This window comes from Vigna unguiculata, chromosome 7, assembly GCF_037176805.1.
Source record: "Vigna unguiculata cultivar grain cowpea cultivar isolate G323 ecotype 2 chromosome 7, ASM3717680v1, whole genome shotgun sequence".
In the NCBI taxonomy this organism is placed as follows: domain Eukaryota; kingdom Viridiplantae; phylum Streptophyta; class Magnoliopsida; order Fabales; family Fabaceae; genus Vigna; species Vigna unguiculata.
Genome location: NC_140798.1, coordinates 29,817,631 through 29,889,719, shown reverse-complemented (window position 1 = coordinate 29,889,719; position 72,089 = coordinate 29,817,631). Strand labels below are relative to the sequence as shown.

General features: G+C 31.6%; 3 protein-coding genes across 4 annotated transcripts; 2 read left to right on the top strand and 1 right to left on the bottom strand.

Annotated features, from left to right (window-relative positions):
• Nucleotides 1-23,244: 23,244 nt before the first annotated feature.
• On the bottom strand, nucleotides 23,245-24,097 carry SAG21 (senescence-associated gene 21). Its single transcript, XM_028079265.2, has 2 exons — nucleotides 23,836-24,097; nucleotides 23,245-23,619 (listed from the first exon to the last, which is right to left on the bottom strand). The coding sequence occupies exons 1-2, from the start codon at nucleotides 23,907-23,909 to the stop codon at nucleotides 23,400-23,402; spliced, it is 294 nt and encodes a 97-aa protein (XP_027935066.2). The 5' UTR covers nucleotides 23,910-24,097; the 3' UTR covers nucleotides 23,245-23,399.
• A 15,765-nt stretch (nucleotides 24,098-39,862) lies between these two features.
• PARP2 (poly(ADP-ribose) polymerase) lies at nucleotides 39,863-47,175 on the top strand. Its single transcript, XM_028079642.2, has 17 exons — nucleotides 39,863-40,024; nucleotides 40,099-40,356; nucleotides 40,708-40,789; nucleotides 41,391-41,626; nucleotides 41,910-42,036; nucleotides 42,275-42,330; nucleotides 42,700-42,773; nucleotides 42,978-43,024; nucleotides 43,172-43,221; nucleotides 43,491-43,553; nucleotides 44,286-44,366; nucleotides 44,623-44,733; nucleotides 44,888-44,963; nucleotides 45,080-45,222; nucleotides 46,292-46,365; nucleotides 46,751-46,856; nucleotides 46,965-47,175. The coding sequence occupies exons 1-17, from the start codon at nucleotides 39,938-39,940 to the stop codon at nucleotides 47,061-47,063; spliced, it is 1,770 nt and encodes a 589-aa protein (XP_027935443.2). The 5' UTR covers nucleotides 39,863-39,937; the 3' UTR covers nucleotides 47,064-47,175.
• Nucleotides 47,176-61,183: 14,008 nt separating this feature from the next.
• GCP4 (GAMMA-TUBULIN COMPLEX PROTEIN 4) lies at nucleotides 61,184-71,085 on the top strand. 2 transcript variants are annotated; one of them, XR_003606043.2, is made up of 17 exons: nucleotides 61,184-61,548; nucleotides 61,681-61,948; nucleotides 62,009-62,145; nucleotides 62,498-62,596; nucleotides 63,464-63,584; nucleotides 64,215-64,481; nucleotides 64,675-64,755; nucleotides 64,850-64,933; nucleotides 66,270-66,356; nucleotides 66,479-66,534; nucleotides 66,633-66,830; nucleotides 67,557-67,782; nucleotides 68,907-68,995; nucleotides 69,439-69,592; nucleotides 70,363-70,485; nucleotides 70,564-70,800; nucleotides 70,890-71,085. XR_003606043.2 is itself a non-coding variant. In XM_028081464.2 (16 exons), exons 1-16 carry the CDS (start codon nucleotides 61,400-61,402, stop codon nucleotides 70,630-70,632), a joined length of 2,208 nt encoding a protein of 735 aa, XP_027937265.2. In that variant the 5' UTR covers nucleotides 61,184-61,399; the 3' UTR covers nucleotides 70,633-71,085. The 2 variants fall into 2 exon arrangements, 1 of the variants encoding a protein (XP_027937265.2); XM_028081464.2 differs by having other exon boundaries at nucleotides 70,564-71,085.
• The last annotated feature ends 1,004 nt before the right edge of the window (nucleotides 71,086-72,089 follow it).

Sequence of the window (72,089 nt, the reverse complement as noted above, 5' to 3'; positions counted from 1 at the left end):
ATTGTTACTGTTCACATTTAAAATGTTTTCGCATGCATTTACATTTTCTCTGTGTTTTTTATTATTATCAATATTTATGTATTATCATATTTGGAAAATGTTCTACTAAGTCTCAATAATGGTAATTTGAAAATTAATTTTGTTTGCTTTTATAAGATCTATAATTAATACGAATTATACTTGTTTTATTGGAAATTTCAATAAAAATCATTGTTTTACCACATAAAATTTATTGATAAAAAACATAATATGACTAAAAGATTGTTTCCAATCATCTTCTAATATTGACCAATTTTTCTAGTGCATATTTTTCAAAGATAAACTAACATAATAAAGTAAAATTCTCAATTTTGAAAATAAACTTTGAAAGTGTTTAAAAACTCAAACATATGAAAAAATAACTTTTTCCATAAATATTTTCTTTTATTAAAAGTAAAACATGAAAGTTAACCACGTTGGTTTCTCAGAAAAGAGAAATGAGTTACATATGGAAAATTTCTCAGAAAAGAGAAATGAGTTACATATGGAAAAATTTAAAAATTGTCCTTCCTTGTCAGACTCTTTCCAAAATCACTTTCACACATCTCAATAAGTATTCAAAGTTTTAGATAATTGAACATAATCTACTAGTAATTTTTAAAATGCAACAAAACCTTAATTCGGAGTTATCAATCCAGGCGATTCATTCTTTGACCTTGACACTCATGAGCCAAGTATCAAACACTAGTCGATAGAGTTATCTGCCCAAGAGACATATGTCCTCTGACTTCAACACTCTAAAGACCCTTACAAATAGTCTCAGTTCATAGAATTCTCAGTCCAAAGACATTATTCCTCTAACATTGACAGTCGAGAATCAAGTATCAAATACTAGTTAATAAAGTTATCTGTCCAGAAACATTCATCTATTGGCTTCGACACTCCAAAGACCCTCATAAGCAAGTGTCAATTCATAGAATTCTCTGTCCAGAGGCATTCGTCCTTTGACCTCACCACTTAAGAACCAAGTATCAAACATCAGTCAATAGAGTTAGAGAGATTTGTCCTCTAGTTTCAAGACTCCAAATACCCTACACAAATAAAGCACACCCAACATAATTCATATGTGGATAAAGAACCAATTCAAGGCAGTGGTTTGTACATAGTGACTTCTACATACATTTCTCTGAATGTTTCTCTTGGTTTTGACACAAGTTCAGTACGTATTTAATTAAAGTTGTGCAAATCAAATTGAAAGTTGTTTTGAGCATGACTTCTTCACGTATATCTCTAAAGTCCTATGTGGGTATGATTTCTAATTTTATATACTAGATTCGAAGTTGTTATGTAACAATGCGACTTTCATATAAAGTCGTCTTTCTTTTATACAACTTTCAAACAGCCACCCCGAAAATAAATCCATGATCATTTTGCCCTGAGAAAAGGTGACTTTGGATTACATATTTCGAAAGGTTTCCAGGATAAGTTTTTAGAATTTTTGGAACAACATTTTTAGAAAAACAATTTGAGGACAAAAATTTCAGAATGTTATTTTTGAAACAAAATTTTTGGAATGTATGAAATGTGTTCTGAAATCTTTTTTTTTGGAATGAAATTTTTGATAAAAACATTTCAAAATTCATAAAATGTATTTTGGAATAATAAAAAAAAAAACCTTTAAAACTCATTAGTGCTATTTAAAAATTCTTGATTAAGATTTAATATCATTTTTTTCCCTACTCTGTCAAGTTTCCTTGTTGTTTGCACACCTCTAGACTAGCAAGATAAACATTTTCATCAATTTGTATTGATACCAAATCTCTCTTTATGCAAGGAAAAGATAATTGTGATAAAGGATTATCATAAACATCATTAAGAACCTGACCAGATGTATGTTTTTTGTCCACACATTTGAAGAAGATTTAGATGAACAGGGCTCTCCTTTTGATCTTGTAAGCAACCTAAGGGATATAAAGTCCCAAAGATCTAAATCTTCTTCAAATGTGTGGGCACAAAAACATACATTTGCCCAGGTTCTTCATAATGTTTATAATAATCCTTTATCACAATTACCTTCTCCTTCAATAAAGGAAGATGTTGTCTTGGTACATATGGTTGAAGAAGTTTATCTTGTTGGTATGCAAGAGTGCAAAAATCATTTGCACGGGTGTATTTTGTTAACAAAAGAGGATAAACCTATCATGCATTTCGATCTTTATAAGAAGCTTGATGTGGGCCAGAAACATTTGGGTCAAGAGAAGACAATTCCTTTTGGCAAAGGGCTTTATGAATTTGCTTTTTCCTCGCTTGAGGATATGAGAAAGGTTTTGATGGTTAGAGTTTGGAATTTGTCTCCTTGAATCCTTCGTATTTTTTCTTTGACTAAAGATTTTTACATGGCCTTTCTTTGGAATATTGGCAGTTAAAGATGATTTTTTAAATTGTGCGTGGCATTGACACAACCTTACCTTTAGATAATTACATTAATAATAAGTCTCAAGGTTTCTTTGCATGTGTCTAGATTGATGTTGATTTGTTATATGATTTGCCTAATCAAATTTTGGTGGAAAAGTCAAGATTTACATTTATTACTGATGTGGAATATGAGAAGATGTTTTTTTTTTGTTCAAATTGTAAAATGATTGGTCATGATCTATCCAATTGTAGACGATTACAACAAGATGCCAATGTAATTTATGGTGGGGCGAAAATAATTGACACAAATAAAACAACTTTATTGTCCTAATGTGGTAGGTTCCAAAGATGGGAATAAAGGCTCTTTAGGTTTGGTTATAGCATGTGGAAGCTATTGTGGATCCTGTTATCGAGTTTATGGTGGACTCTGTAGTGGAGCATGTGGTGCTTGTGGTGGATCATGTGAGTCTTGTGGTGGACCCTATTGTGGATGTTGTAGGGGAGCTTGTAGTAGAGCCTATAGTTCAACATATTATGGTGTAATCTTGATGGTATCGTTTGCTGCTCAATCACAACCTCAGCCAAATCATGTTAATGTTATGTGATGTGCATGACTTTCTATTTGTTTAGAATACAAATGTTTCTATTGGTGATCTTCTGCTAGTGAATTCTGATTCTTTGACTGATATGCCTTCTTTGGAGGATGTCACTCCCATTATTGATAGTTTGCAAGGTTTACAATGTAAGACCCGTAGGATTTAATTAATTAAATAAATAATTAATTAATAAATGCAGGTGGGAAAATAATTATGACATTAAATTATGAAGAGTATGACATGAAAAAGTACTAGCTCAAGTGGTTGAGAGTACTTTTTGATTGTGTGGGAGGACTTGAGTTCGAGTCCTATGTATGTTAACTTGTGTTATTGTTTTATTATTTAAATCTGTGAAGTCATGTTATGGAATGATATGATAATTGAATTATGAGTGTTAGCATGAAATATGAATTGGCATGATGGTTTGATATTGGTTTAGCAATTGCATGGGTATGGGTTCAAGTCTTGGGAAACTCAAATTAAACTTTATTTTCTTTTGCTAATGTTAACTTTGGGAGGAATTGGAAGGGGTAAAAGAAACCTACTGGAATCAGCAGCCAAGGGTGGTTGTAATCACCATTCATAATGAGAAATGAATGGCCATTAAAAGATAATAAGGTGCATTTTCGTTTTTGATTCTTGGGTTAGCCTAAAGCACTAGTTTAAAAGGCAAGAGTGAGGGTTTAGGCAAGGTTTTGCAAGGCTGAACATAGACCTAGAAAACAGAGATGAAAAGTGAGTGTGAGGGGACTGGCGTAAGTGAATTTTGAGGCTGAGTTGAGGAAATTCAAGAGTGGCCATTGGTGACCAAAGGAAAGAGCTTGAGGATTTCAAGTGTAGCAAAGGAGATCAGGTTAGGGGAGCTGGACTCCACTGTTTTGCTTTGAATAATAATATCATGTGATGTATGATAATCTGGATGCCTATATGTTGTTAAAATCATGAAATTCTGCATTTCTGGAAAATTTTCAGAAACCGCCTGGAGGGTGATGAACCACCGCTAGGCGATTCATCTATTTTTGTGCTGTTTTGATGTTCTGGGAAGGGAACCGCCTGGTGGCACACTCCCAGCCGCCAGGCGACGCTTGGGGGTTGACACCAGTTTCTGGATTTAGGATGAAGGGCCTGGCGGGGCTAATCCAGCCGCCAGGCGACGCGAGCGTAAGGGCTTGATTTTTTTTGTTTTTGAGGTTCTGGACGATTTCCAATCGAAAAAGAATCTGTAATAATCATTGAATTATGATCACATGTTAGAAATACTGTTGATTGTCGTGTAATTGAGGTTTAAGTGAATGAAACAGTGCAACTAGGTTTTTAGATGAAAAAAAATTGGAGAATCTGGTACTGTAAACTTCATTTGTGGGGAAATTATGAAAGGAAAAATTTATGGGTAGGTACAGTCATATAAGGGATTTTTCTTTATATGCGAGATTGTGAGAACTGGGTGAAATTTGAAGTCTAGTTGGTGTAGTGTAAGGATCTGGAAATGTCCAGAACTAATGCACCGCCCGGCAGCGCGGAGCTTGCCGCCAGGCGACGGCGACGACAGTGCAGAGGTGACATTTTTTTTGTGACTGAGTGGGAGTCGAGGGTCCGAGGGAGTTTTGGGTGATAATGATTGCATTTAGATGAAGTTTGGAGTCTTAGGAATTGAGAGTTTATGAAATGAAATTATCTAGATGTTGGATAGGATATGCGAAGGTTGAGTATGTTAGAATAACAAGGAATAAACGAAATGGAGGTTCTGGTATGAGTCCTAAAACAGTGAGAGTGCAATATTTGATTTCGAGATGTCTAATTGGAAGGTGAGATGCAAATCTGTGTTTGGTGGAAACAAGTATAAAAGATAGCAAGACAAACTTGTATAATTAAGTATGCTATAAAGAGGAAGGAAATAGGAACAAGTATCGTAAGATCATGGGTATTGTTTAGAGAAAGGAGTGTATTATACTGAATCATAATAAGGATACGTGAACCTAGATTGGGTAAATAGTTTTAAGTATTCCAAGTAATACAGGTACATTGGGACTAGCCAAGTCCATAAGAATGGTTGTGATCCATTCAGTGAGGAGTGCATTGGGAGCCAGAATCTGTGAACCTTGGAAATTTGTGATAGGAAATTCAAATGGAATGTTGATGTACTGATACAGCGCCTGGCGGCGCGAGTGGGTCCGCCAGGCGATAGTTGGTCAACAAAGGGTAACTGGGTGGCGGGCGCCTGGTGGTGAGGTCAGTACCGCCAGGCGGTACCTGCGGTGAGATGGATTTTGAGGCGCTGTGCGCCTGGCGGTACGCGACACCCGCCAGGCGGTCTGGGAGCTGGCAGCGCCTAGCGGCACGTGTTCCCTGCCAGGCGACTTGTACTGCTGTAGCTTGGGTTTCTGATTGAGAAATTGTGATCTACAAGGCGTCTAGCGGTGCTTTAAAGGTGGGTTTGCTGGAGTTCCTTGAGTTGTGGCTCGAAACGTATCCCTTTAGTTGTGGCTCGGGATAGGGGTTAAACACGTGGTATTCCTTGAGTTGTGGCTCGGAATAGCATCTCTTGAGTTGTGGCTCGGGATGGCGGATGAACACGAGGAACCCTTGAGTTGTGGCTCGGGTTGGCGAGTATTGCCGGTATGAGTGTGCTGGTTGTGGCCAGTACGGATGGGTCCAGATAGATTGCCCTCCTCAGTTGTTGGCTGACGAGTTTGGCAGTCTTGGGACGATATGGACTATGTTCGTATATGGGAACTCTACCTGGCGTCACCTTGAAGTAATCATTAGACGATGTAGAACACGAATGTTCTGATTGAGGGGTCAGATGGTAGGAATTAAAGTATAGAACCATGTGGGATGTTAACTTATGTACAGTGATATGTGTGAATGTAGATATATATGTCTGTAACATTATGTATGTTTTATCTATTAAGCTCACCCTATCTGCGTGTGTTTGACGATGATCGTGTACGCGGTACACGGGAGCAGATGTTGTTGATGCAGGTGGCTCAGGTGAAGCTTAGTCACGGAGAGGGGTTCGACTCGGGGATTTCTTATGTTTTCTTTATTGCTTTTGGAAACAGTTGTAAACCCTTATGGGTGATTTTATAACATTGTTCTTTTAGTTTTCACAACGGACGATTATGAACTTTATTTGCTCATTTAATAAATTTTTAATTTTCCCGCGTTTTGGGAAAATGAGGTATTATTAAATGCTCGGTTATCTATTTCTTTTCTTTATTTTATTATAAATTCGTAATACCCTGACGGGATGCTACATTTGGTATCAGAGCAATGATGTTCAAAAATGATTTTTTGGGGTCTATGGGGAGTGAGCTTACCGTGTTATGCTTGTGTGACTAATTGCTTGTGTTGTTATTTTATTTTGGATATGAAATCCTAATTTAAGCTGTGTATGTGAACAGCTGTAATACGTGGCGCGCGCAAGCTATGGCTAACAGAAGGAGAAGGAACACCGCTGGAGCTGATGACATAGCTAAGGTGATCCATCGCATTGTGGATGCGATGCAGCCCATAACAGCGCCACCCAGAGCTGTAGTGGCACCTACCAGGCTGGTAACTATGGAGGATTTCATGAAGCATAGGCCGGCCAAGTTCTCTAGCAAGGCTACTCCTGATGAGGCAGATGCCTGGATAAGGGAGTGCGAGAAGATCTACGGGGTGTTGGAGTGCACAGATGCTCTGAGGTTACTGTTTGTCACTTTTCTTCTAGTGGCAGATGCAAAGTATTGGTGGCAGGGGATGCAGCGGCTGATGCAGACCCGTGGGGAAGAGGTGACCTGGGGTACCTTCAGGACGAGATTCCTGGAGAAATATTTCCCGGACAGTGCGAGGCACGAGCGGGAAGCAAAGTTCCTCACGTTGCAGCAGGGAACTATGACTGTGGAGGCTTACATCGAGAGGTTCGAGTACCTTGCACGTTTCTACACTCCAGTGGTCACTGAGGAGTGAAAGTGCAGGAAGTTCGAGGGTGGACTAAAACATGAGCTACGCAGATTCTTGGTACCTCTCAGGATTAGAGTGTTCCCAGTTTTGGTCGAGCAGGCCAAAACAGTTGAGCAACTAGAGATGGGGCCCAGTCGAGCAGCACGATCACAGAAGGCTGTGACAGACACACGTCAGCAGAAAAAACCATATAGCATGCCACCGACTACTTCCAGGAGGCTACAGTGCTATAACTGTGGCGGGGAGCATCTGAGGAGAGACTGTACTAGACCTGCCAGCAGTACAAGAGGAGGCAGTAGCACTGGTGAGTGCTACGTATGTGAGCAGACAGGACACTTTGCACGTCAGTGTCCTAACAAAAAACCAGTTGGGGGTGCACCAGCCAAGAGGCCTGTGGGAGATCGACCCAGAGCACCGGGGCGTGTGTTCGCCTTGACGACCACAGAGGCAAAACAGTTAGGTAACCTCTTACAGTTTGTGTTTGTTGTGTGACCACGAGGTGGTGGTGTTGTTTGACTCGGGAGCCACTCATTCATTCGTGTCTAATGAATGCGTGAAGAGGCTCGAACTTGCGATGCGAGAGCTGGAGTGCGAATTGATAGTCGCGACGCCTGCATCTGGAAAGGTATCCAACACTTCTGTATGTGTGGGGTGCCCCATGGAGGTGGCAGGCCGCAGGTTCAAGTTGAATCTTATTTGCCTGTCGATTGAGGGTTTGGACGTGATTCTGGGCATGGACTGGCTGACGAGTAACCATGTTGTCATCGATTGTGGACGGTGCAGGGTAGTGTTCCCAGATACAGCAGGGTTGGAACTTATCTCGTCTAACCAGGCAGTGAGGAAGATTGAGGTTGGAGCTACATGCTATATGATAGTGGCTCATGCGGAGAAGATGAGTATGGCCGAGAAAATCAGCAGGATTCCGATAGTGGAGGAATACGCAGATGTATTTCCGGATGAGATTCCAGAGTTGCCGCCTAGCAGGGATGTGGATTTCTCCATTGATCTAATCCCTGGCGCTGGGCCAATTTCTATGGCACCATACAGGATGGCGCCTACTGAGTTAGCCGAATTAAAGAAACAAATTGAGGATCTACTTGAGAAGAAGTTCATCCGACCGAGTGCATCACCGTGGGGAGCACCGGTTCTGTTAGTGAAAAAGAAAGATGGTAGCTCCAAGTTATGTGTTGATTACCGGCAGCTGAACAAGTTAACAATAAAGAATAAGTACCCACTACCGAGGATTGATGATCTGTTGGATCAGCTGAGGGGAGCTGCGGTGTTCTCAAAGATAAACTTGAGATCTGGATATCATCAGATCCTAGTCAGGCCGGAGGACGTCCAGAAGACTGCTTTTAGGTCATGTTATGGCCACTACGAGTATGTAGTGATGTCATTCGGGGTGACCAATGCGCCGGCCATATTCATGGACTATATGAATAGGATTTTCCGGCCATATCTGGATCAGTTTGTGGTAGTGTTCATCGACGATATCTTGATCTACTCTGAGAGTAGAGAAGAGCATGTAGAGCATCTGAGAGTGGTGTTGGGGATTCTCAGTGAACACCAGTTGTATGGGAAGTTATCGAAATGTGAATTCTGGTTGGAGGAGGTACAATTCCTGGGCCATGTGATCTCAGCCCAAGGTATAGCAGTTGATCCGGCTAAGATCGAGACCGTGGTGAAGTGGGAGAGGCCCCAAACAGTTTCAGAGGTGCGGAGTTTCCTGGGTTTGGCAGGGTATTATCGACGATTTGTGGAGAGTTTCTCCAAGATGGTGAGTCCCCTGACACAGCTTACCCGAAAGGACCAGCCTTTCTCATGGACAGATGAGTGTGAAGCCTGCTTTGAAGATATGAAGAGGAGATTGACTACCGCACCGATACTGGCAATCCCTGACATGACTAAAACATTTGAGGTGTACTGTGATGCCTCGTATCAGGGGTTAGGTTGTATACTGATGCAGGATAAACGACTTGTAGCCTATGCATCGAAAGTCGTGTTTGCTCTCAAGATATGGAGGCATTATTTGTATGGGGCACAGTTTCAGGTATTCAGCGATCATAAAAGTTTAAAATACTTGTTTGATCAAAAGGAGCTGAATATAAGACAGAGGCGTTGGATGGAGTATCTAAAGGACTACGACTTTGGGCTATTGTACCACCCTGATAAAGCTAACGTCGTAGCGGATGCCCTGAGTAGGAAGAGAATTCATGTGTCAGCTATGATGATTAGAGAGTTGGAGCTGATAGAGCAGTTGCGGGACATGAATTTGGGGCTGCATATGGGGCCTGGACAGATATGATGCAGCATGTTGAGGATCATGAATGAGTTCCTAGATGAGGTTCGAGAGGAACAAGGTAAGGATCAGGAGCTGCAACAGATTATTGGTGAGTTGGGCACTGAGAAGAGGAAGGATTTTCGGATGGGCAGGGATGGTATTCTACGGTTCAGGGAGAGAGTGTGTGTGTTCCCAACAACAAAGTTCTGAGGAAGATGCTCCTAGATGAGGGGCATAAGAGTCGTCTTAGCATACACCCTGGTATGACTAAGATGTATAAAGATTTGAAAGCTACTTTCTGGTGGACGGGTATGAAGAGATGTGGCTGATTACGTCGCTTCTTTCTTGGTATGTTAGAAAGCGAAGATCGAACATCAGAGATCGGGTGGTATGTTAGAGCCTCTGGACATTACACAGTCGAAATGGGACAACATTTCCATGGATTTTGTCACACACCTGCCGAGATCGGTGAGAGGGCACGACTCAATCTGGGTGATAGTAGACAGATTGACGAAGTGTGTTCATTTTCTGCCGATTAATTAGAAGATGAATATGGATAAGCTGACAGATTTGTATGTCAAGGAGATTGTCAGGTTACATGGGGTGCCGGCGAGTATTGTGTCGGACAGAGACCCGAGGTTCACATCGAGGTTCTGGCAGTCATTGCAGAACGCTTTGGGTACTCAGCTCAAAATGAGCTCCGCCTACCATCCCCAGACAGATGGACAGTCGGAGCGGACTATACAGTCGTAGGAGGATCTGCTTAGGACATGTGTTTTGGACCATATGGGTACATGGAGTGATGTGCTGCCGTTGGTAGAATTTACTTATAATAACAGTTATCATTCTAGTATTGGAATGGCACCCTATGAGGTCTGGGAGCTGGCAGCGCCTAGCGACACGTGTCCCCCGCCAAGCGACTTGTACTGCTGCAGCTTGGGCTTTTGATTGAGAAATTATGATCTACAAGGCGTCTAGCGATGCTTTAAAGGTGGGTTTGCTGGAGTTCCTTGAGTTGTGGCTCGGAACGTATCCCTTGAGTTGTGGCTCGGGATAGGGGTTAAGCACGTGGTATTCCTTGAGTTGTGGCTCGGAATAGCATCTCTTGAGTTGTGGCTCGGGATGGCGGATGAACACGAGGAACTCTTGAGTTGTGGCTCGGGTTGGCGAGTGTTGTCGGTGTGAGTTTGCTGGTTATGGCCAGTACGGATGGGTCCAGATAGATTGTCCTCCTCAGTTGTTAGCTGACAAGTTTGGTAGTCTTGGGATGATACGGACTATGTTCGTATATGGGAACTCTACCTGGCGTTACGGTGTATGATCCGTAGCATGTTTTCTCGCACGTGCTCTATCGGTTGTGGCCGATAGGTATGGCAGCAAGTCACCTTGAAGTAATCATTAGACGATGTAGAACACGAATGTTCTGATTGGGGGGTCAGATGGTAGGAATTAAAGTATAGAACCATGTGGGATGTTAAGTTATGTACAGTGATATGTGTGAATGTAGATATATATGTCTGTAACATTATGTATGTTTTATCTGTTAAGCTCACCCTATCTGCGTGTGTTTGGCGATGATCGTGTACGCGGTACACAGGAGCAGATGTTGTTGATGCAAGTGGCTCAGGTGACGCTTAGTCACAGAGAGGGGTTCGACTCGGGGATTTCTTATGTTTTCTTTGTTGCTTTTGGAAACAGTTGTAAAACCTTATGGGTGATTTTATAACATTGTTCTTTTAGTTTTCACAACGGACGGTTATGAACTTTATTTGCTCATTTAATAAATTTTTAATTTTCCCGCGTTTTGGGAAAATGAGATATTATTAAATGCTCGGTTATCTATTTATTTTCTTTATTTTATTATAAATTTGTAATATCCTGACAGGATGTTACATACAACACTTAGATTCCTCTTATTGTAGTTATGAGGAGGCAATTCCTACTACTTTTACGTCTAAGGAAACTCTTTTTGCGAAGGAATTGAAAATAGTCTCTGAATGGACTAATATGCTTGATGGGGGAAAATATTCTAATTCTGAAGAGTTGCTGAGAAATTGAAAATTAAAAAAAAAGTTAGAAAAAAATAAAATATAAAAATACAAACGAACACATGACACATTTTTAACGCGGTTAGTGCATTATTAACAAAAAAGACCTGATTACAACAAATTTATTAAAATAAAAACTAAATTGAGACAAATAAAAAAAAATACCAATTTGAAATTTCTCTAAAAGATGAAGACCAATAAAATGATTTAACCTCCTCTTTTATGATAGAGGGTGGCGGTGGTGCAGTGATAAAAGATGTTTAAGTCTTTTCCTAGTATTTTGGAGGTGTAGTTAGTAATTAAGGGGTGTAGGAAGAAATTAACTCATTTAAACTACCATGTTAAATGGATCCGATTGAGATCGGTCCTACTGCAGGAAAACTGTTCTTCCTAACTATACGACATATAAAATTCAATGGGAGAAATAAATCACTTCTGTTTTGGAAATCTTGAAATTTAAGTAACTTAATTCTCTCTTTCTATACATCAGTATTGTTTTTGTTTTTCTTTGTTTTTAAAAAATATTTTATAAAATAAAGTTTAGAACGTAAAAATGAGGAAAGTGAATGTAAATGTGCAAGAAAATAATTTGGAATTGACAAGTAAAACAAACCTCAGGGTGGTTTGGTTTTAAGATTTTAAAGACTAAAAGTTTTATTAATTTTGAAAACAATTTTAAAAAAAAGTATTATTTTAATCAAACAGTGTTTTTACTTTTTAAAGGGAAAAAACAAATTTAAAAATAATAACATACATAGCAACGTCATAGTTTTCATGCTTTTTTAGTTAATTGTATAAAAACTGATAGATTTATTTTATATGATTGGTTTTGATTTGATGAAAATATAAAGATCTTTTACACATTTTTTTTTTTGGATAATACTAACACGGAATACTGTAAATTTCGTCGAAACTGATTTTTAATAAAAGTTCAAATTTTATCGTATTAGTCTACAATGATATTTAAAGAATGATTTATTATAAAGATTATCTAAGTGAAATAATAATTTTCATTGGAAAACAACATTACAACATCAATGATACTGCATCCAATTAAGTTATAAAACATTGAACCCCAATGTGCTTCCAATCGATGCAACTGAAGACTAAACACAGCTTGGAGGGAATATCTTTCTTAATCGGCAAACACATAGAGATGACGGTATATTTATTTGGTTATTAATTTAATGGTCAAATATGTTTTTACTTCTCAAAATTTATTTAAATTGAATTTTATTTTTTTGAAGTTTGATATATTTTGATCATCAAACTTTAAAAGTAAATGGATATAGTTCTCTTAATCTAATTACGTTAAATTTTTTTTATATGTTTAATATTAGTATTTGAATTATTATACCGTTTAACACGTTTTCACTTCAATATCAACTAGAAAATAGTTTGAGATGTCAAAAGAATTTAACGTAATTAGGTTAAAATGACTATATCAATTCATTTTTAAAGTTGGAGATCAAATGTATGAAATTGTGACAAGGACAAAAGATTATGCATTGTGCAGTGATAATTATATTGGGTGCCTAAGTCATTCTATTCAATGTTGAACCAATACTTACAATTGACTTGTGTTTCAGGATTTCCCTATGATATATGTTATGCATGTTTTGAATGTTATGATGCATGGATACGATACGTGTATCAGATACGACACGTATCTGATACATCGATACGTTTATTTTGAAAGTAATAGGACATGATACGTGATAGATACACGATATATGAATATTGAAACCAATTATTTTGGTAGTCAAAATCTTGGTAACTAATGTTAGTGACCAATTTAGAAATCAATTCATAATAAAAATTATTTTAATTATTAATTTATATACTAATTATAATTTTTTTGAAATTATTTTAGTTGTCAATAATTTTTAGTTTTTAAATTGATACTTAAATTGGTTACTATATAGTGACTAATTATTTTTATTACTAAAATTAATCATTATTCAAAGATTTTCTTGTACTGTACTACGACTTTGTAAATTAGATACTTCACTGATAAGTATCGATAAGGTATCCTAAAGTATCAGATACAGATACATGTCAGACACGGATACGTGACCTAAGTTGAAGTATCGGTGCATCATAGGTTGAATGATAAGGTGAATTTTCTTTTCTAGCATTCGTATTAAAAATCTTTCCCTTTTTGAACTTCTTGAGAAAAGGTAAATTTGTTCATTAATTGGTGACTTTCAATTCTTTTTTGTTGTTAGCACTTTCTAAAAATATGGGTAAATCAAACATTGAGCATGACTTTGTAATTGCTATAAGTTTATTAATTTTTGGATTTTTACACTTAATAGAAGTATACATATATATATATATATATATATATATATATATATATATATATATATATATATATATATATATATATATATACTAAATTGTTATATCCAGTATATGTATATTTTTCTCCACAATAGTTATAATGTAGTATCCATGTAATACTCAATTAAGTGCAAAAAGACCTAGTGCATGTTGTATTTTCTTATTTGATTGTATGTTTAGTTGAAAAAGTAGCAATTCTTATCGCTCCTTTTATTTGGTTGCATTATTGGTTTAACAGGTTCTACTTGAGTTGTCACAATATAGATTTTACTTGATTTTATTATACTAGTTTTATGTTGTGGTTAAATAATAATTTTATCTATATTTTATTGTGGGCCATACAAACATTGCTTTAAAATAGTTAGTGTGTTAAGCGATTACTATATTGAATTAATGTTATTATTTTTTGTTTGCGTCGGCTTTATCGTGGGCTTGACCCACTCTAATTGCGTCCACTTTAGGCCTGGATCTCTATTTATGGTCGTGACGTCGGTATTTTGGAGGACGCAAAAGTGATGCTAATTATCTTTTAAAGTTCGCTTTTAACACTTTGGGTTGACTTTTGACCCACTTTAATAAATATTTTTCTCGTAGTGATAATGGAACTAAAAATATATTTAATCTGTATTTTAAAATTAACTCTAATTATAAATTACTTTTAAACAAGTATTTTATTAATTATAAAGTTCAGATTTTAGACATAAAATAGCTATATATTTTCGAATTTTGAGAAAGAAATTCAACAATATAATTTCAAGAACTAAACATTAAATAAAGAACTAAAAGCATTAAGATTAAAAGTAATTTTAAATGGAATTTTATAGTTGGTTAGTTAAAAAATAATTGAAGAAATATTTGATAAAAATGTTAATTTTAATAGAACTATTATTATAACATTTATGCAAAATAAATATATTTTATTCTAATTTAAAAGAAAATAACATTATTTCACTTTTTAATAAAATAGGATTGAATTGAATCAAATATTAAATATATAGATTGAATTAAATACACGTGTTAGTGTTATTATTAGTGTCACGTCATACTAATAATGTCACCCAATATAATATTGAACTTACATATGGACTAAAAAATTAAAAAAAAAAACAAAACAAAAATTAAAATTATGAATTGACATGTGATATGTCTATACCGCTCTTGGTACAATACTAAGAAAAATGTCTTAATTGTATTAATTTAAAAAAAATAACATAATTAAAAAAAATAAAATAAAAATCTATTTGAACTATTTTAACCAAAATTCAAACAAAACTAATTTAACCAAATATAAATTAGATAATTTAGTTACACCAAAGTGCCAGGGATTTCATATACATTTATATTGTTCGAAAGATAATAAGCCTTAATAGTATAATAGTAAACATATCCTATCTTACTGAAACCAAGGTATTACTAAGTCATCGAAATATAAATCCCTAAAGTGAATATGATTTCATCTAAAAAACATACATAGTACAAAAGATTAAAGCCCAACTTTCTCTGAATTTTAAAACTTCTATTCTAAACTTTAAAATGATTTTTAGATTTTAAAAAGCTGCACCACACATCCTATGAAACAAATATCATGAATATTTTGTTGCAATATTTTAAAGATCTAAAAACCCTCTAAGAAAAATTTATGATTGGCAGCAAAAAGCTAACGCCTGATAGAAAATGGTTCTACGTGTGTTGGGGCAAAACGCTCAGGAACACAACACACCACATCACATGAATCAAAAACACATAAAATTGTGGTTGCCTAAATCTGAACACAAAAATTGTCTACCAGAATAAATGAGTTCAAAATAATGTGTAGGTCTTTTGTATGATTTTATTCATTTGAGTTTAATCTTTTCTTGTGTCTCTCCTTCAAATAACTCTTGCACAAGAATGTCATTTTCATTCTTAAGAAAGATTTTTTTTTTTTTTTAAGATCAGAGACCACAAAATTCGAAAGCCTAACAAATCAATGTCTCTTAGGACCGCACACCACAATGGCTATTTGAGCCAGAAATCAATAGTAATAATAGACTTTAATGAAAACACATAAAAGTAGGAAAAATTAATTAAAATTAAGTAATCCTTATAAAATTTATTAATATAGTTACTGTAAAAGAAGATTATGTTGAAAAATATTCATTTTATTTACTTTTTTTTTTCTTTTTATAGCTAAGTGAATAGTAAAATATATAGAACTCGCGAAAAGTTACATTTTTCATTGTTATTTTCAGTACAAACAATTTCCTTTTATATTTTTTTTCTTTAGTCTATATTTGCATTAAGGAGTTGAAAATGAGAAGAAAAGAATGATAAATAAATAAAATGAAAAATAAGATTGTTTGAATTAAAAAAAAGTTGAAAGTAAGGAGAAATAAAATTCAAGTTTGTCAAAGTTAACGGAAAAATTATGTATTGGTGACAAAATAACTAAATTTTTATCCTATTAAAAAGTGTATTTGGCTAAATATTACAAAATATTTAAATCCATATAACCCTTTGTCAACTTAAAAGTTTGGCCCTTGCATATCAGGTATCCTCTTATAGCCTTATCATAAATTATATCAATATGTGGTTGTCCATAATTTTGTAAAATATAATATGTAATAAAAATTTAAAGTATAAATTAAAATTTAAATTAAAATGAGAATAAAAATTATTCTTAAATTTTAGTAAAAAAAAAAGTATATTTCAAAGCAACAAAAACTAAAGTAAGTTGTTTCGCAAAGTCTCTAAATTTAAATTAATTAATTCTGTCTTAAATAATAACTTGATGCAATGCAAGTAATTACTTAAAAGAACTTAAATACGTAGAACAATATCAGTTCACCACATAATAAGATAACTTGATACAAATAGAAAATAATTGATACAAGTTAAATAGTACCAGCAGAGCATTTCATAATTAGTATTAAACAAATTAACTACATAAGTATAGTCTACCGTATTCTTTATTAATTTACATAACAAAGTTTTTAAAAAACATAAGACTTAACCAAAAGGGAGAGGAACTACGTAAAATACAAAAGAAAATATACATAAATACCTTTTACTATCTACACAATTTCTATGCAATCTCATTACTATGATCCTCACCTGCTTTATCTCTTACTCTTGTGTAAATTATACGATCATAGTAGACACAACCACAAACATGATTAAGTTAATATATTTAAAAAGGTTTAAAACTTATAAACAGTTCAAAGTATTTATATAAACAACCAGTTTCGAACAATTCATTCACTGTGCACAACTAGCTAGACCAACTATAAATTTTTAATTTTAGAAGATTTGTGTATTGAGTTGGACTCAAAGATTGTGTATTTGTCAATGAATTCTGATATATTTTGACTTTTAGTACTTGGGTTCTACCCAACCCCATAAATATGACCTATGTTCATTTCATATGACACGATTAGCTCACTATGACTCACAAGAAAGGTTCTCTTTCAAACTAATTATGTCATAAGAAACTTCATCGACTCTCATTACCTAAATATCTTCCTTTTGTGAGTCATAATATTTAGTATGATCTAGATAATCTTTTAAAAGAATCCTATTCAATACACCAAGTTCAACTAAGTGAAATACTTTCTCCCTACAAAGCCATTTACTTTCATCACATCACAAGCAAATACATCATGTTCCTCATCAAAAACCATCATCACATTTATATCTTAAAGCTATTAAATCTCACTCATTCATACCATTTATACATTGTACCTCTCTTTTCAATAATTCACCATCATATAAACATGTTCTAAAATATTTTCACAATTCACTCTTTCTCAACCAATAAAATATTTCAGTTGAAAAACACTTTCTCGCTCAATGACATCATGGTTTGCCCAACGAGCAAGTACTGTGAGCAAATCATTAAAAATTTTTCCAGTGAGTCTCAAGCTCACCCAACGAACCATGATTTTCTGAACTCAAAACTCTTTTATTGAAATCCTTAATGAGTGTCTCGCTTGCTTTAGAGAAAAAGATCACTAAGAGTAATTTTAAAAATCCGCTTAGCCAACCTGATATCACCCACTTAGTGACATCACACATGCTTCTCTTACTTTTATCAAAATATTATTGCTTAGCAAGAGGATCACTCGCCAATCGAGTGAGGTCTCCCTAGCCTCTCTGACTTCATTAATTATGCTCTTGTTCAGTGAGTGAAACACTCATCAATAAGTTTGCATAATTCAAAGCTTGTAACAATTATCTAAATATGTTCAATTGGCCTTAATAGGTATTTTTCTTTCTTTTCACAGGCCAAAACAGAATATACCAATTCAAAAGAGTTAATTTGAAGTTACTTGATCCAAATATACATATCCTTATACCTTTCGTCAATCTCAAGCATATATCAATTACTTCACTTGCCAATTAAAAATTTTAACATTCACAACTATTAATCATAAGAAAAACATTAGCGCGTACACAATTCAACTTCTCACGATCATAATATCATCATCAATTCCATTCAACAATCACATAAATTTTATAAATATCTAGCTTTCCTTACATGACTATGAGTAATTACACACAATCTCTTATGCCTCTGAGTTCTCTTATTCACAAAGGAAGCATATTTGCACAAGAAAAACTCATATAAACGATTTAATTATGCCTTAACAATCCTAATTGAACAAAGATTCATCTAGAACTCTTAACAACACATGCAACCCTAAACACCACACATGCAACCGAAATTAACAAAAGACTTTAAAGAGAGCAAATGATGAATGTGCTCTATTGAATAAATTGATCGGATAGAAAGCTAGACATCACCTCTAGGAGTTTTATGACGTACTTCAATTTTCAAACAAGCAGCAGATGGGTTTTAGAATTTTAGAGAGATGTTAAACGAGAAGAAAATGTTCATTTTCTAGAGAGATAATATTTTTTATAAAATGAAACTTGATTTAAATTATATCTATTTATACTTAATCCTTTTAATTAATAAAATAATAAAATATCTCTTAAAAAAAATTGTTTCTCAATTATAGTATTTTTTTTAGAGTCTTACAAGTTATAAGCTAATAGAAAGACCAAAAGTACTACAAATATTTAGAAAAAATAACTTATATATTAAATTTAAAATAAAAAGAAAGAAAAAAGTACAAATATAAGTTAAATTACAACAATTAAAATAAATAAAAAAATTAAAACAATCAAAAAAACATATTAACCTAAAAGTAGTTTTGTAATTGATTAAATAAGTGATCAAATTCATAAATTTCTTAATGAAACAGTTTAAAAGATAAAAACAATGAAGTTTTAAAGAAGTTAGTATTAAAGAGTTAGAAATAAGGTTAACAGATTTTTTTTCTAAGAAGGATTTATTTAATGTAGTTCTCAGTCCTTTTTATCCTTAATTCAATTTCCACTTTATTTAAAAGAAATCATTTTTATTAAATTGGTGTTGACACCGTTTATAAAATAACCCTGTGTGAGTGACTTAATTTGTAGTATTTTTTAAAATGTTACAAGTTATAAAGTAATAGAAAGGCCAAAAATACTAAAAATATTTAGAAAAAAATAAATTATAAATTAAATGTATTATAAAAAAATAAAGAAAAAAGATAAAAGTACAAATATAAGTTAAATTACGACAATTCAAATAAAAAAGAATATATTAAAACAATAAAAGAGCATATTTACCTAAAAGGAGTTTTGTAATTGATTAAATATGTGATCAAACTCATCAATTTTTTAATGAAACCATTTAAAAGATAAAAATAAATAAAGTTTTAAAGAAGTTAGTATTAAAAAAAAATTAGAAATAAGGTTAACATTTTTTTTTTCTAATGAAGGTTTTATTTAATGTAATTTTTAATTTTTTTAATTCTTATTTCAGTCTTCACTTTTTTAATAAAAGTCATTTTTATTAAATTAGTGTTGACATTATTTAGAAGATGATCATGTGAGTGACTTAAAATAAATACGTGATCAAACTCATTACTTTCTTAATGAAACCATTTAAAAGATAAAAACAATGAAGTTTTAAAGAAGTTAGTATTAAGAAAAGTTAGAAATGGTTAATACATTTTCTTTCCTAATATTTAAAGGGTTTGTTTAATGTAATTCTTAATTTTTTTAAAAAAGGTTAGAAATGGTCAATACATTTTTTTCTTAATATTTAAAGGGTTTGTTTAATGTAATTCTTAATTTTTTTTATTCTTTTTTCGGTCTTCACTTATTTAATAAAACTGGCGTTGACATTATTTAAAAGACGACCTTGTGAGTGACTTATGATAACTATGTGATCAAACTCATTAATTTCTTAATGAAACCATTTAAAAGATAAAAATAATGAAGTTTTAAAGAAGTTAGTATTGAAAAAATTAGAAATAAAGTTAATATATTCTTTTCCTAATATTTGAAGGGTTTATTTAATGTAATTCTCAATTTCATTTTTTTTTAATTCAGTCTCCACTTCATTTAAAAAAAATCATTTTTATTAAATTGGTGTTAACATTATTTAGAATATAATCCTGTGTGGGCTTAGAACTTCTTCGGTTTTTTAGTCTCCATTCTTACTCACAGCATCTCTTTCTAGTAAAAATGTGGTTTAAAAGATTGGTGAAATAAATTATTACTTATACATGATCACTTTCTAAATAGTGACGACAGATTAACTTAAACAATCACATTGACTCTTTTAAATAATAATTAATATGTTTTTTATCTTTTAACTTTTAGTGAAAATTAGGATTACTTCATCTTCGAAACTTTGGTCTAATTTAGTTCTCAACTTTAGAAATGAGTAAATTTAATTTTTTTAATCAAATCTTATTAAATTTATTTGATGTCTCGAATGTATTTCATAATAGTATTTAAATTGATTACACCATTTGATACATATTTACGTTAAAACATGTTTGAAACGTCAAAATTTTAAAAAAATTTGATTAAAAAAACTAAATTCATGTATTTTTAAATATAAAAAAAATTAAATTGATTTAAAATTTAAAAAATGTACTGACATTAAATAAATTTAGTTATCTCTTTAAATAAAATCGAATTAGAAACAAATAAATTTATTAAATATCGAAATAAAATAACTATAAAATCTATAAATAAAGTATTTTGTACAAGTGTCAAACAATCCCATATGAAGTCAATTTTAGTGATGCACAACTATAATATAATGTTTCTTGCTTCTGCCTCTCATGTCACTCAGACAAATAAATTCACTAGACAAATTGCAATAATTTAAATGCAAAAACAATATTACTAATCATAAAAAAAAAAAAACCATGTTTACTTAAAGGAATCTTGTAATTCATTAAATATATATTTCCATCAATTTGTTAGTGGAACTTTTAAAGGATCAGCAGAGGCTTAAAGAAATTAGAAGTAAAAATCTTTTTTTCTTCTCGTTTCAAATATTTGAAGCATTCTTTAAAGTTGGACATTTATAATGTAATGTTTCTCTACTTGGACGATGTCCTAGAAGAAATAATAAATTCACATTCATGAAATAAAATAATCAACAAAAGACTATGATTAGCTGTTGTGTATGTAATAACAACGTTACTCGTTGGACACCCAAATTAATAATAAATTTGAAAGAAAAAAAAAACATGATATATCAGTTATTTATTTCCATGTAAATCACACCGCGTACATGTCCAACAATATGGTTCCCACAAATCATATCCACACACCCAAACTATTTAAATTTCCTCTATTTCTTTTCTGATAAACAGAGGACCTAAAAGTAAATATAGATTAAAACAAGAATAAGAACATTTGGAGTGAGATCTCAAAATTGTGACATTCATCTGTGTATTTCTTTTTTAAAGATTAAATAAAGAGGAGCGGAATATCAGATAAAAAGTAAGAAGAGAGAATAATATTTATATATTTGAGAGAAGAATATAAAACATTGGTAGGAGTAACTAACACTCAATTAGAAGTGGTTTATTATAAGAAAACAATAAAATAAGGTGGTATGTTGGTTATGTTTGGTACAAGGAGATTGGTGTGCAGTAATGATTATTGGTTTGTGTTTATAAAACTAGGAAAATGATTGGACGGTGAGCGAACTTGGTGCGGCAACTACATCCACTGCCCACTGTGGCTGCCCAATTATGTTGCCTCAAAGTGGAGCACCGCCCTCTATCATTCCCTCTTTCTGTGCATTCACCGATTCCACCGTTGCTATTTTCCATTCAATGTTCCAATTTTTTAATGTTTAAAATTTCATCCTCTCAACTTTCTGCCTCGCCCGTGGCAGTGCCTGAAAAGAGGAAAAAGTTGAGGAAATATGTGGTGTTAATCTTTAGGTACTTGTGGCTTCAAATTTTGCATGTTTAATGGTCCTTCTGTCTCTGCAATGTATCATCACGAGTCTCACGGATCTTTAACTTCGACATAACTTGCAACACAAAAGGTACGTGCACTTCCTCTATGATTTTCATTAACAAATAATTTCTTTTTTCTAATATTTTTCAGATTAAAAAATTTGTTTAATTTATCTATTCTTATAAATCGATCTCTGATCAACTTTATAAGGTTTAAGGTTCTAAATCTTATTTTTCCCTTTATTTGAAATTCTTGATTGTGATTGAAAAATATACTTTATAATCTCAAATTTCTTGATATGACAGTATACCTTCTCGGCCTTAAGTCGATTTCGGGGTAAAGGTTGTGTTTAAAAGTTTATTCACCTTGTTACACGATTCATTAAGTACCCAAATTGATGTCTAAACATTTTACCAGTTAAGATAAGACGGGTACAATATTTTTTATGGAATGATATTGAAATCTCAAATATATTAATATTATTGAAGTTGTAATATTCTTTAACCGGAGATATGAAACTCTTAACAATAACTTTATTTTTTATCTTGTGATAATTTGGTGAAACAATCGATTTTACCTGTATTATATAATCATTTAACTTGTGAAATTTAATTATTCTTTTCAATAATTTTATTAAAATAATTAAAACCAGATGTCTAGAATTTTTTTTCCTTTCATTATGTTTCTCTTTCACTTTTCTTGAATAAAGAGCTATTTTGTTTCACCAGCTTGCTTTCTTAAATATGCTTTTCCTTTTCCTTATTTAACTCAAGCTAGTGGATTAGGATTGATTCACAAGATTTATTTAATCTTTGTTTAATTAAATTTTAAAAAGTGAAGGATTAATTGTAGTGATTTAAAAACAAAGTGAATAGAAAAGTAAGATGATTTAGTATGATGGAAAATTAATGAATGTGTAAAAGAATTATGTCAATATATATAATTGATTTAATTTTATCAAAGTTGGTAAGTCATTTTTAGTGTAATATAAATTATCCTTAAATACATATTTTTTAAAGAAACAAATTCTCACCTCACTTTTTTTTTTCTTTTCATAAATCCTCACAAATCTCTTAAAACAAATTAAGAAGATATTTTTATATCACCTCAAACTAATAATCTCCTTAAATTTACACACACACACACAAAAAATCTACCATATAGCAAACAAATATGGAAGAAAATAGCATACTTGTGTGAAAAAAAAAAAAGAAAAAAAGAAAAAAATTGGACAAAGAAGATTTGAGAGGTTTGCTTAGAAAGTTACAATGTTATTTTCCAGAGAGAATACAGCAAAAAGCATAGTTACGAGTTTTCAACCGGAGATGAATGGCGCTAACAAAGTGATCTTATTAATTCTGTAGAGAAAAATACAAAAACTGATGTAGATGATTGCTTTATAGTAAATAATCCCCGAAGGTTCCGTGAACTTCGAGATACATCTAACGTCCAAGTGACCAAAGAGGTTCTGTGTTGAAGTTGAAATTAGTGGTTGAATTTTTTGCCCAAAACCATAGCTCGCAGGTCAGCAACATCAATCTCGTTGGTGTTCTCTGGTCTGTAGTAACCAGTAACAGGGTCTGGCACCCACGAAACCTTTTCACCACCTCTCACCTTCTCTTCCCCTGATTTTGGGACCATATTGCCGCCGATGGAGGCTCCTCCTCTGGTTGCGCTTTGTGTCGCCGCCGCCGCAAACCCACGCCTGTTCCCACAAAAGAAAAATAATAATCAACATTAATCACCACTTTACCGATTCTTTATCCCTCACTTCACCACCCCTTACTCCAAGATTCCCCCTTTCGTAATAAAGGCTGTGAAATAAATTCCCTCCCACCACAAACTGCGGCTTTTGAAATATAGCACAAGAAGTTATTGAAAAGAAATAAAAAAAAAAAAAAAAGAGAAACAATTGGTGTACCTGGTGAGAGTGTTGGAGAATCCGTCGGCGACAAGAGCAGAGAGAACCTTAACGTTAGCGAAAGAGCGAGCCATGGGTGATTGAGTTGACGAAAGCTTGTTCCTCGGATGCGAATGAAGAAGAGAACACAAGCTCTCCACAGAAGACAAGAGAAACCTCTGTGGTCTAGAACGTTCCTGAAGGCAAGTTATTTTGTTATGAAGTAGCAGAGAGAAGTGGTCGAGTATATATAGACGAAGAAGAAGGGACGCGTTGGGAAAAAGAAAATTCCTTGCATCCTTACGCAAGATACGAGCCTCCTTAGAAAAATCCTCTCTTTCACTCCACACCCGTTCGTTCCTTTGTAGAGCCATTTAATTCTATACCCGCCTTTCTTTTTCACCTCCCAATTCATTTTCCTAAAAATAATACCCAAAATTATATCCATATGGTATGTACAATGTATTTGTCCGATCCAATGTTTCAATCCTCAAACGACAGTCGTGTAAATATACGAAAACAAAGGATAAAAACAAAACAAAACTATATTAATCTCATCACAGTTTCACTATCGCGAAACTTTAGTTAAATATACCAGTTTAATTAAAATGTTACAAAAGTTTTAAATTTATTCATTAATATTGTATGGAACGATGATTGGCATGAACTAATAATTATGCGAGGAAAAGTCGGCGTCCGCCAGTGGTAAAATACTTTATGGATCCAGTGTTCTCCACATCATTGATTATAGTGACCGTTTTTCGCATGTTTGTGTGACATCAGACCATCCACGTGGCAATGTTAGTGGAAATTTGGAAAGAGACTGTGGGGCATGTTTCGTCAAAAGAATCTTAATGTCGTGTTCTTTGTTACAGCATGGTATTTAAAAAGGTATATACAATTTTAAGAAAAAATAAAAAACAAAGAAGATAAATAAATTTTATGTTTTCAAAGATTAATTTTATTGTTGATAATAACATAGTATAGGAGACCCAGCTTACCGCGTAGATCACGAGGCTTAGCGGCGAAGCCCGGAATTGGTATTTTTTGACTCTTCTTCGATTTGAACTTTACAACTTTGCCAACTTGTTGGTTAGTGTTATTTCTGACGAAGCCTATGGTAGTTCATGGAATCTTCCAACATGTTGACAAGTTCTTAGAATGTGAGTTAATTGCTTCATAATCACTATATATGTTAAGCTGACTTTATCTATTTTGTTTTTCAGAATCAATAAAAATATCTACTTTCGTAAAACTGGTATTATATTTTTTTAAATGTACCGTATAGCTTATCGTCGGATCATCTGTCAGGCGGACCAAGGATAAGCGGTTGCAGGCCATCCGCTACAGACAGACCTTTCCTTGGAACGTGGATGTGGCAATCTCTTCCGAGTGCTTTAAGGAAACTCGCGACCAAACAGTCCCGCGTTTATTTTCAATTGAACTTTGTCCCCATATATGTGGAGACATCCTCATTTATGAAGACATCCGTCAGGACACGCGGTCCTCCGGTCATATCAAAAACTATAAATAGATATTCAAGGTAAGTTGGTAAGAACTTTTGACTCGTATTTATTACAACATTTATTGTTATATCCTGATCGGATTCAAACTGACTTAAGCATCGAAACCTTTTTAAACAAGTACCCCAATCCGATCAACCGAACCAAAAGCAGCAAAGGAATCGAACAAGAGAAAAAACTGAACAGTCAGCAGAGAAAAACACTGAATAAAAGAACTTAAGACTAATTTGAGTGTTAGAAATAGGTGTTTGGTCCCTATACTGAAACATAAAAAAAAAATTTATTATTTTTTATATAAAAGAAACTAGTTAGGTAGTCTTATAAAGAGTATGTGTATATAAATTTTATTTTATAGATATAAACTTTTATATCGATTAAATAAATGTTAAATGTATGATTTATTTTAGAAAATACTATATATATATATATATATATATATATATATATATATAGATCGAATTAATACTCTTTAATTTATTAAATATAGTATTGGTCAAACAAATGTTAATTTTTTTATTGTTAATATTTATTTAAGTTCATGTGGATTAAGTTAATATTAAAGTATTTTTTTAATATTTTGTTAATGTATAGGAGATTTGAAATCGGTGGACAGTATTATAACATTAACGGAAAATATAAATACTTGATGATGTTACAGTATCAGTGGAAGTTCAGATTTGCATGTATAGTGTTATGATATCAACGAAGGTTCAAAACAATTGAAAATATTCTTTCGTTAATAGAGTTTGACACAGAAAAATAATATCAGTATAATGTAATAATTTATACAATTTTATTTATTTTATTTATGTCATTTTATAAAATCATGTATTACATATGGACTTTTTTTTTCTTCCTCCTAATTGCACAATTAAGACTACTATAAAATAGTAAATTTGTGGTCGTTGACGACGAGGGCTACTTTAAACAATTAAGTGTGTACTTAAAACATTATAATAATTACTCATTTTTTTAAATCTCATTTTTTATATACTTATTATATGATATGCTGATCTATATTTAAAGAATACCCATTTCATTTTTATATTACATTTTTTTTTAAATCTCGTTTTATGATTTCTAACTTATGAGACTTTTAGTTAGTTGACTGATCAAAAACTTATAAGATGTATTAAAAATAAATTTTACTGAAATCGATTAGTAATTTATGTGTATATATATATATATATGTAAGATTTAAAAATTATATCAAATTAATGACTATATATACTGTAACGTCCCAATTAGTTATTAAACAAAATTAAAGGAAACGTCACACAAAGATAGTATTGTAGCATAGTCCTGTGGTCCTTAACACAACTCCTACAACCTGGGCACACCATGATACCAACTGGAAACCAGATACAAGTCTAACAATGAGAATAGAGTATCAAAGCATAAAACAATACATGGGCCATAGCCCTAAAGAACCATGACGAAAAATAGAATCCAGCCCAGATGGCTAAGCAGCAGAATCGTCATTTCCTTGCTGACCACGAGAACCTTGCCCATCTGCTCCCATCAATCAAATTGATGATCATCGCAAGAAAGAACAGCCACATACAATACAACCATACAACAAACAGGGTAAGCTAGAGCCGACAACATTTTCATCATACAGTCAAATATATTTTCACCATCCAGTACCCATACAACAACAAGCATGTTATGACTTTTCAATCAATACACTACGACTCGACTCGACTCATCTGGATACGTATAACCTGGTCGGATTCAGCGGATGCTTGCACCTGTGGTGGATACCTCTGCTCACCCCCGAGCTGCTCACACCCGAGTTATGTGTTACAAGTGTTATAATGAATCAATTTTCCCTCACCACAAGGTTAGCCCTTAATGAATTTCAGGCCTCCTGCTACTCTCACCACAGGAGTCAGTCCGCTCTAGGTGAGACTAACTGACTCCTTCGAGTGTCAGGATGCAACCTTACCTTGAATCTTTACCTAGTTATACAGATGGGGCACCACCATGGACACCCACTAATAGGGGCCATGGAATTACGTCCCGACCACTGAAGCGCAACCCTGAAAGTCTCACCTAGAGACCCCCAAGGAATTACGCACTGACACGGACCAACATACATAAACAGCCAAGAATTTACACATACATTGCACATAAGATTTCAAACCAAAATCCATAACCAAATCCTCATTTCTCATATATTGAATCATTACCAACTCGTTATTCCCAATCATGAGTAAGGTGTTTCTCCTCATACCAAAACCATACCAAAGGTTTACCAACCATCAAGATCCATTGTTGTTCATGCCAGGTTTGTGACCACACGCACATACATATGTATCCAACTTCTCATGTACAATTCATGTAGAAATCATGCCAAGCTCACAATTTCCCCACATATAATCTCCTCCCAACATGCATAATCATTTATACAATTTATAACACAGATCATACCATGCCTTTCAATTCACAAACTTCATACCTGCATGCAAAACACATCATAACCAACAATCTAATTACCAATTTAAGAGAGTCATCCAACCTGCAGCATATCTCGCTCAAGCCAAGAGCCCTCGCGCTTAGGCGAGAGGGGTATTCTCGCTTAGGCGATAGGCCCTCGCTTGGGCGAGATCGCGACAAATGCTGGGATTTCCTCGCAGGCTCGCTTAGGCGAGTCCTGGCTCGCCTGGACGAGACAACCTCTCGCCCAACAGTGGCGTCCCTCGCCTGGGCTAGACCACAACAGCGTTTCAGGCTTTCACTCCTCCTCGCTTAGGCGAGTGGCTCTCGCCTGAGCGAGACTGGCCTCGCTCAAAACCAGAGTCCTCCGCCTGGACGAGGGTTCGTGAAACCCTGGTTGCTCCTGCAGGTCTCGCCTGGGCGAGATTGACAAATCTCGCCACTGCCTTTCCTGCAACAGTCACATATCCATACCCAAGCAACAGTCCAAGATCGTTCACACATTCATCACAGACATACAGTTCATGCAATACCCAACAAACATCAAAACTAGCCAGAAAATCATTCAAGACTCGAAAACTCTAACTTCCCCGTACCTGAAAAAGTTTAGCTAAGACCTTGACGGCACGACCACGAGCGCAACAGCTCTAAGGATGGACTATGGGCTGAAATAGGGGTGGAACAGAACCAGACAACTGACGTTAACAGAGGCTTTCAACCAAAATCACGAAAAGATGGCAAAAAGGAAACTAGTACGGCTAGAAGAGATACTTACATGGAGCACGAGTTCTCTTATCTCAACGTGACAGTGGAAGCAAAACCCTAGCGGAAGGGGTTGACGGCTGCAGTTTAGGTTCTCTGAAATGAAAGGAAAATGTGACTTAGGACAACTGAGAAGGGTTTTATCTACTGGGCCAGCCCTTAGACCCACTTACAAAGGCAGCCCTTTAGTTTAGGGCAGAAAGATAAGAAATAATATTAACAGGCCTTACATATACATATTCAATTATATTTTGTATATTCTTTTAGAATTTTGATTTCTTATAATTTTTAAAGCCATCTTAAACTTTTGATATGGATATTTTATATTCAAATTTTTAGTTTTTATTGTGAGAAACATCATACATTTATATATATATATATATATATATATATATATATATATATATATATATATATATATATATATATATATATATATATATATATCAAATTATTGGTTACCAGTGGCGTACTAAATTTTCTTTTTTATCAGATAAATTGATATTTTTTATATATCGAATATTCTACTTGAAGTGATAAACATTATAATGCAAATAACAAAATTACAGTGATAGATGTTTTAACTTCTACAAAATCGAAAAGTGTCCATAAGCATAATTTGTTTTATCATATTATCAACTTTATTATCGACAAACTTTTATTATATTTTCAAATATTTATCAGTGTGTTGGTCATTGTAATTATAGTTGCATCAATTACATTGTTTGCAATATTTATGTATAAAATTAAAAACTGTTAAAAAATCTGCAATCTTGAGTGCATATATATTTATTTAATTTATTATATTTCAAATATAATTATTTAAAATGTTATATATATATATATATATATATATATATATATATTATGATCGATGTTATTTTTTATTAAATAATAACAGTTTAGTCTTTGTGAACTAATAGTATATGATTAAAGTGTTTATATTATTAATCAAATATATAAAGAGATGGTAAATATGATTTTTTTGACAATTTTTCATAACAGAATCTTATGGAGCATAATATTTTTTTTATTACATGGTATGGTAAAATTAATTATAAGTCTATCACTTATGAGCACTTTTATCAAAAATATTTTCTGCTCTCATGTAATATACCATCATTTAAGTTGAAAACAATATGGACAAAAGAAAAAGGTAAGCTAGTGGCCTTAAAATATCTTACCTTGAACATCAACAACACTTATATAACCAACACAATTTTTCGTCTCATTCATTCATCTATTGAATATCATTCATAAATATATCAAATTCAAAATTACAAATAATCAAGAATCATGCATATATAAACCCAAATGGATACATCTTATATCACCAACTATATAAACATCACATCATCACAAATATTTGGCTTTACTTTCGGAAGATTTGTGTGTTAAATTAAACTTTTAGGTTTTACACCTATCATACTACCTTCACACAAAGAGAATTACATGTCAAGAAACTAAGTCCTCTAGATATGACATGATAAAATTCCTTATGACATATCAAACAATTTTTTTTTTCACATTGCAAGTTAGGCTATAGAAATCTCCATAAACTTTGTCCACCTAATACCTTTCTCCATGTGAGTCCAATATTAATAGAACCAAGATAACCTCATTCTTGGAATCCTTATTCAATACACCACTTATAATTTTTCAACATAGTATTTTGGCTAAATTCATGACTCTACTCGACCATACACTCACATTTATATTTCCAAAATCAATTTAATTCATCATTACAAGAAAACAATTCATTAATTATATCACTTCCCACAACTCAACATATTTAACCACAAACTTGAGGTCTAAAAAACTTATTTTCGTATTCAAAATCTTTCATGCTCACTCTACGAGTACACAAGCTCACTTAGCAATCAACTATGGTAGTTTTTAAAATTAAGACTTGCCCAGTGAGCATCCTCACTTAACTAAAGGTATACTCGCCCAACGAGACTTGACTAGCTCAACAACCAATTCCCTTTGAGCTCTCTGAATCATTCAAACAATTTTGCTTAACGGGAAGATCGATTCTCCCAACGACTAAGCACTAAAAGTTATTACCATAATAATTTGCTCAAATAGACCACACTATTTGAACGATATGTTAAATAATAGTCATCAATATAAGAGGTTAAAATCTTTCACAAAAAAAAAAACTCCACAATATAAATCAAATACTAGAGGTCGTCATAAACCTTTGTAAATAGATTATAGCGAATGTAACTATAGAGGTTTAAAAAACCCCACAAATTAATTTGCAAAGGGTTAAAACCCCCACAAATTGAAATTAAAATCTCAATAAAATAACTTTTTTTTGGTAATGGTAAAACATAATATGCATAAGCTCAGCCTCTATGTTAAAAATTCATTAACAATCAATTTTTCCAAAATAAATCAACACAATTTACATTTATCACATCAAATACAATGACCATGTCACAACTACCACCATATCATTTAAGCTAAAGTAATTACATAAAGTAGTTAGTTTTTCTTATTTAGACTAAGCCTCTTGACTCTAGAGAGCTTCAAGAGGTTCCACCCTCACAATTTATTATACATGTATGCAAAAAACTCAATATGAACAAATAACAAAGATTCATCTTTAACTCTTTTAAGTCACATGCAACACTTCTTTGCACATGCATGTATAACTTAAAAAAAATGATTGAGACAAAAGATAAAGATGAACTTACACAAAAAAAGATTTTGTCGGTTAGGATTGTTCTACTTTAGGTTAAGATTCCCGTGATTCAAAAGGATGAACAAATTGTTAAAAACTGAGGGAGAAGCTAGAGGAAGAAAAGAAAATATTTTTAGGGAGATAATGGTATTTGTAAAATGAAACCTAAATAATCAATTTTTATATTTATAAGTTCAACATTTTAATAATAAAGTATTTAAGTTTTACTTAAGAGACCACTTCTACTTTTAACTATTTTTTGAGTCCTTAAACTAGTTTTAGAAATAAAAGTAAAATAATTTTTATAAATTATAATTTATATGCATTTTTTTAAATTTTGAATTAGTCAAATAACTAGGAATGAAGATATATCAAAAGTCATAAGAATAAAAGATTAAAAATGGAAAAAAATAGTATAAAAAATAAAAAAAAATATTTGTTAAATTTAAGTTATTATTTCACCCGATAAATGTATGAAATTCAATGTTTGAAAATAATTTATAATAAGTTTCTCTTTTGCTTTAAAGTATGTTTTTCATTTTTATTGTTGGTGGGAAATAAACAATTGTTAGGTAAGAGAAACAACTATTTAATGTATTTTGTAGTGTATTATTGATGATTCTTTTGAAAGAGTTTTATTTGGGAGATACAACATCAATGAAACCTAAGTCTAATCCACATAAGGGAATGACTCCACCTTCAACCCAAAATTTTAAAACAATAGATTTACAAGTCTTATTTCTTATAAGCTGCTCAACTTTATCGTCTCTATCAATGTGGACATAAACTCACACTTTAATTTCCAACAATCTTCCTCTTAATAGTGAATCCCTTCCACATTGGTGCACTTTATCTTGCAAGCATTCCCAATCACAAGTACCTCAATAGTAATCTTCTTATGTCACCATTTTATTTTAACAATGAGACACACTTACATGAATCCTATCAGAAATTTTTTTAATACAATGACTCTTTTGAGAATGATTCGCCCTCATAAAGATATCTACAACATAAAACATTAAGACAATATATTTATGAATCTTATTATAAGATGTTCAACTTTCTCATCTTTGTCCAGTTTGAAATTTAAACTCACACGTATTTGTTGAAGTCATTGAGTTTGCAAATTAAGATGTTTGGATTGGTTGGTCAGTAAGGCAGACTTTGTGCTTGAACGTGAAATTTTGGTCTCAATAGTTAAGTTAAATTAAATTAGCCATATGGACTTGTTGTATACTTAAAGTATACTTAAAAATATATTTAAATCTTGTTAGAATACATTAAAGAGTGGGCTTTGGATTGAGAAATTTGTTTATGAATAACCTAATTTTTGTTGGTTTTGCATATGTCATTTAAGCATCAAGTTATCTCTTAAATGATGGCCGATAGCATAGATACAAAGAATTATAGCTCAAATGTTCAATTGATGGATTTCATTGTTCAAACTCTAGTTTGAGGTTTAAGCAAAATAATAATCACATTAATTTTATTTTCAAAACTTTTATCACTTAAACGACACTAATTCACTCAAGAAATAAAAAATTAATATTATGTTAAGGTTTCTAAAAGATCTTTTAACATGAACACAAAATCTCTTCACTCAAATAACATCGGTTATTGTGTTACTAAAAAAAATTAAATATTATAATTGTTCATAGTAACTAATTTAATATTATAAATTAAAAATTATCATTCATTAAAATAGTTACTATTATGATAAAAATTATAATTAATTTGTAAATTATAATTTTAAATTTATACTAATATTAGCTACTAAAATTGACTGATCAATGTATAATTGGGTCAATAATTAATATCTAATCTATCCTGGGAAGACATTTAAACATTTGAAGAGAAACACAAATATGACCGAAGAAGTATGACATGAGAATTTGTAAGCGTACGGAAAGAGGAGGCTCATGTTGTGTAAGAGCCTTAACCTTTGGGTAAAGTCAAGAGCCATAGTGTTCTCCACTTTCACTATCTTCTCCACTTGCATGTCTTCCTTTTAATTAATGCACTTTATTTTTCCTAAGCTATAGACTAAGAATATGCATACCATAGAGACATTGCAATTAATAAAAATATACTAATAGTTGACTTGCAGAATTAAATTAAAAATTATGATATAATTTTTATTCATTCATAATATAAAATTATTTGTATCAATTTTACAATAAACTTTAACTCTGCTATTATATTTAACAATATTTGTCAATTGTTAATTAGTTCTTGAGATGTATTGGGTTGCATTTACATTTAAAAAAAAATGAGGTGTGACATTTAGATGCCAATAGAACATAAATGTAGGCAAAAAAAAAAAAAAACAGAGTGGAAAACAAGTCAGCTAAAAAGTTGGGTTATATTTCCTCCATGCATTCTTATCCATTACAACATGCAACACGAATCAACAAGGATTTTTTTTTTTAAATAAATATGATATTTTTTTCTTACAATAAGATCACCAAAAAGTTAATTTAATTAAAATATTAATACTAAACGTCACCTTAGCCGTTAATCCCAAAAAAAAATATGTTTAATTTAAAGTAGACACCTACGTTAGTTGCGTCTGTTGCGTATGTTGTCCATTTTTTTATTTTTTTGTTTTAAAATTATTGTATAGATAATTGAATTGGTTTATTAGCAGTTCCAAACTCAAGTAAAGCCAGAATAATTTATATTTAGTAAAATAATTTATACGGAGAAAAATTAATTTAAATATGAAAGTATTAAAGTGATTTTTAATTTTTGTTGTTGTATTCCATAGCCCGCCATTAGCCGTACTCCTTCCACGGTAGGGCACAGTCAATATAACCTACAATTCTATTAGGCCCATTCTAAAGAAAGAAAATGAAAAATAATTACAATGACTTTTTGCACTCTATGTTTTCTTCTCTTTATAATGTAATGATAAAAATAATGTTTTAAAATGTTTACACTTATGAAAAAATAATGTAATCCAAATTACACTAAAAGATATTGAATTACACTTTTTTGGAAAAATTATAAAAATGAATTTTTGAATGAATTTTTCGAAATATATTTTGAATTGCATAATTTAAAATTAATTTTAGATTATTTTAGATTATTTTTCGTAATATTTTGTTTTCGTAACTGTAAACTATCTTTCTAAAAGCTCCATATGGAATTCTTTTGTTCCTTTTGACTTGTACAGCCTTTTCAACTTATTTTACTTTGAGAAATGTTCAACACTCTTTCCATAGTGTACAATTGACCGATTTTACCAAAAAATAAAATTAATCATAATAGTTTATTAAGGATTTAAAAGTTAGTTAAGAATTGAGGTGGATCTTTATAAACTGGGTTAAATAATTTATTATTATTATTATGCAAAGTTTATAAATAGATAAAAATTAATTGGTTGAGTTTCGTTTTATTATTCTACATTTTAAAGATTAGAGATCATTATTGTGATTTTGATATATAATAGAGTAATCTTCGTATATCAAAAATTTATTTTGAGGAAGTTCAACTTTATTTTTTCTTTTTATATTTTATCTTGAGTTAAGTTTTAGAATTTTGTATGTATATGTAATATAGTTGTTGCATGTGGCTTAAAAGAATTCAAGATAAGTATGTGTTTGTCTTCTGATTATTTTGTTCGACATTTTGAATATTAGCGACTTTCATTGAGATCCTAAAATATAATAGAGCATTTTTTGTCCATCAAAAGTTTATTTTGAATAAGTTCATCTTTAACCCTTCTTTTGATTCAATTTTATAAGTTTTACATGTATCACTTATAGAGTTGTTCTATGTGACTTAAAAGGTTTAAGATAAATATTTGTTTATTTATGATAGCTAGGATGTATTTAGATTATCTCAGTTTTATTTTTTGTATATGTATAATATTATGTGAGAGTTGGAGTCTTTGAAAGTTATTTAAGTCAGAAGCTTAGTCTAGATAAGGAAATATATGTATTTTGTTGTTAATTATGGTATAATTGGATGATTTAGTTGTGTAAATGATATCTATAATGAGATACATATAATGGTGATATTATTGACTATTTAAATCTTAATAAGATTCGATATTTGAGTGACAATTTGGTTTGTGTGAGTATGAGCGTAATTGCCATACCAATGAATCAAATTGGTTCAATAAAAGGTTATTCTATACTAAATATATCATTTTTCTTAGAGAAAGCACTTGATTGACTTAGTTGGAACCACTTTGAATCACTAATATCTCTATTGAGTTTCCAAAATTAAACATACTTGTTGGACGAGTTAATCATTTGTTAAGCAAAATTATAAATTTCAAAATTAAGAGAACTCAAGTTGTTTTACTTATTGAACGAACCTTGTGAAAAAGGTACCTATGGGTTTAAGTCGTTGGGTGAGTAAAACGCTCATTTGGTAAAATTCTTTTAAACAAAATTTAGAGGGTGGCTAAGTTGCTGACCAAGTTTGGTATCGAGTCTTGTAAAAATGGCTCCCAGAGATTTGGATCGTTGAGCAAAATTTTTTTAAAAATAAAATCAATAGAGCTTAAGGTGGTAGGGTTGCAAAATTTATTCCTATACTTACTAATAAAAATATATAATAATATCTTAGAAATTAATGATTATCAAAACAATAAATTAATTAATCTATTTAAATATATTTTTTATTATTAGTATTATTTGAAGACTAAAAACCTATATAAAAACATCATCATTAAATAAATGTTTATTCATATCTTTAACTTATACTCAATTTTTATATTATAAATATTTTTTTAGGGTTAAAATATGTGTTTTGATTTTTTAACTTTCAGTAAAAATTGAAATTAGACTATCTTCGAAACTTTTACCTAATTTAGTCTTTCAACTTTAGAAATGCATGAATTTAGTCTTTTTAACCAGATTTTGTTAAATTTATTTGACGTTTGAAATGTGTCTCATGATGACATTTGAGTTATTCATACCATTTGACACATGTCCGTTTTAACGTTAGCTGAAAGACATATCTGAACTACGTTTGAAGTGCCAAATAAACTTAAAAAAAATAGTTAAAAAAATTAAATCTACATATTTCTAGAATGCAGGAACTAAATTGCTCCAAAAGAAACTAATTTAAATTTTTACTAAAAATTAAGAGATCAAAATCATATTTAATATTTAATTTTTTTGTGGTTATTATTCGAACGACCACTATCAAACCTAATTTTCTATAAATCTGTAGCTTGATGTAAATATTTTCTAGAATTCAATAGCTCATGCAGCAACGCTTAAGGATGTACGTAATACCAGTACATTTTGAAATATATTTGTTTTAAAATGCTTCTGGAAAACGTAACTCAAACGTTTTTATACATTCCTAATAACAACTTTCAAGAAGTATAAAAATTTTAAGTTATTCTCCTAAGTATAGCATAGAGTAAGAAAACAAAATACACGGAGATCAAAAAGATCACCGGGAGGCTTTTATTTCCTGCACCCCTCAGTTTATTTGCGCATCCCTTCAAACTTGTGAAATGACTGTTTTACACTCTAGAAAATTGGATCATATATTTTGGAAGTTTTTTGAAATTTTCGTAACAATACTTCCAGAACGACATTTTTAGAACATGATTTCCAAAATAAAGTTTCCGGAATATTTAAATTATGCTTCGGAATTTTTGAAAATGAAATTTTCGAAAAAAGATTTTCAAAACTCAGAAAATGTTTTCCTAATGAATTTTTCAAAATATTCGCATATTAAATGTATTTTGAAAAAGCTTCACAAAACAAATGAATGTGTTATGGAAAAAACATTTTGGAATAAGCTTATTTCTTTTCTGTATTTTCTTTCTTCTTCTTACGCAACTTCTTCCTCTCTTCTTCCTTTACGGCGCGGTGCGATGGTAGTAGTTATTGAAATGTAGGAACAGTAGTGTCATGCAATTAATATTGTAGGGGTGAAGTTAGTATTTAGGAGGGTGCAGGTAATAATAGCCTGACCGGGACCTTGAAAAGCCCAAAGGTTTTTACACTCAGAATCTACAAGTCCATTTTGATATTCAGTTAAAAGTACTTCTGACGAAATTTGTTTCCGTGATTAAAATACTTTTTGGTGTTTCAATTAGAGATGGTAAATAAATTTGTTTCCGTTGATATTGTTTGAACTCATTTTTGTGTTGATGGAGAATTTTTGCATTGATTGGGTATGAGTATGGAAGTGGGAAATCCATGACTTTTTCAATTGGGTGGGGATATATATATCTCCGCCATAATACCCGTCACCGCCATATCTCCGTCTCCATTTAAATTATTAAAATATTCATAATTAATTAAGTAATATATATATATATATATATATATATATATATATATGTATGTATACTTTCTATTTTTTATTTCTTCTAATTATTTAGTTTGTCATGAAAACCATTCGCATCTCCAATATACTTTTCATCTTATCATAACCTTTATGTAATTATGTTAAAATGATTTATGTGAATTAAAAAAAAATTATGTCTCACATTTGAATATTTTTATTATTTTTTAATATTTTTATTTATTGTGTATTTTCCTTTCACATGAAAAGATTTAATACTCTTAATTTAAGTGTTTAATAGCATAAACATTTCATTTACTAGGTAATATAATTTTTATTTTTTACTTGTTATTATTAATTTTTGTTTCATTTAAAGAACTTTTGTTTCGCTAAATCAATTTTCATTATTTCTCAATCATTCACTATGTATGTTGATATTTGAAAAGTATTTTTTATCATACCCTTCATTATACATTTGTTTTCCTTTGTGCGATTTCTTTCAATAATTTCTCAAATTGTTTATAAGACACACATTTATTAATTTTTTAATATTTTTATTTGTTGTTTATTTTCATCATGTACAATATTATTTCGATATATTTTATGTAATTATTTTTTATTTTCTAACTCATTATCAGTCATACTGTAATTCTTCACTATAATTGTATAAATAAATTTTATTTACTACAATATAAAAATTTAATGTAATTGTCATGAATATTTTTTTATCACCATCCAACATACATTGAAGTTCAAAAGATACAAGATCTATGTTAAAATTTTATTATTATTTTTATTATTTATTATTTGCACCATTTTGATAAAGTGATGTATTATAACTTTTATTATTACATAAAAAAAGATTCATTAGAATTTTTAAAATTGAAGTAACAAAACATTTAAAATATATTTTAATTTGAATATTTGTTTTCCTTTTATATTTTTAAATTTTATCAACTAGGTTTCATTAATGTTTGTAGTTTGCAAATTTAATAAATATTTTGGTTCTCATGAAATTTTATTTGGTATTCTAATATAAAATGTAAACAATTATAAATTATTTCAAAGTATTTGATATCGAAGAAACACCTCTCCTCTAATATTGAATATTTGATAATATTATGTTTCATTTACCGTAATTTTGTATTATTCTATAAAAGTTAATTAAAATTAATATTGGAGCAGTAAGAAAACGGGTACGGGTATGAGTACAAGATTATACTCGTTACTCGGTGGGGATGAGATGATACAAAAGTTTGATATCCGTTGGATTTGGGGATGAAGATGAAGATAAATTTTTTCTATGGTATGGGATAGCAAAACCTGTTCCCATCCCGCCCCGTTGCCATCCCTATTTTCAATGATATTTAATTTTACACGATGGTTAGAATTTTAAAGATAAGAAGACAAAAATATAATTTAAATTTTTTTATACCCTTAATTTACCGTAAAGTCTAGTAACAATGTAAGTAATATGTTAGGTAAAAAAAACCCTTAAAACAAATGGAATGTCATTAAATTTTTATTTAAATAGTTTCGTTGTATTGATATTTTGGAACAAAGTGAAAATTTCTGACATTATTATTTCAGAAATAACAAACTCACATTTCTCTTGTATTTTTTTTTATGAATTCATTATTGTTTTTAATACAAAGGATTAGAGGGAGTATCAATATCAACTAAAATTAAACATATATTTTATGCTAAATTATAAAAATAGTAATAAATACTTTTTTATTAAAAAATAACATACTGATTTTTAAAATTAACGTAATAATACTTTTAAAATAAATATTTTTTCATTCGTCAAACATGTGAATATATATATATATATATATATATATATATATATATATATATATATATATATATATTTCTTATTTCTATCTATTTAAAAAACTCATTTCCACAATTATGTTTTCTTTCTATTTATTTTCTCCCTTTATTTCACTTTTAATCCAAACAAAACACTCATATATTAAAAAGTAATTACTTTAAATTTCTTAAAGTACATTATAAGTTATTAAAATATTTTCTTTTAAAAGTAGGAGAGCATATCAGTTGAAATTTGACAGTTCACCCGCAAATTTTAAAGTTTATTTGAGTTTTTCTTTAAGTATGCTTTTAATTACAAAATAATAAAAATTTCGTTCGTTAATTGTTTTTCATTTTTTCTAAAGTACCAATAAAAAGAAAACTTTCTCAAACCTTAGTTGTTGAATTGGACGAGAAAGAATCACGTGGACCATGAACTTCAACATTTTCTTTCTGAATTGCAGTTTAGGCCTTGAATTTATTTTTATTTACATATTATTCCAGCGTGCGAAGCACACCTCACCTGTCAAGCGCTGGTATAAAAGCGGCGTCGTATGCTACAAACATGGTGGGAAGCTTCAAAATTGAAAGCTGAGTGAGTAAAATTACGGTAACCATTCCATTTCCCTCTAAAATGGCGTCAAGTAAAATGAGGGTGGAAGAGCTGCGAACGGAGCTTCACAACCGTGGACTCTCCATCACCGGAACAAAACCCACTCTGGTACTCTCTAGCCAAATTCACACTCATTCACTCTTTCTCTTCTTTCTCTATCTCTGATGCTTCCATAATTCCAGCTGCGTAGACTTGAAGCTGCTCTTCGCAAAGAAACTCAAAATGCGACGAGTGAAGCTGATGTTAGTTCCCCTCGTAGAACTAGAAAGAGAGCTAGGGATTCTCAAAATCAGGATTCTAATCACTCCCAACAAATCGAGGTTGCAGAGGAGGCAAAAGAGGAAGAGGTGAAGATAGTGACGGCAACCAAAAAGGGCGTGGCAGTTCTCGATCAGTATCTTCCGGATTCTGTGAAAACGCGCTATCACGTTCTGCGACTGGTATGCTTAGTAGCAACTGCGAGGCTTAGTTATTCTAACATCCACTAAAATTTTTGAGTAAAAACATATTTTTGACATCACTATTTCCTTGAACATTGTCGTGCTTCAGGATTAAAAACGTATTTAAAAAAAAGTGAGAATATATGTCTTTCTAATTTACGGAGCCAAATGCGGTTTATTCAAATTTCAGACGTTAAAAACATAATTAAACCTGATTGCAATATTAACTTAGCCATGTTGTTCCATTTTGTTGTTATTGTCGTCTGTCATGTGCTATCATTTTGCTGATTGGCGGTGGTTTCTTAGTGTGTTTAAGGCTCACGTGTTTTGGTACGCTTTTGAACAATGCAGGGTGGTGATGTCTATGATGCCATGTTGAATCAGACAAATGTCAGCGACAACAATAACAAGTTCTATGTGATTCAAGTTCTTGGTTAATTTCAATTCCATCTGCCTATTGATGATTTATGATAGCTTTTTGTTGATGCGTTGATTTATTGCATTGGTTAACTGGTTGAGACTAGTGGTTCTTTATAGCTGTCGAATTTTGTTAAACTTCTTTATAAGCATTTTTGCAGGAAAACAAAATTAGAAGTAAAATGTATTGAGTTTCTCCATGGACTAAAATCTATTTAGGAACCTTATCTTTTCAAAAGTTAAATGAAAATGCTTTTATGAAAGTTAAGTACGTTATTTGATTTTAGCTTATGCAACAGTTCAGTTCATTTTATTTCTTATTCTCTTCCAGTGCAAGTGCTAACAAAAAAGTTTATCCTAACAAAGCCTAACAATAGTTTGGAGGAGCTTCTCTATCCCCCACAATTGTGGGGTTGCTTTTTATCTTTCATTTTATAATATCAGATGATTACTTGAGAGAGATATGAAAGTTTGATATCAGTTATCTCCAACTCAACTAGTTACGAAAATTTGTTGCTTGAGTTGTAGAAGACTTGCTTTGCATAATGCTTAAAAAGCAACCTTTTCTGTTTATTGCACTGGTTTTTCTGACTGCCTATATCAATTTATTTTTTCAGAATCGGATAGTGGCGGTGAATTCCTTGTTTACAATAGATGGGGAAGGGTAGGTGTAAAGGGCCAAGACAAGATACATGGTCCTTACAAATCATGTGAGAGAGCCATTCAGGAGTTTGAACAAAAGTTTTTAGCCAAGACCAATAATGCTTGGTCCGATAGGGATAGTTTTGTTAGCTATCCTAAAAGTTATGCGTGGCTGGAAATGGACTACAGTGGCAAGGAAAATGAATCCACTGTGAGTTATGCGACTCTATTCCTCTTGCTGTATTTTCTTTTGCTTCATATAACTTGATGTGCATTTTGCAATTAAATGGGGTCCACTTGCTACTAATTGTGAAGTTAGTTCACCGTCTCTTTTGCATAAAGACATTTGTATACACTAAATTTCCCTTTTTCTCATTCTATGGTAAATTTTACTTAGTATTTTGTTTTACTTGGAGTGTTACTGGTGGATGGGGAGCAAAAGGAGGAGAAACTAATTCGATCCGCCATTTTAAACACTTGGATCTTGTTTTTAGGTTACAGAAAATCCTGATCGTGCTTTAGGAAAGCAGCCTCAGGAATCTAAACTTGAACCACGCGTTGCAAAATTTATATCTCTTATTTGCAACGTGAGCATGATGAATCAGCAAATGATGGAAATAGGTTAGTTAATTATTGCTTCTTTTCCCTCATGTAGGATGAGTTACGCCATATGATTCAAAAGCATGTTTGATATATTCTGTTGATTAATTTAAAGCAACGATATGTTTTCCTTAGATGTGTTAAACAATTGACAGTAGTCAACAGTCATTATCATGCATTTGAATTCCTCATTCTAGAATTGTGATATAGCCTCATTCGATATTCTTGACGTGCATTAACTGTGAGATCTTTACTTTAGGGTACAATGCAAACAAGTTGCCCCTTGGAAAACTTAGCAAATCAACAATTTTAAAGGTAGGCCAAATATTTGTTAATATCGTTGAGCTTTTGTTATTTTTCCTTTTATATTTGTGTAATTCAATGTATTGTCTGTGTTCCTGTGTGTGAGAATAGAAAGATTCATTCATTTGTACAACGAGCCTCAATTTTCATATATTTTTATTAAAAATCCTTTTGACTTCAATCCACTTCTCTTTTGCTTTTTAGAAACTAATAAAAACAAAGAACTTACAAAACACATGGTCATTTAGCCTTGATCATAGTGCAAAAGTTCTCTTGGATGGAGATTTGGTTGTTTTCATCTTTCTGCGAACTGCTATAGCATTTCAACTTTCATATCTTGTCTTGTTGAGAGATTAACTGTATATTTTGTGAACTATTAAGGGCTATGAAGTTCTGAAAAGACTTGCTAATGTGATTGATAAAGGAGACAGGAAAGTGATGGAGCAATTAAGTGGGTACGGAATTTGATGTTCGTTTTTATTTTCCTCGTCCTATGCTTTACTTTTCTTTTTGGATGCTTGCCTTCTTTATTTACTTTTGAACGAGATGTGTGCTGTTTACCTATGTTATAAATCATTTTCTGTCATTTGAGGATGGAATTTCTTGCTTTAAAGATATTGGAAAACTAATTTTATGATTGGTTTATTTGCTTGTTGCAGAGAATTCTACACTGTAATTCCACATGATTTTGGATTCAAAAAGATGTGTAAGCTGTCTCTCTCCTTCTCATTCGTCTAAAGAACACATGCAAAGGTTTATTTCATAATGTTGCTAAATCATAAAAAAATCCTCTTGGTGGCTATGCACTCTCTTTTTTTAGAGGAATACTAATATGAAAATATGAATATGGCAGCTGTTTTTGTAATCGACACCCCTCAGAAGTTAAAACGCAAGTTAGAAATGGTAATCCTTTTTTCCCAGATGCATTTGTTGATCTAGTTATTTTGGTTGTCCATAGATTATGATAATTATTTTCTTACATTTTGGATGGTGGATTCTCTTACAAGGATTGTTATATACATAATTTATGTACTTCCATTTATGACATTATTGGTACCTTCCTCTTGTCCTCTTATGATCAACTTCCATCATCTTCTTACAATTTTTCTAGAAAAAGAAACTTATAACTTTGTTTGTTTAACCATTGACATTAATTGTCTCCTTAATCAAAGGTTGAAGCTCTTAGTGAGATTGAGGTTGCCACAAAGCTTTTGAAAGATGATGCAGAAGTGCAGGTATGTCCATATCTGGAATTTTTGAAGTCTTTTCAGTGTTTTTCCTGGGATGCTTAGGTTAGTTATTACAGTTACAATATCCGTGTCACTTTAAGCTACAAGGATAAATTAAATATGTAATGAAGCTTGATGCTTATGATATAGGCTGTAACTGAAGTTTAGTTATCGTAGATAATAGACTCATCTTTTTTCCTAAAAAATAGTAGTTATTATTTATCATTATATTGTAATCAGAATCAAAACATAAATGTGTACTGCTGAGAAGAATTTTCTTAGGTAATTCCAAGTATTCAAACAAAAGAGTTCAAGGGCTATAATGGGTGCTGAAATTATGATGGAAATTCTAATTCTTTAACATTAAAGATTAAACTAATTTACAAAGTATCATTAGGATATATTTGATTTGTCCTTGATACCACATTTTGAACAAGATATTTTGTAGTTGTATTTTTAGGTTTGGTGGACCGGTGTCCAATATTTATCACAAACAACCTAAATGGATTTGCTTTCTCTGGAAAATATGTATTTGTAGTTTTGCATCCATTTAATGAATTTATAGATGTAATGTATTATTTAGCACAGTTCTGTATATCCAGGAAGTGCCCTTTTGATAATAATATCCACTTCACCAATGAATGAAATGCATTGTTGTTTTGATTGTGGTAAGTATTTCCTTCAATTTTAAATAGCCACCGGTTTAGGCTCATTATTGTAATTCTGGATTTGCTGTAGGGAGATCCCCTGTATGCTCATTATCAACGCCTTCATTGTGAACTGGTACCTGTTGAATTTGGTTGCGCTGAATTCTCCATGGTAAACAACTATGCCGTATTTAGGGTTTTGTTTTAAAATTAAAAGGTTATTACTATGATAGAAAAATGCTAAGAAAGGAAAAGTGAATTCTAAATGGTGATATCATTCTTTCCATCTGACATGAAAAATTTTTTTGTTCCTAAGCATAAAAATCGTGCTCCAATATTGCTTACTTCAGTCCTTAAATTTGACCTGTTGCTGGCGCTTTAGTTCTTTGGTCCTGACAATATCATCTTGTCCCTTTTGATGTCACCAGATTGAAGAGTATATGAAGAACACTCATGCAGAAACACATTCAAACTATACTGTGGAAATTGTTCAAATATTTAGGGCATCAAGAGAAGGCGAGGCTGAACGGTACAGAAAGGTAACACTGGCTAATGCATGATTAGTTATGGATCTTTCTCAAATTTTGTTCTACTAGGAATATATTTTTTTAATTAAAAGTTTGTTTCGGTTTATGATATAACGTATATATTTTGACCTTTTGCATTGAGGAAATTGCTTTTTGACTGTGACAGTTCGCTAGTACAAAAAATAGGATGCTTTTGTGGCATGGTTCTCGGCTCACAAACTGGGCTGGAATTTTATCTCAAGGTCGTTTCTTCTTTTATCAGTAGTTTTTTGGTTTGCGAGCATGTGCAAATGGAGTATAGATATTATATTTTTTGATGCACCATTATCTGAGTCTGAGATGGAGATACCATTGTCAGGTTTACGCATAGCCCCTCCCGAGGCACCTGTAACTGGCTACATGTTTGGAAAGGGGGTGTACTTTGCTGACATGTTCTCAAAAAGTGCAAATTATTGCTATGCTACGGGTACTGCTAAAGATGGGGTGCTCCTTTTATGTGAGGTTGTTTCTTGTTTAATGAAAGCATTGCTACATTACTAATATATGTGCTCTCAGAAATGAGGACTGAAACACCAATTATCAATTTAACCAATTGGTGGTACATGTCAAACATTATTTGACAATTATAACAGCCCGAGTTTGAGAAATTTTCACTTTTGTTACCTTATGTTTCTGGAATATAATGAGAATATATGCAAGATTCTATTTAGAAGATCAATCTTACGATATATTTTTCATATATTTTTCATGGCTTAATTAGTAATTTGGCTCCTATATTTGTTTTAGTCTCTACATTTGTTTTTTATTCAATTGATTCTCAATATTTGTTAAATAGAGTCAGGATGGTGTTTTCCGTTAAATTGGTGTTAATATTGTTTGGAAGGTGACCATATGTCAATCTAGATTTAATTAGTAATTTTGTTTCTATATTTAGACCTATGATTTATTTGTTTCCATAAATATTTCTGACTCAATTGAGTTCTTATATTATTTAAATAGAGATAACGTGGTCAATTATGTAAAATCAACGTTAACATTGTTAGGAGGTGATCATATGTGAGTGGAAATCCTCTTCTTCCTCCCTAACTCTTCTCTGGCGACACAATTCCACTGAGATCACCTATTTCAGATCCAAGTTGTAATTTTTGGACACATGAACCTAGTTGAAAATAGACGCATTAACCTAGTTGTGGTTTTTGGATTTGTTCCTAAGATCCATGGAGGACAATGCGGTTAAAAAAAAGATCACATTGTCTTCGTGTAAAAAAATATAGGAACATAATTGAGTTAGAAGAAAATTATAGGAATAAAAATTATTAGTTAAGCTTTTATTGGACTGACATGTGAACAATGTTAATGCCAATTTAATGAAAGTGATCACAATAACTCTATTTAATAAATACTCAGTTGAGTAAAAAACAAATATATGCACCTAATTACTAATTATACTTATTTACCATTGATAAACATCTCTTCAAAAAGTTTGATTTATATTATCTTCTTTATTGTCCAATATGTCAATATTGAACCAATTATCTAGTAAACATTCTTTATTTACTTTATTTTTTAGGTTGCACTGGGAGAGATGGCTGGGCTTCTAAATGCCTGCTATGATGCCGATCAGTTGCCTGAAGGAAAACTGAGGTTTGTTCTCCAATTTTGCAACTCTCATTACTCTCTTCATACAGGCACATTCATTATTATTTGTTAAATTTAGTTTAAAATAAACTAAATTGATTATAAGAGCAGCTAAAGAGGTAGCGGTACCCACTATTTTCAATGAGTCTGGCATGGATTTCAATCAATGATAGTGTGTAACACATTTTTCATTGTAATTCAATGACAAAATCTATATTGATCAATTGGCTGATGTAGTTAACCAAAATAAAATGAATATTTATGCCTTCATGTAAGTTCAGTTAGCATAACAAGTTTCCAGCTATCCTAGATCCCATTTGACCCCACCCAATAAATGTACTACATTTTGCTTTACAAGTTAATTTATATACTTGACAATCTCATACTGCAGCACAAAAGGATTAGGAGCTACTGCTCCTGATCCCTCAAAAGCACGGGAACTTGAGGATGGGCTCGTAGTTCCCCTAGGAAAGCCTGAAAAAAATTTATGCCTCAAGGTATGCATTTTAATATGAAAAAAATTAGTTTTTTATTAGCAGGGAAGTTTGTTGATGATTGTCATGATTTAATACTTCCTATTTATTCTCTATCACTTTGTATTGCAGAGCGAACTACTGTACAATGAATACATTGTTTATAATGTGGAGCAGATTAGGATGCGATATATTGTTCACGTAAATTTCAATTTTAAGAATAGAAGGTAGCGGCTAAATTATTACCATGTTATTTGTGTATTTTATCATTTCCTAACAATAATTATCGATGTAAAATATTTTTACCATGTGAGTCAAAGGATAATTGCTGGTTTCGTTCTTATCTTTAGTAATATTTTAAGCCAAAAGAATCAAATGGAAATTAGGATGGCAAAACTAAGAAAGGTAAGGGCTACAAATAAAATCACTAAATAGAGCGACATTTGGTTTTGATTCTTCAATTTCTTTGTTAGTTTTAGTTGTCGTATTCTTTTTATAAATAATGATACGCTATTTATTCGGTGATGATGTACATCTCTTTTTCTGTCATAAAAATACATGCTTTGCTCCTTTCTACTTTCTTTTCTTTTACTATGTGCAAGAACTTTCTACTCTTACTATTTTTTTATCCTCACCTATACAATATTTCTGCCACATTTATATTATATGCTACATATGGCATTTTATGTTATTATGTTAACATATTTTTGTACTATATCAATAACACTACATAAATAAAAGATATTAATTTAATCCTATAAAAGACCTTTTTTAGGATACTACATAAGCAAGCTAAAAATTAAAAGACTAATAATTGCTTTTATTTTCAAAACTTATTTAATATGTAGTTTTTCAAAGGGTAAAATTGATAGTGTATTTTTTCTCCATTTTTTTTCTTTCTGGGAACCATGTTAATATAGATTTACTATCAATCAGCTTATATATTGGATTATTATTTTTGTTATTATTATTATTATTATTATTTAACAAAACAAATAAACAGATAAACGTATGAATAACATTTTAAGATATGTAAACATCTTTTAATTGCAACTATTTTCGCGAACGTTCAACAAAGTTACCCTGTCAATAAATATTTTTGTTATTCTAAATTCATTTGTTTTGTTTTAATAAATAATTTTGGCGCATGTTATAATTACCTATCATTTATATTCTATATTGCAATGTAACATTGAGAAAAGTTATTAAAGTGTTGTATTCTGGTTTTTCTATATGAGAGGGCAAATTTTTTATAGCTTAAAAGAAAAGAAGTCCTTGACCTCAAAACCAACATTATGAACTTACTTTGCTCTTCATCACTTAAACACCATTCTTTACATAGCTTGTGACGCTAATATAGTATAAGGATAACTTCAAAAGGTATTTTTAATTAATGCATAACACTAAAACTAATTTATTATACCCTTCCTCCTCCTTAGGGAAGACACAATCGTACAACAAATCACAACATTCTAAGATAAAGAGATTAAAAAATACGTTTTTTTTTTTAAAAGATGGACAACTGTGTATACTAACTTTTTTTAAACAGAAGACCTATTTATAAATTAGCCTACTACAATAAGAGGCTTTTATTTTAAGGGTCTCACAATTTATGTTATTTGTTTATTAATTATTTAATTAATAATTTTTTATTTTCCGTTCATAATCCTTATTACTTTTGAAATATACGACCTGCCTTATGATTCGTATAAGAAATCCATCGATTAAATTTTCATTATACTTTTTCTTTATCTCCTGACATAAAATATACAACCCATTCGTCTTTTTCTAATTAACATATTTTTATAATCATCTTAGTTATTTAGTTATTATAAACATCATCACTCAAATAACTTTTTTCCAATTTTTCGGATGCCACTTTTTCTCTAGTTTACTCAAATCTTTGTTACAGTTATTTTGTTTAATTCATTATCTATTAATTTTATTATTTAAAGATGTGAAGTTGATTGTAACTCTCGTAATTGTCACGGCAATCTATTTTTCCACTTATAATTTGCATATTAATGTGAAGTCCTTTTATAATTTTATACACTATCATTCTATAAATAATTGATATAAAAGGAAAAAAGCAACTTACAGTATAAAAAATAATTTTTTATCATCAAGAAGATACATGTTTTAAATGGAATTGCAGTTAAGTTCTACTACTAAAATCAATTTGATCAGAAATAGTGTGAGTTTGGAAGAGTGAATAAGAATTAGAATTCTCATTTAAATCTTTTGTCTTGTTCATCTACTTTATCTTTATAATACATTGGACATCGATTTTGATATTGTAAAATTTATTAGAAACCTTTTTAATGTACCAATGAGAACATTCAACTACATTGGCTACATACCCTGATTGTCTAGTATTCAGAAAATTCATACCTTATGATTAGTTTCAGCATGGACCCCTGGTTGGCCAAATGGCCCACAATCATGAACCATTTTTAATTCAAGAACATTTTTCTTAATGACATTAATGCATATAGGGTTGGGGGAACGAGAGTAATTCAAAGCATTAAAATCACATAGGTAATTGGATTTTTTACTGGTTTTCTTTGGAAAATACACGGATGATAATTAATTTTACAATTTTAAAAGATACTAAAATTATCTTTAAAGTACCAACACAATGTGTTTTTAATGCTTAGTAAAGGACAACACAAAAAAATTCAGCAGAGAAATCAGACTCGTAATCAAGGGTTTAATATGTTTTTTGTCCTTTAAATTTTAGTGAAAATTAGAATTAGTCTCTCTTCAAAACTTTAGTCCAATTTAGCTCTCCAACTTTAGATATGTGTGAATTTAATTATTCTAACCAAATTTTGTTAAATTTATCTGATGTTTCAAACGTATTTCATGATAATTTATTAGTTAATATTGAAACGAAAATATGTCAAACAAGGTTAACAATTCAATTATTATATGGAAAATTGTTTGAAACGTTAAATAAATTCAACAAAATTTGGTTAAAAGGAATAAATATAAATATTTATAAAATTAGAGGACTATATTGGATTAAAGTTTCAAAGAAAAACTAAATTGGACTAAATTAGGGTGTTTTTTGTTAAAAGAAATAAAAATATTAGTAATAAAATTAAGAGTTTAACATGATTTTTTTTTATTGAATCCTGTTTGAAAAACTTTACTAGTTTAGCTGGGGTGAAACATAACATCGTGTGATACTTGGAAATTTTGGTAAGTTTGGTACTTCTATCCAGAAATTCTGCGTCTATGTTAATATGCTTACACTCATTTACTATATTGACAAAAAAAGTGAAATAATTATTTTGAATTTTTTAAATGAGAAAATGTTTGGATTGGAAAGGAAAATAAAGATGAGAAAATGAGATTGATTAACATTTTATTGGAAAATTTATATTAGATGAGATGACTATTTTTTTATAATATTCTATTAATTATTATTTTATTATAATAAATAAATATGTGAATATTAATAAAAAAAACACATAATTTAAAAATATAATCAATTATATCTTAATATATAATGTAGATATAAAAATATAATCAACATAACTGATTATATTATAATAATACATCATTAATTATCGTAAAAACATAATCAAACGAAAATCTTTGCTCTCACATAAAAGAGAGTTACGTGACTTTTTATTCTTAATTTTCATGTTTATTTTATTTTAATTTTCACATTCTTCGATCTTTCTCTCCGCACAACTGCGCCTTTCCTTCCATTGATCCAAAGAGAGTGTAAAGATAAATAGTCTCTGTTCCTCCCATCATCTCATATACAAAAACTGCACTCTTTGTTTGCCATAGCACTCTCCGTAGTCATTTGCTTATATAAAAAGTTATATCATTTTGTTTTGTTCATAAAAATTTGATCTAAACTTAAATTGCTATTGAAAAACAAAAATGAAAAGACTCCCAGAAAAGGGTATTTAATATACATCTAATTGCCTGATTAGTGAAGAATCTGAATGCAGAAAAAATTCTCATTTCTTATTTATATGTTTCTATTCATTTATGATGTTTTTCCCTAGTTGGTTTTGGTAGAAAGAGTTTTGTTTTTGTGTTCTGTCTTGGAACTGATAAGATAGACCAAAATCTTAGTTATTAATACATAACCCTCCTTAGACGATAAAAAAACTATGAAACCTTACCTATGATGAGTAGTAGTGTAGGTATTTGTTCCATACCTGCAAATTATTGAAAGAAGGTGTTTCAGTCCCACGTGAGTGGTGAATGCAAAGGTTGAAACATTTGATGATGTCCGAAACATAAGGGGTAAAGAAGGAATGGCTTGTTTTGTTATGTTGCTGTTCCTTTTTCCGAAGCATAGTCAAAGACATACATCAAGTGCAGTAGAATTTTAGCAGCTCGGGAGCATGATTGAGTTTCAAAAACCTTTGAACAGTGGCAGTGCCTCACCAAATAAAGCATTTACCACATACCAAGTGCAGAGTGCACACGCCAATATTAAAGTCCTTAGATTTGATAATGACCTCATCCAGAATCTATGTTCTTCTCCCACAAGATATATAGATAAAAGCATGGCCAATTTCTTAACCCATAACTGCTCCGATCCATATTCAATACATCACCCTCCCCCTACAACCACTTCATTGCTTATTCAATGCATCAGACATGGTACATGCAAATTTTAGAAATCCACTTTCATTTTTCCCTTCAACCATTCTGCATAATTAATTCATTTCACCCTGCACTCAACCCAACACCAAAGAGTAATGATGAACTGCGTAAGTGTGACCTATGGAGAAACTCAACTAGGATTTAAACCATTGCCGCACGCCAAGCTTCTCGCATGCTATTCGTTAGACTTTGCAATGTTTCATTACACCTCTTCCCCCAAAAGATCAAAAGCCGATTTTGTCAATGAAAAACGTCTCAAAATGTAAAAAGAAGAAAATTGTATTTAAATTGAGTCCGACTTGACTCTAAACAATGTATAAGAAGAATTTGAAGTAGTATCAGGACTGATTGTTGCTGAATGCAAGGTTATTATCAGATAGGGAAGTTGTGTAGGAGTTTTGTGAGTCGGGCACAGAGGCTAATGAATAAGTTGTGAATTTGATGTCCTTGATGGGTAGTTAATGTTAGGCTTTGAAATTGTTGGAGTGTAGGGTGTGTTAATTAAAGAGCTAAGAACTTAGGGAAGAAAAGGTAAGAGTCTATTAGGTGTAGGGAATGATACGAAGCTAGGGAAGCTCCGAACTTTCTCTAAAACTCACACATGCCATGCCATGCCATACTCAAAAACTTGCGGCCAACACGCAAAGCCTACGTGCACTCATACATTATTCTTCTCTATCTCCCTTCTTTGCCAACCAAAAGGGTAACCCTACATGGGGGTGCCCCTTATGGATGCATGTGGGCCCCACCACTCTCTCTGCTCCAGTGAACCTCAAATGAGCAAAGGGGTTCCTCACTTTTTTATGAAATCAAGGCAGACAACACTCCAATGGCCTTTCCTTCGATATCCCCTTCTTTGAATTTCTGTGTATACACTGCCACACTTGTTTTTCTTTTTCCTCATTTTCATCTCCACTCCAAATCACATTCACTTCTGTCATAATCACTACTACTAATCTTTTCATAACATGCAATAATACAAAGCTTTTACTTTTCCACAGAAAAATGTTGTCAGTTCTTTCGTACAAATTCAAAATTTTCATTCACATGTCACATGAATATTAAGTACGACTATAAACATGTAATGCTATGTTACGTCCAAAGTAGGATTGAATCACCTTCTTATGTCTTTCACATTCCCTTGTTGCTCCTGCCACGTTGCATACATAAACCTCTTCTGTCTCCCCCCCTCTCTCTCTCTCTCTCTCTCTCTCTCACACACACACATGCACTCAAGTTGCTACTTATAAATACTGAGCCTCCACCACCACTCTTTCATACTCACTCAAGGTGTGCAGTGATTTTCGTTCACTGGGTGAGAAGCTCCTTGTTGGAGAAGCAGGGCACGTGCAAGTGTGCAATTCTTAGCTCTCCTAAACGCCATGGAACCAATTTGCACGTGCTCCCCTTCTCCAACACGACTTCCTCACCCTCCCTTGCTCCTCTTTCTCTGTCACTCAACAGAACCTACCACCACTGTGAGGTAATTGCTTTCCTTCTGTCTTCTTTGTTATTATCCCACGTAAATTCAGTTCCAAATTCACATCATGATTCTTGTTGTTGTTGGCAAGAGTGTGAAGGATATCAATGCTACACTGTGATCTCAATAAAGGAAAGATTAGTTACCGTTTTATCTTACTATGAACAGTAATTTCGTTACATCACCAAGTTATCTAGAAAGTGTAACTCTGGATGTTTAAGCAAGAATAAGAACACATATTTTTCATGCTCTAAAGGGTGTGAATTAGTTTATAGCTTGAAAGTGGATGCACATTTTCCGCGCTTGTAAGCATTTTCTGAAGTTGATCATATAGATTTGGTTGATTCAGCATTGTTGAGTCTGTGAGCGAAACTTAACAGGAAAATGTAACTGATGAGGTAGCTGACATAACAGCGGGGCCATGGAGGATGAGGTTGTTTTGAGTGTAATAGAGGAAAGTTATAATTTGCAAGGCTTGTAGTGTAATCCGAAATGATGAAACATGTTAATGACTCGGTGGTACGACAGTCTAGCTGTACAAATATTTTCGCTGTCAAAGAATCTTTATCATTTATTTAGGCTTATGGTTTGGTTTGTTTGGAAGATCTTAAACCATGCATGAAAAATTTCATAAGAATGAAGAGTTAAAATAATAAGTAATCACTATTTGGTGTGACAAAAGATTGAAATAGTATGAAGAACAAGTAGGGGTAAGTAGGGGCAGTTAGTGGATGGTTCGACCAGTTTAAGATTTGGTGAGTCTTTTCGATTAAATTGTATTAAAGAAATGTTTTTTCTTTTATTATCTACCGTCAAGTGTAAGAAAGATGGTTAATTAGGAGTGGGTCAACTGTTCTGTCTTGTGCCTGCACTATTCATTTGCAGGAAAATTCTTCTGGAAAAACAACATGGCTACAAGGTTCGGAAACCACAGTTCTGACTGGAGATTACGATGATTTCTTACCGTTATGTGAAAATGTAAATGTACAGTGCTATTTCTCTCTACAAATACGTGAAATAAATTAAAAATAAGAAGACGAGTGTAGGAAAATATAAATGGGCATTGAAAACAGATAAAATATTCATGACAAAGATTTATTTATTTTGATCTGTTTCTAATACTCGTAATCTAAAATAACAATTTTGTAAATGCATTAAAATATTAAAAAAAAGTTATAATTTTAATTGATAACTAGTTGTTAATGTTAACTTGAGCATCACGACTAAGTCCTTTCCATATTTATATCTCATCTTTTTCACATCTTTATGCTTATGCTGAAATATGAAAATATCCTTAAATATTTTTTTTAAACAACACTTTCTATGTGTTATAAAGGCTACCATATCAATAATACACTTTGTATTTTTATATTTTCACCTCAAAATCATCACTAACGTGAGATTTAACCAAAGATTATTTCAGAACTGTTTTGTAATTCACTAAGAAATGCATTCATACGAGAAAAAAAATTATATTTTTCTAATATGCTTTTGGTTTTTCAATCTGAAACAAGTTTGGAGAGATTTCAGTGTATCAGATTTATAAGATATTTGAAATATACAGTCGAAAAATGCATTTCAAACTATAAGAATTAGTCTAGGCATATGTAGACATCTCCCACCAACAAACCTTTATCGAGTTTCAATTACTCTCAATTTCTCCCAGTTCGAAAACTAAATTGTATTCAATTAAATACCACAATCCATGTCACAAGTAAATATACAGTCACATCAGTGTACAGTACACGTTATCGAAAAAATGACACGTATATACTGCTATTATCAATTTGAACAGAATTAAGTAAAAAGACTTTATTGAATATTTTTGAAATTTAAAATTAAATTAAACAAACAAATTAAAAGTAGGATCAAATTAAAAAAACTAAAAAAAATCAAATGACTATTTAAACCTAATAATATATACTTTTATTAATAATAAAATAAATAATTATAATAATATCTCAATAATATAAGCTACAGATTTAAGAAAGTTTTGATCTTAAATGTTAACATTTTATGGAAAATAAAAATAATTTAAATTATCTTTATTTAGTATAAATAAATAATGGGTTAGGTCTTTCAAAAAATATTTTCGAGATATAATTGACACACATAAATTGAGTAATTTCATATAGAAAATAGAGCATTATTTTCTGTCTGAAATGTAAGACAATGTATTTGTAGATATTCTTTCTATATATAAGTTTTTTTTTTTCTTACATGATATATTTGAACTTTTATTTATTCTTAACCAACCTATCAAAAACTTGTTCATAAATAGTTTAAATTTTTTTTTTTTCATATAACTCTTACGCAAATTATATGAAACATTTATTTGGACTTTGATTTATTTTTAATTAAGCTATCAAAATCTTGTTTGTAAATAGTTTTCATTTATTTTTCAAATAGCTCTTACACAAATTATATGAAAATGCTTATAATAAAAAATGTATTATTTAATACGGGTTTATATTCAGATTTAATTTTATTATAAATTTTATATTTTTAAACCGCCATAAACTATACTTTATTTTTTTGTTTTAAAATTTCAAAATATTTATATTTCTAATATGTGATTATAATTACACTTTATTTCCTAGTTACAGCTCCTTATTTTTAAGAATGACTTAAATATACATTTGGTTCCTATTTTTGTTGTTTTTATTTAATTTGGTCACCATTTTCGTTTTTGTGTTTAATTATGTCTTCATTTTTGTCAAATTTTGGTCAATTTGATCTTTTTCATTTACTTTGTTTAAATAGTTAACATTTGTGAACATTACATGTCATGTGTCACCTCCTGATTTTTTTGATTTTTTTTAACTTTTAAAAAATTCTTAAAATTTTTTTAATTTAAAAAAAAAAATTCCACGTGTCAAGTCACAATTGTGCCACATGCCAGTGTCACATGTCAGTTTGTGGTTGTATTATTTCTTTTTATTCAATTTAGTCCCGATATTCGTTATTTTTGTTCAATTAAGTCCCTATATTTGTTATTTTTGTTTAATTTAGTCCTAAATTTTGTTAAAATGGAACAATTTAATTTTTAAGATTGACATTATTATTAGTTATTTTTGAAATTCAATTATAAATTATTATATTTAATTATAAATTGAATATAATTATTATATTAAATTGTTAAATAGAATATAATTATTTAAATATTATTAAAATTTAAAAAAATATACATTAATATTTGTAAAATTAACATTTAAATATAAAATAATTAATATTTTTATTGTATTTTATATATTAAAATCTAAAATATTTTGAATATTTAAAATACTTTTAAATATCAATTTTAAAAGAATTTTAGAATATAAATATTAGAAAAAATAATTTAATAATTATATTTTCATAATATTTTAAATAATTATATTCTATTTAGCAATTAAATATAAGAATTTTATTCAATTTATAATTAAATTTAATAATTTATAATTGAATTTAAAAATTAATAAATTAAAATGTCATTTTTAGAGAAAATGTTAATATAATTTGTATAAAAGATATTAAATATGGTGTCAATTTGAGAGGGATAAAATTGATTTATTTTAACAAAAATTGAGACTAAATTGAACAAAAAAATAATACTACCACAAACTGATGTGGCACAAACATTGACATGTGGCATAATTGTGACTTGACACGTGGACAATTTTTTTAAAATTAAAAAAAAATTTAAAAAAAAATAGAAAAAAAAAATCAGGAGATAACACGTGTCATGTACTATTGAAAAGTGTTAAATATTTAAACATCATTAGTGAAAAAGATCAAATTAACTAAAATTTGACGAAAATAAGAACTTAATTAAATACAAAACGAAAAAGATGACCAAATTAAATAAAGATAACGAAAACAAGGACTAAACATATATTTAAACCTTTAAAAAATTATCCCAAAAAAAATTATAATCTGTTATGAATTAATGATTGTCCATTGATTTGATACATTTACTCATATGATTCATTACTCTTTATGGTAAATATTTGTATTAACTAAATTGATTTGTTTCCTTTATGGATTACATATTGTATCTATAAATAGGACTCTTCCTATCAATAATAATACACACATGAGTTGCTCCCTATTCTATCATTCTCTATTCTCTCTTGTTTCTTCTCTTCTCTATTATTTTTCGTCATTCTCTATGTTATTCGCTTTATTTCATAACACGTTATCAGCACGATACTTCAACCAATTGAGGACTAGTGGAAGCTTTTTCTCTATAACAACAGTGCTCTGCGTGTCTCAATCCAGGCTCTTTCTAATCCTTTCTCAAATTATAATTTTACCTTATATTCTTCCTCTTGTGATAAGAATTATTTAACTTTATCAATTCTCATCTTCGTCTTATTATTTTTATTTTTTATTATGACGGTGATTATTATTATTATTAATATTATTATGTTATATGCTAGTTCTAAACGCACGAAAAGTTGCAAAATTTGGATTTGTGACTCTTGATATTACAAGGAAGAATTCCTTATATTGGAATTTTAAATGTTGAAATACATTTATATGCAATTGATATTGGGATACCATTGAATAAAGAAATAAAGCATCTAAGCAATTAATTTGCTCATGGGACAAAAATATTGTGAAAAGAGATTTCACAAATATTATGAATTTATTTCATGCCTATGTATGGCTGGCTGGACAAAGCAATAAAGCTTTTGATGAAAAATCATGAGATCCGCCTAATCTGCTCCATTCCCAGAAGTGAATGCAGCAATCAATATTATGAATTTATTTCATGCCTTTGTATGGCTGAACAAAGCAATGAGCTTTTGATAAAAAATCATGAAACCTGTCCAAATTGGTTCTGTTCCATTCCCAGAAGTGAATGCAACAACATTTTATTTATATTTTCATGATCGATCATGATCTTGATTTTGGACATGGTTATAAAGAAAATTTCAAAGACACATTTTGTCACCAGAAGTGGCACGATAATGTGAAAAAAGGAAAAGGAAAATGTGAAAATATTGATAAAAAGATTAAGGTATATATTATCATTACGATGGTAAAGGCCATTTGAGTTGTACTTATTGTACACCAGAGCATCTTACAAATAACGAGAAGAACATAGAAACACACTTTGCTTATGAAGATGGTGATTCTGATTATGGCCATATGGATGCTACTCATCTTGATATTGTTATTTTCTTTGCTAAAGCAAATGGAAGCATTGATCACCTCATTGATTATGAGAGGTGTTAAAAAAAAAAAAATCTCATATTGATATTTACGTTTATATGAAAAACGAATGTTTGCACTAGTACCAAAAGAATATGTCTTATTGATTGTGCAACAACTTATACAATTCTCAAGAGTAATAAATTTTTCTCTTGTTTGATGATGTGAGACATCGATGCTAGTATTATTTATAGTACTACAAATATATTTGAAGACTCTAGAAGAGCTATTATACTTCTACCAAGAAGTTGAATAGAAACTTATTAAGTTTCAATGATATTTGTCTAAATGGATATTATATTGAGACAAACAATGAAAAAGATATGAAATATCTTTATATCTCTATGATTGAGTTGAAAAAGAAAGTGTATTGGAGAAATTATCAACATTCTCTTATAGTTTGTACTACAAGTTTATTAGTACAATTTAAATGCATGTCATGGTAAACCAGAAGTTTACAAATCAAAATGATTGCCTTGTTTGACATGATTAGTTATTATGATGCGAAAAAAAAAGGGTTGAAAAACTCATGTGAACACGTTTGAAGCGTGGTAGACCTATTGGTTCCAAAGATAAAAACTCTTGAATGAGAAAGGGGGCTAATATGCAAAATAACCTAATCGAAAAGGTTGAAATCCCAAAAGATTCATTTGACATAGTTAATGGTTCAGTTCCAGAAGAACCTCAGGTACCTGAAATGGTTGAAAATGATGAGATCTCAATAAATTATGTCATGAATCATATAATATGGAACCAAAATGAAGTTAATATTGACGAAACTTTTACTTATAACATAGCGATGAATGCTATGAATGACAATGAGGATCAATAAGCAATGATCAACAAAAGATTGTCGGCAAGGAAAAGATTGACCAAAATGAAAATATGCAAAGAAGCATAATTATATTTGTTTGCTAAACGAAAGGTTTTTGGACGTGTAGTTCGCACTCCTGATGTTGTGAAACCCATTGGGTACATATGGATTTTTGCGCAAAAATCAAATTAAAAATGATGAAATTGTTAGATACAAAGCATAATTGGTTGCTCAAGGTTATTCATAAAACCTTGTATTGATTAGTGAAAAAACATGTTCACTAGTATTGAATGCAACAACATTGCAATATTCGATTATCCTAGTTGCACAACAAGGTTTGCATTTACATCTAATGAATGATGTTACAACCTATTCGTACGGTTCTTTTGAGAATCATATTTATATGAAAATCCCTGAAGGATTTTATTTGCCCAACAAGACAAATTCTAAAGAGGGTTATTCAATAAAATTGAACATGCTCTTTTATTGATTAAAGCAAGGATGTGTGTGGTATAACCATCTTATTGAGTTCTTATTAAAATAAGGATATGGAAATGATCCTTTTTGTCCTTGTATTTATATGAAAATATTAGAAAATCAATTTGCCATAATTATTGTTTATGTAGATGACATAAACGTCGTTGGAATTCCTAATGAGTTCACAAAGGCAATTGATTACTCAAAGAAATAATTTGAGATGAATGATCTTTGAAGGGCAAAGTCTTATTTGAAATTAGAAATTGAGTATTTAAATAAAGGTGTTTTTATACATCAAGAAGCTTATATAATTAAAGTGCTTAAAATGTTCTAAATGGACAAGTCATGTCCATTATGCACTCCAATAGTTGTGAGGTCGTTAGATGTTGATAAAGACTCTTCTTAGAGCTCAAGAAAATGATGAAGATCTTCTTGGTCTAGAAGCATCATATCTTAGTGTCATAGAAACACTAATGTATCTTGCGAATTATACTCGATCTGATATTGCATTTGCTATAAATTTGTTAAGCAAGATATAGTTCTTCAACTACAAGAAGAAAATGGTTTGGAGTAAAACATATACTTCGTTACTTTAAGGGTACTACGAATATGAGCTTATTCCATCCAAATGATTCAGATTCAGACCAATGGGTTATGGATATGCATGTTATTTTACATATTCTTACAATGTCACAATGGTTGATCACAAACAAGATGTTTGTTCACATGTGGTAGCACAATGGTTTCATGAAGGTATATGAAACAAACCATAGTAGCAACATCGTCTAATCATACAAAATTATGAGGAAAGTTGTGAATATGTTTGGTTAAGGTTTATAATTCAACATGTGCAAGAAACTTGTGACTATTCCCGAGAAAGATGGAATCAACAACCATATATGAATACAATAGTGTATTGTTCAATTGAAAGGATGATATAGATATCCAAAAATTCGTTCATATGAAAATATGACAAGTCTATTTGTAAAGTTTTTGCCAAGAAAAACTTTTGAGCAAATGACTCACAAATTCGGACTCTGTCACCTTAATGATGTAAGTTTACATGAGGGGGAGAATTAGAATATGTGATGAACAGTATTAAAGAATACAGAATGTTGTACTCTTTTTCCTTCACTAGGTTTTTTTTTATCCCAAAGGGTTTTTTCTAGTAAGGTTTTAACGAGGCACATTCTTTATCAATGGATACTCAAGGGGGAGTGTTATGAATTAATGATTGTCCATTGATTTGATACATTTACTCATATGATTCATTAATCTTTATGGTAAATATTTGTATTAACTAAATTGATTTGTTTCCTTTATGGATTACATATTGTATCTATAAATAGGACTCTTCCTATCAATAATAATACACACATGAGTTGCTCCCTATTCTATCATTCTCTATTCTCTCTTGTTTCTTCTCTTCTCTATTATTTGTCGTCATTCTCTATGTTATTCGCTTTATTTCATAACATAATCGTTGAATTTTTTTTACTATTGTCTAAAATGCCTATGAGAGAACTAGCAAATAATTGTTTTTTTTTTAAAATGAACCAAACTGAATTGCACATTATGTACATGTTTAGTTAAAGAAAAGCTAAAATAAAATCTTATACTCGATACATTAATCATCAGAAAATTATATAATAATATATAATAATAATATATATATATATATATATATATATATATATATATATATATTATTATTATTATTATTTTTAAAGATACAGTAAAGCCACCAGCCGCAGTGTTCTGGTAGTGGTTTAAGTTTTGCAGGAAAAATAGCTCTTCAGCTGCTCAACGCTTTTCGAACTTTTACTTTGAAATTGCTTCACACTTAAAACAGATTTTCAAATCTGTGATCCAATCTAACCCTTGTTCTCCAAAAGTTCAAATTTCCTCAACGCATTTGTTTTCTCCACAAGGGATAGGTTAAATTCTCAAGAGACAACGATGTTGCACGAGCTTTTGCTAGCATTACTGGGCTACACCGGTGACTTAATCGTCGACCGGCGGGACCACCTCACCGCCGAAGCCCCCATTTCTGACGAATGCACCTTCAAGCTCGCTCCCGACATCTCTTTTATTGACCCAAGCGACAGGTTCTAACCCCATCTTTTAATTTAATCTTTCTTTTGTTTCTAAACCCCAAATTCAATTCTTTTACTTTGGAGGGTAATTTTTAATGGGTACGGTCAAAATTGAAACTTTCTAATGGATTGTGTTGGGTGCAGGGAACTTATTGAGAGGATCATCGTGTTGGGGTTTTATTATAGGGAGATGGAGCGGTTTTCAGCCAAGTGCAGGAATTTAAGTTGGATAAGGTCTGCGAATACGAATCCTTTAGAGAAAAAGGAGAAGGGAAGTGTGTATCGTAGGGCCCTAGCCAATGGCATTGTGGAAGTGCTCTCAGTTTATAGGTCTGCGGTTCTGCATATTGAACAGAAGTTATTGTCCGAAACCATGCCTATCTTGGCGACAGTTACTCAGGGCCTTAACAAGGTAATTTTTTCTGTTTTCTCTTTTCAGTTTATTCAGACATTGATTTGATTTCTTTTCCAGTTTTTTTGCCTTTTGCCTCCTCTTTACGAACTCATCCTGGAGATTGAGCGTGATGATATTCGAGGAGGTCAACTTCTTAATCTTCTGCATAAAAGATGCCATTGTGGGGTGCCTGAGTTACAGACTTGCATGCAAAGGTATATGCAGTTCTTTTTTGCATAGTGTTCTAGGTATTGTTACGATGCGGGTTATGTCATTCCAACTATGTTATTATTAGCCTCTAAATTTTGCTTTTGTATTAGACTAGTAGTCAAAAAACACCTTGGGTGTTTAATTGTTAAGTCATGAATGTTTTAATTCTGTTAGTCACTACAAATCTTTAATGTAGTATAAAAAATATAGGTGTGAATGTTGGGTAGGTTAACGGTGGATATCATTTTGGGACTAATTTGTTTTTTCTCATCCTTAAAACATCGCATCAGTCTTCAGCTTACACCCTGGTTAATAATTCTTATTATCTTTTTTCGGCTATTCTTGTCCAAAGCTTAGGCTTCTTTGGCATGGACACCAGGTCATGTATAACCAGCTTGCATCGTGGATGGTCTATGGGATTCTTCAAGACCAGCATGGAGAATTTTTCATTAGGAGGTAACTCGATATTAACTTTTAGTATGTCTACTGTTGATATGCATTGAATTGTGTGTCAAAACAATTACAGGGGTAGACTGATGTGGTGGTGTTATATTGCAAAAATTGTGTTGAGAGTAAGATATATTTTGTTAATAATCCTGGACATCCAAACTTTTTGAAGGCAGTTGTCGAAAATATTTTATTTCCATGATTGATGTATCATACTATTAAATTGGTTATAAGTAATGACTATAGTAATTATTATTATTATTATTAACATTATTATCGATCATTGTCATAATTTATCAAAACGATTGTAGCCTCTGCTATAATTCAATAGTTTCTGTTATATGCTATTGTCACCATGATTGGATATTGACTAAATAATACTTATTTGTTTCATCTGTTATAATGTATGGAAACATCTTATATCATCTTGATCATATCTTATAATGTTTCACCTTTAAGATTAGCCTATTTTCTCACTAACTTTTAGGATTAGTTGCCATATTTCATCATCTTATGATTGGTCTCCTGTTAGTAGGAGTCTGATTAGTATAGATAAAGGATTAGTACTCTACTTTTTATGATCATATCATAACCTTATAGCACATCACGTCATACCACCAAAATCATCAAAAGCCGAAGGGCTTTATCACCTCTTATCTCTCCCTTCCAAACAAGAAGAAAACTATGCTAGTAAAATATATGGTGTGTTTGGTACATGAAAACTAATTTATCTGGATATCAGTTCATCTTCTTCACTTCTTTTAAACTTTGTGATTATTTGGTGGCATTGATAATTTCTGGTTTCTTAGGTTTTGAGAACTTTTATCTGCGATTCCTTTGTAATTATCTATTTGACCTTATTCATTTGGTTTTCAGGCAAGAAGATAGAGATGTAGGAAGCAACTCATCTCATCCAGATATCTCTGAAAAGTTGGCACGCATGTCAATCGATGATGCATCATTGTCTGATTGGCACTTGGGCTTTCATATTTCTTTGGTATTGTTAGCTAATTCTGGTCATGCCATGACTATTTCTTTTGAGTGTGTTTGTTTCAAGGTTTAAAAGTTTATTCATGAGAATGTGAGCTTTGGAATTTAATATTCTCATGTTTGTTATAATCCATACAAAAGTTTTCCTATGTCCTTTTTCGGACCTGGAAAGTAGTAATACCTTGTGTTTTCTTCATTTTTGTTCCTATACTAGGGTTGGGAAAGTAATATTTCCATAGGAATTTGGAAAATTGTTTTCTAACCCAATTATAGCTTCTATTTCTACTCTTAATGATTTTGAATTTTAAAAGATATTCCCAGGAATATTAAAATATAACCCAACATATTTTTTAGTTTACTCAGGAATAGCATTTTTTGTTAATAGTATTCTTGGGAATGTCATTCCTTGGTATGAAATATTCCATGAAACAAACGTCATTTTTTTCATGAATATTACTTGGCGTTTGGTAAGCTCACTTTAATGTATCAATGAATTCCATATTTCATTCGTTAGTGAATTGGATTTTGTCCAGTTCAGTTCAGGAGTTCTAATTGTCCCTAACCTAACTTTATAATTGACAGGTCATCAATGGTTGTTGTGTACAAATTTTACTCTTTATACATTTTTGTTTTGCAGGATATGCTGCCAGAATATATACCTATGCTTGTTGCTGAGTCAATTCTTTTTGCTGGAAAGGCTGTTAGGGTTCTACGAAATCCAAGTCCTTCCTTCAAGTCAGGGGATGCTGTGCATCCTCAAATGCCTAAAAGTTTGCAGAAGATACATGGATTAGCAGGGCGTTTTCATTTTCATAGGGAACCTGCAATTAATATGGGAATAGGAGATGATTTGCTTCCACAAACTGAGGCAGATAAGATTGAAGCAATGCTTCTGAACCTAAAGGTTTTCATGTCCTGCATTTCATTCAATCTCATAGATGCTGATTTTCCAAAGCTGTTTTATTAAATAGTTGGATTTTTGACAGCCTTTTATGTGTCATACTTCTTCGGTTCTAACTAACTGACTAATTAATCATTCTTTTACTATTGACATTTCTGGTTAGTTTCTAGACAAACTCATTATTTACTTTCCACAGGAATCATCTGAATTTCATAAAAGATCATTTGAATGTGCTGTGGACTCTGTTCAGACTATTGCAGCCAGTCATCTCTGGCAGGTGCTTAACATAAATCATGTGGTTCATGTATTTTATTAATTTTTGGACCATTTCTGTTCAGAGCCTTCAAAATCTATTCCGTGCATGTCTGCAGCTTGTGGTTGTACGTGCTGACTTGAATGGCCACTTGAAGGCATTAAAAGACTATTTTCTATTGGCAAAAGGAGATTTGTTCCAGGTAAAGCTAGAAATATTATCTAATCTATACTAACATTTTGAATGGCAGTGAGTGTCATTATGCGAATTTTGTTTTAGTTGTGTTAGAAAAAAACTGTTTATGCAATGAAAAGTTGAGGTTGGGGCAGGGAGGTTATGATCAAGAGTGCTTACCTTACCACCATTCCAACTCTCAGTTCACAACACACTACATCTGATGGGCATCTTTCCTATTTAAACCATTGGACATGGACTGTAAAGTTGAACTTTGCCCACAGACCCAACATATACCCTCATGACCCTTTGCACATATCAGGGATGTCAATGATATGTTTTCTCCTTTTCTGTGTCCCTTTTTTTAACCCTTGAAATTGATTATGGGCACATTTATTTTAAAAAGATAATCACTTTTTTGGGTTATGTGTTAGTTACAAATAATAAATTTTTTTTATTGAAATCAGAAGTTATTTAAAATAAACTCGCATAAAATCAATTATTTAATTTTCAAAAGTGATTTTTTATTGTAGACAAACATAGATTGATTTCAGCCATTTCTAAAATCTCTGAAAGATAATCGCTAAATTATTGTATATCAGAATCACTTCTTTTTAAATCTTTAACAAACTGGTCAAATATTAGTTTTATCATAATTGTTGTGTGTGTGCTTGTGTGCATGGCCATATTGTTTTGGTTTGTTATGTGTTAGTTACAAATAATAATTTTTTTTTATTGAAATCAGAAGTTATTTGAAATAAATTCTCATAAAATCAATTATTTAATTTTTTCAAAAATGATTTTTTATTGTGGACAAACATAAATTGATTTCGGCCTTTTCTAAAATCTGTGAAAGATAATCGTTAAATTATTGTACATCAGAATCACTTCTTTTTAAATCTTTAACAAACTGGTCGAATATTGGTTTTATCATAATCTGTGTATGCGCCTGTGCGCATGGCCATATTGTATGACATTATGATTAATCAGTCAATGTCTAGTGAAATTTATGGTAGATTTGTAGTTGATATATTATGGTAGGTAGGTGAGTTTCTCCCTGTCATTTGTGGATCTCCAACTTCTGCATTGTTTTTTATTTAGGAATTATCTATTTTGTGAATGGTAAAATAATTCTTTCAATATGTATATTGGTTTGATTTATGAACGACTAAATAATTCAGTTACAAATAAGGAGATGTTGCAAATTGGTTTAAACTTTAAGCTAGAAAATTAGCTGTGTCTCATTTGTATGCCGTGCCTCGGATATGCATCAATTACTCACTGAAGCTCAAACTTCAGTTTGTCTTGAAATTTTAATGAAATTATACTGACGTCTTTGATCTACTCGTTATTTTCTATGCAAGTGTTTCCTTGAGGAAAGTCGTCAGTTAATGCGACTGCCGCCACGCCAGTCAACAGCTGAAGCTGATCTTACTGTCCCATTTCAGCTGGTCTGTTACCTTATGATATGAATGAATTTTTGGCTTCATGCCATTCACCAGTTAGTTACATCAACATGTTCATATTCTTAGACTCCTTAACGAAGCTTAATTGCTACTCCTTTGAAATGCAGGCTGCATTAAAAACTATTGGTGAAGAAGACAAATATTTTTCTAAAGTGTCCCTGCGGTTAGGATCCATATTCATTATTTTTCCTTCCATTTTTTCTAGCTTCATGCTGAGCTGTTATGAACACCGTGTGCTAATATGTTTTCTTCCTCCTTTAGGATGCCTTCTTTCGGAATCACAGTTAAACCTTCCCTAATAGATTTACCAAAGCCAACCTCTTCTGTGGATGGTGGCATTGGTGCTTCACTTTCAAATGCTTTATCAGAAGTGTCAGTAGATGGTTGGGATGGTATTGCACTTGGGTATTCTGTTGATTGGCCTTTACATTTGTTCTTTACTCAAGAAGTCCTGTCTAAGTAAGTTACCACTGCTAATGTCCTGCGGCCAAGGGCTGATTCTCTTGTCTTGTTATTAATTTTAGCTATACTAGTTCTTCTAAATGGAAGCCCTTTATGGTATAAAACTTCTTAAAATATGTCATGGCTTCTTCGGTATACCAAGTGTGCAGGATGTGGAAATATTACATTATAATAAGGGCCACTGGTTTAAGAGATATATAAATATTGTTTATATGTAGGGGATATATCTTGTGAGACCACTGATTTAGTTTTACTATTAAGACATGAGGACCATTGGAAACTCTCGCTTAAATGGTCAAGACCGAAAAAAGTGCTTATAAAAGTCACATGACTGTGTTTAAATCTTGACATTTAATATTCAATAATCACTTTATCAGGATTTGTTCCCTCCCTCTCATATGAAAACAATGCTTTCATATTATGGTATTCTTTGAATAAACTTCTTCATAAGCACTTATAGAAGAAAATGAATGAAAGTTTTTCCAAAAGTTAAAATAAACTCATGCGCATCATATTCTAGAGAAGTTACATGAGAGCATTTATAGAAGTTGAAGTGCGCAAGTTAACTTCAACTTATGGAGAAACTTAGTTTAGCTTCATATATTTTTTCTTTCAGAAGTACTTAAGGAGAACTTTATTCAAATAGGGCCTATATATCTTAAATAAACTTATTATGTTAGTTCTAGGTCAATAAATATTCTGCAAAATTAACACTTTTAACAGGTACCTTAGAATATTCCAATACTTACTGCGGCTCAAACGAACACAAATGGAGTTGGAGAAACTATGGGCATCTGTAATGCACCAATATCATAGTGATTTTGCCAAACGCCGAAATGATCAAGAGAAGAGCTCAGAAACCCAGCAGAAACAACAGAGATTTCGACCAATGTGGCGTGTCAGAGAACACATGGCATTCTTGATCAGAAATCTCCAATTTTATATTCAGGTTGTCATTCACATCTTATCTTTGATATTAAATTTGTTCTGTTGCTACTATAAATACTATTTAAACTTTGAAGTAATTGTGGGATTAGTAAACTAGTTCAGCACTGCTATATTTTTTTTGATTCATGCACTCGGGCGTAATATGCTGAATTACTAAGAACAAGTCATATGAACATGTAAAAACTTGTATTACAAAGCATTCACACGCAATTAGGCAAATACCGTCAAATGTAACATAACCAACATGTCCATTGTCCAACAAACATAGAGAAGCTAGTTTAGAAATTATAAAATAGGAGATTTATATCTTATCCTAACTTTTTGGGATCTGTGAAGAAGCATGAGAGACTGATATGAATCTTGTGGAGTACTACACCCCAAAAGCTTAGCCAGGCTAGACACCATAGTTGGAGATTCCAAGATCTTGTACATTCCACTCTAGAATTCCATACTCAAGTCTTATACCTTGCAATTGGATCCTGAAATCCCATTACGCCTTGTACCCTTGTTCCACAACAGTTGACTATGTACTATCCCTTTGACTACTCTTGTACAAAGACCACATTACCATGTCACCACTTGTTTGCTGTTGAGAGGCATTGTGAAAAGCTTTTATATAAATTGATAAAAACTTAGGGAGTACCACATCACAAAAGCAAGCCAATCTAACTATAGTAGTCAGAGAGCCTAAGGCCTTATAAATCCCGTACCTTTAATTTGAGACTTGGGTTCTTACCTTGCAATTTGATTTTAATAGAGAAATGTCTTTTGTTTTTGTGTTGAGCACAATTTTAATACCTAGAAGTGGAATTGGTAATCTTTTAGGGCCAGTTAAGAATTAGGAATGGACTTGGCTGGTTATTTTGTGATTCCATGGACTGGGCTGGTTAGAATTTGCAGGCTCAATTTTAGTCCAAGTATTCAATTTCATGCTCAAAATTCTAGCTGCCAAATAGGTACTAAATGAAAGTTATTACTATTAGCAAAAAATTTCAATTTGTGTTTGGTTTTAGCGAAAAAAGCACACTGATGGTGTCCTAATTACAATTTTCTCGTGAGTACTGTACCTTTTTTACAACAAAAAAATGTCTATTTCACATTTAAAATTGTGCTGTCTTTTTGCAGGTTGATGTGATAGAGTCTCAATGGAATATTTTGCAATCTCATATTCAAGAGTCTCATGATTTTACAGAACTTGTGGGCTTTCATCAAGAGTAATCATTTTTGTATTGCATGCTTTTAGTGTTTACAGTCTTGCTTACTGAGCTATTTCAACATGCATACTCTGAAAACCAGCACGATCATGGTTATCCATATTAAATACAGCTCTTTTTGACCATTGACTCAGTAGGGCAACTTTTATACTATTGCTCACGTACAAGGATCATATTTCACTTTTTATGGTCAAAGATAACTTTGGTTTCACTCTGCTTCTATTGTATACGGTTAGTAATAGTAGATCAGAATAAAGCTTCTTGTACCCTGAACCAGTGGTTTAATGAGAAATAGGGACTTAATTAATCTGAAGTTGATTCTCTTTGGAAGTATGTGTTAGGTGCCTCGATGGTTAAACTGTTGTTGCTTTATGAATGATAACTCGCTATTTTACTTTGTTGTATTCCTTCTGGTGGCTATTTGACTTTTCTGTCTCCAACAGGTATCTGTCAGCCTTGATTTCACAAACTTTCTTGGACATTGGTTCTGTGTCGAGGATACTGGATAGTATCATGAAGCTTTGCTTGCAATTTTGCTGGAATATCGAGAACCAAGATAACAGTTCAAATACTTCTGAACTGGAACATATAGCTGAGGTGATATGCGTTGCTGGTTTTGTTTACCAAATAATTGTACAGGAATAAGTATCTAAAGCCGTTATTTCCCCCATACAATCTTATATATTAAACGTAGTAGGCTCAATCATGTGAGCATTTTTAATTAAGAGAAAAGAAGATACTAATTTGTGATCATCTTATTCAATCTGTCACATGTGATATTCAGGCTGTAATATTATGATATATTTTGTATATGATGATAAATATGTGAATTCTTTAGCTGTAACTTTTAGGTCTACCATAAGACAGACTGAATTGGATTTGAGGAACTTCAGAATGGACACAGTATTAGTTATCTACTCTTGAACTTGTCTGGTAGTAGTTAGACAAAGTACAATATAGTTGCTTCTTTATGGTTCTGTCCACAAACTACCTTTTTTAATGGAAGGTGGCAAAAATTTATACGGGAATGTTTACTTGAGACCTTCTATTTCCCCTCAAATATCTGAAGTTCTACCTCATTTGTCATTTTTTCTCTAACTTACTGTGTCAAAAATTGAAATTTTCTCTCTTCACTTCAGACATATTCATAGAAATTTACTGTACCTGGGGCTAAATTGCTGAGGCGGGTTTGTATTTAAATGCAATCTGTTTGTAATGAATAAAACCGTCCATTTTTCCTCCCTGTTTCAGTCGATTGGGCCTTTCCAAATTACTGGTTTCATTCTATATTTTGTATTAGATTTCCATCCTTTACTGAAATCTATCGTTTCTATTGTTTGCTTTCTCTAATCTAACATCATATATAGGAATTCAACAAGAAATCAAATTCCTTGTACACTATACTGCGCAGTAGCAGACTTGCTGGAAGTCAGCGAGCCCCGTTTTTGAGACGATTTCTCTTGCGATTGAATCTGAATTCCTTCTTTGAGGTAAAACAACCGGATACATACTTATTCAGGCTATTTAGATCAGTATTTCTTACTGTTTGCTATTTTGTCCCTTAACAGTCAACTGCAAGAGGAGTTCTGAATGTTGTTAGGCCACGCCCTACACTTCCTGCTTTAAACCAACAGTAGTATCCATATCATTCCACCACAATTTCAGAGTTTCTTGCATCTCGGGGCATTTGGCATGTGAGCTTCCGTGGAGTGACAGAGTTTAATGTTGGCATTCGAGTGGCGATTGCTGTTTGACATCATGCATGTGTCCTCTGAAAGTCAATTGCACATTCCACTTGCTATGTGGTTCGTGATCCTAGCTGATTTGATTTTAATGTAAAAACTGGTCAGTTTGGTAGTGGTTCTCCATCCTTGCTGATTTTTTTTTTATTTAGTGGAAGCACTGGCCAGTTTGGAAGGTGGTTCGTGCTTGTGCTTTTGGTGGCTGGTAGAGATGGCTGTTGCTGTCTCTGCCACGGTGTTGCATTTTGTTGATGTGAGCAGTGATATTTGTGTATAGTGTAATTGATTTATAAGATTATTACTACATGCAATACGTAGGTGATCCAGCGTGGTTTTTGTTTGTTCCAAGATGTCTTTCTGTAATGAGGTATCACTATAAGGAAAAAAAATAAGGAATAAAAACAACTATGCAGACAGAATATGGGAGCTGAATTTCATCCTCATTACGCCATTATCTCTGCAACAAGCTCAGTAACAGAATAGAGCAGCAATACAGTGTTAAAAAAAAAATCTGAAGGACTGAAAGATCCAGGGGGAGAAAGATCATGACAAAATTTCATTCCACACTCTAGGTCCTATTACTTATTCCTTCTGCCAATGAAAATCCCTCAATTAAGTGTTGGTTATTTTGGGTTGGTAGCTCCATCTCATTTCCAATTCCTTTTCTCTACGTGCTTCTTACCTTCTCTTCCAACGAATGATTCTTTTACCCCTTCTTGCCTTGTTACAATGCCTCCCCTTTAAATTAACCTTGTCCTCAAGGTTAAGTTCTGGGAAAGTTTGTTGCAATGCGGTAGTATCTTCCCATGTAGCTTGCTCATCCTCAAATCCTTGCAACTGGACTAGTTTTTGATGTACTTGTACTTTAAACCTTTTGTAAGATTTTTGCAACTTTACCAAAACGATGTCACCAATCTAAAATTCCAGTTGTCTCTTTTTACCTGCAAATTTCTTCATATGAGCTTGAGCTTTCAGTAAATTACGCTTTAGTTTATGAAGTGTAGTGTCTTTGGTTAAAAGCTTCTCTTGTAATGACACCGAATCTGCTAGGTCGATTGTATGCTTAGTCGACTTTGGCGGGTGACTCCTATAAACTACCTTAAAAGGTGTCAAACTAGTGCTATTGTTGTACCAGAATTCTGTCCAAGATAATAAGTTATTAGGGGAATCATGAATGAAGCATCGTAGGTACATTTCAAAACATTTGAATCCCATTGAGCTTAAACGTGTCGTCAAAGTGATTAGTAAAAACTTTATCTCTTTTTGAGACAATAGTCCTAGGAAACCCATGCGATTTAACATGCTTAACAATTACCTTAGCCACTTGTTTGCTGGTATAATCCGCTTTCATA

Bases quoted from the DNA above. Each gene is read 5' to 3' on its own strand.
- GCP4 (XM_028081464.2), top strand. From the start codon at position 61,400: ATGTTGCACGAGCTTTTGCTAGCATTACTGGGCTACACCGGTGACTTA. The intron at 61,549-61,680 runs GTTCTAACCCCA...TGTTGGGTGCAG, and splicing joins TTTATTGACCCAAGCGACAG to GGAACTTATTGAGAGGATCA. The intron at 66,831-67,556 runs GTAAGTTACCAC...CACTTTTAACAG, and splicing joins ACTCAAGAAGTCCTGTCTAA to GTACCTTAGAATATTCCAAT.
- PARP2 (XM_028079642.2), top strand. From the start codon at position 39,938: ATGGCGTCAAGTAAAATGAGGGTGGAAGAGCTGCGAACGGAGCTTCAC. The intron at 40,790-41,390 runs GTTAATTTCAAT...TTATTTTTTCAG, and splicing joins CTATGTGATTCAAGTTCTTG to AATCGGATAGTGGCGGTGAA. The intron at 44,734-44,887 runs GTAACACTGGCT...TGACTGTGACAG, and splicing joins AGGCTGAACGGTACAGAAAG to TTCGCTAGTACAAAAAATAG.
- SAG21 (XM_028079265.2), bottom strand. From the start codon at position 23,909: ATGGCTCGCTCTTTCGCTAACGTTAAGGTTCTCTCTGCTCTTGTCGCC. The intron at 23,620-23,835 runs GTACACCAATTG...TTGTGGGAACAG, and splicing joins TTCTCCAACACTCTCACCAG to GCGTGGGTTTGCGGCGGCGG.